This window comes from Carassius auratus, chromosome 38, assembly GCF_003368295.1.
Source record: "Carassius auratus strain Wakin chromosome 38, ASM336829v1, whole genome shotgun sequence".
In the NCBI taxonomy this organism is placed as follows: domain Eukaryota; kingdom Metazoa; phylum Chordata; class Actinopteri; order Cypriniformes; family Cyprinidae; genus Carassius; species Carassius auratus.
The window spans coordinates 20,388,645-20,460,733 of record NC_039280.1 but is presented as its reverse complement, the minus strand read 5'-3'; the positions used below and the strand labels follow the sequence as shown (position 1 = coordinate 20,460,733).

At 40.1% G+C, this 72,089-nt stretch overlaps 1 protein-coding gene across 2 annotated transcripts; it reads left to right on the top strand.

The window, feature by feature from the left end:
- Nucleotides 1-28,402: 28,402 nt before the first annotated feature.
- gtf2a1l (general transcription factor IIA, 1-like) lies at nucleotides 28,403-64,921 on the top strand. Of its 2 annotated transcripts, XM_026224697.1 has the most exons (9): nucleotides 28,403-28,617; nucleotides 28,701-28,802; nucleotides 29,406-29,526; nucleotides 29,828-29,874; nucleotides 34,747-34,840; nucleotides 38,168-38,517; nucleotides 40,797-40,979; nucleotides 61,402-61,491; nucleotides 64,545-64,921. In XM_026224697.1, exons 1-9 carry the CDS (start codon nucleotides 28,591-28,593, stop codon nucleotides 64,650-64,652), a joined length of 1,122 nt encoding a protein of 373 aa, XP_026080482.1. In that variant the 5' UTR covers nucleotides 28,403-28,590; the 3' UTR covers nucleotides 64,653-64,921. The 2 variants fall into 2 exon arrangements, with proteins under 2 accessions (XP_026080482.1, XP_026080483.1); XM_026224698.1 differs by lacking the exon at nucleotides 61,402-61,491.
- Nucleotides 64,922-72,089: the final 7,168 nt, after the last annotated feature.

Here is a 72,089-nt window from a genome sequence, read left to right as displayed (position 1 = left end):
GAATCGCTCCGTCTTTTTATTCTTTCAGTCAGAATAAGAGTCAGTGCGAGTAAAGCACTGTAATGCCAGAAAGCACCGCTCACTGTTAATTAGAATAATGTTTGAATCAGATGTAGCTGGGCACATAATTCGTGCTGTTGAGCCCTGCAAATTATTTCTAGGTTGTAGTATTGTATGAATATTGTCCCACTGATAAATACAGTGCAAATAGTTCTATCTCTTTGGATAAAAGTGAAGTGGAAATAAAAACCAATATTAGACTGAACAGTTCCATGTCTGTAAAATTTACCACTCTCATATTTTAAGTCATAACGCACTATGTATGTGTGTGTGTGTCATTAATAAATAATTGTAAAAATTAATATAGTTAAATTTCTAAATAAAAATAGTAAAATTAGCTCTATGCTGCTCAGTGCTCCTGTAGCCTACCCCAGAGCGCCCTCTCGCGGCTGTAGATGGTAATGTTTTCTCTTGGTCCTGAATAAATGCGATTTATAGTCCAGTGCGACTTTTTTTATTTATTATGAGAGTAATTGACACAGACTAGAACTTTATTGTTTCAGCCAATTCAGCAGATCTTCAGACTCGTCCGACTTGTGTTGCTTGTATAACTGGCCAGACTTACCTTCCCAAAAAATCCTATTTATTTTTATTTCATAAATGTAACTATATTTATTTTCACTTCACTGTTATCCAAAAAGACAGAACTATTTGCACTGTATTTATCAGTGGGACAATATTCATACAATACTACACGTCTCAGCAGCACGAATTATGTGCCCAGCTACATCTGATTCAAATATTATTCTAATTAACAGTGAGTGGTGCTTTCAGACATTACAGTGCTTTACTCGCACTGACTCTTATTCTGACTGAAAGAATAAAAAGACCGAGCTGAAGCCGGAGCGATTCGACCAATCAGATGAAAGCAGCGTTTCAGCTCCGCCCACAAGTGTGAATGAAATATTGAAGCCATAAACCGAAATGATCAAAACCTACACGGGGCAAAACTGTCTTGTCCATGTTCTCTCACTTGAATCCTCTTCTTGAGTCTTGAGTCTCTGACCTACTGCAAGCCCCGTCTTGTTCACGCAGTGATTGACAGGGCGGGAGGGGGCGTAGACGTCATCGGCTCAGAATGCATTTTCAATGTGCACATTGAATTTTGCTACATTCATTGCGGGTCATTGAATGAAAATGCAATCGTAAGTGTCTTGACTGTGAGTGTTAATGCATTTAAGAAAAATAGCATTTAAATGATCATTTTGCCACAGTTTTTGCTTGAACGTGTTAGACATATCTAATCATTTCTGTAATACATTTTCATTTGAATTTTGCAACTTATAAAGCGTTAAAATTAATATTCATTTTACATATTAAAACTGGTGTATGAAATGGCAAATGAAACTTTCATTTTCCTTTCGCACCAAACGTTGCACAAATGTATTGGAAAATGTAAATGTAAATACAGAAATGCCTTGCCATTTTACATATTGCATTGTCATTTAGCATATTACATCCCAAATTGAATAATGCTACCCATATGCTTCCATATACCTGTGATGCAAAGCTGAATTTTCAGCATCATTATTCCAGCCTTCAGTGTCACATGTAACATCCAGTCTATCACATGATCATTTAGAAATCATTCTAATATTCTGATTTATTATGAGTGTTGGAAACAGTTCTGCTGTCTAATATATTTGATCAATAAAAGGTTAAAAAGAACTGCATTTATTCAAAATAAAAATAACATTTCTAATAATATATATTCTAATAATACATTTCTTTACTATAACTTTTTATCAATATAACTCATCCTTGCTGAATAAAAGTATTGATTTTATAAAAAAATAAAGAAAAAAAATTACTGACCACAAATTACTGACCAGTAGTGTATATTGTTATTACTAAATATTTATATTTTAAAAACATAGTTTTTTTTTTTTTTACTTTTTATTCATCAACGTATCCTAAAAAAGTATCACATGTTCTGAAAAAATATTAAGTAGCAGAACTTTTTCCAACTTTGATAATTAATCATCATATTAGAATAATTTCTAAAGGCTCATGTGATGATGATCCTAAAAATTAAGATTTGCATCACAGAAATAAATGATCATTTAAAGTATTATAAATTTAAAAACAAATATTTTAAATTGTAATAATATATCACAATATTACTTTTTTTCTGTATTTTTGATAAAATAAATGCAGGCTTGATGAGCAGAAGAAACTTTCAAAAACATTAAAAATAGTAATGTTTCCAAACTTTTGGTCTGTACTGTATATAAATGGCTTTTCTTTATTTTTTTCAGAAATTATGGCAGGTCTCCTCAAGTTGAGGCTTCTCTCTATGGAGCGTCCTGGAAGAGAGAGAAACCTACCAAGAAATGAGAATGGTCCAGATGTGGTTTCAAGAACAAGTAAAGCTGCTGCTGGAATGCGGTGGTACTGGGATAAGTTAAAACAGAACCCTGAATTGTATGCACTACATAGATTGGCAGAGCAACAGAGATTGAGGGAGTATGAGAAGGTATAGAGAACGCCAGAAAGAGAATCTTCAAAGGGGTGAGGAAACACAAGGTGTCATGTCAAGAAAGCCTCAAACTAGGAGTGAACTGGAAAAAATAGCCGCAAGAAGGGAATACTTTAAGAACAAGAAGCGTGAACAGAGAGCTAGGATGTCTGCACAAAAGAAAAGACGAGAGAGAAAAGGATCGCAACAGGAAAAGGGTGTTAGCAGAAATGAAGAAAGCCTCAAGCATCAATAACAATCCACCTAATCACACGGGGGCTGCAACACCTGCTAATCAGGAATCTAATCCGGTTACAATACAGTGTCAGCTAAATGCAACACCTGTTTTGTCTACCAGTTCTGGGTACAAAACTGATTTTTCTAGAAGGAAGGCAACCTGGAGGATAAAAGGCTTATGCCAAAAAGTCCACAGAAGTATGGCACAATAGTAGCTGGCTTAGTTGCCTCTGCAAGCCGCAAAAAAAAACTGCTCTCCATGACATGATGCTTGGTGGTAAGGACAAGGATGTGGATTCTGTTTTGGGATATGTGAAGATAACTTGCAAACAGATGTCCACAGCCAATAGAAGAATGTTTAATGCCAATCTTGCAGCCATCCTTGGATCTGCCAGTAAGCAAGTCAGGGATGCCTCTAGCAGAAAGTTAGGAATATCACAGAAGATCATTAGGAAATATGATCGTCTGAGAAAAGCAGGGCATGATCCAGAACAACGTAAAAAACGTTGTGATGCAGTAAGTGATGCAATTTGGCTTTCTGTGCAAGAATCAACCACACTGCCTCACAAGAAAACAGTCAGCAAACGAACTGGCTTACAGAAGCAAATCCTGCAGAAAAGCATGAAGTCCACATACTCTGCCTGGCAAAATGAGAATCCCAACATGTAGTTGTGTTTCAGCAAGTTTTGCACACTCCGACCAAGCCACATTTTGCCCTATGTAAAAGCCCATTTGAACCAATACCTTTGTGAATATTGTGAGAACATGGACTTGAAGTTAAAAGGTGATAAACCAGGTTTTCCAAGCAAAAAATCTGGACTGCAAAATCAGAGATCGATACCATGCAAGTGACATCACCATCTGTCCACCTTCAGATGATGCCAGAAAGCTTCACAAGTTACAGTGTATTGACCGAAAATGTCAAGAATGCGGTGTTGATGCTGTAGGAGCATATCTGCAACCACTAGATGTAGCAGCAGAAAATGAAGTCTCCTGGCAGGTCTGGGGAAATACTACAGTGCGTGGAAATCTTAGGAAGGCCCTACTACCCAGGTCTGGCCAGCTTAAAGAATTGATCCAGGAGATGAAAAGTGAGCTCAAGATCTTACCCAATCATCTTTTTCAAGCTAAATGGCAGCAGCAGAAGTTCTGGGAAATAGTGAAAAATCCCCCCAAAGATTCAGTTGTCTGTATTATGGACTTCGCTGAAAATTATACTTGCCTTTTACAGAACGAGGTACAGAGTGCCCACTGGCCTAAAGTCCAGGTTACAAATCACATGGTAGTGTGTTTCTACTCTTGTTCTTGTGGTGATCCAGAGCTAGTACTAGATTCAGTGATAATGGTGTCAAATGATGCCAAGCATGATTCCCATGCTGTCGCAGTATTTGATAACACTGTCACTGATCATCTAAAAAATGTTCGCCAACTCGCATTGTCCAGGATGATTCAGTTCACAGATGGATGTAGTGGACAATACAAGTCTAAAACTCCTTTTGTTGACATTTCCTTTGGTCAGCAGGATCTAGATTTGGATGTAGAAAGACACTTTTTTGGGTCTCTTCATGGTAAGTCTCCATGTGATGGGGAAGGGGGCGTGGTGAAATCTGCAGCAGCTCGTACCGTCAAGGCTAGTGATGAAATCATCAACTCTCCAGAATCTTTCTTTAGATTTTGTGAGAAAGAACTGTCAAAGCCTGCTCTTCTAGATTCTGGTACCTGCAATCATTCCAGGCGATGTTTCTACTTTGTACCTCTTGAGCAAGTTGTTCGTGAACGCCAAGACCGGGTTGATGTTGGGACTGTTCCAGGGACAAGACAAATTCATGTTGTTCGAGGTCGTGAGCCGTATAGTGTCCAGACTCGCAGGTTATCCTGCTTCTGCAAAGCATGTGAAGAGGACAGAGGAGAGTGTTCTGATAGGTCATACACAGGTCCCTGGGTTGATAGGGTAATCAAGCTGAAGAAACAGCCACATGCAGATCCATCCCTGGACATCTCTGGTATATCAGGTGAGGTAAAAGCCCTCTCAGCTTCTCTTCAAAAAGTGTCCTACACATCAAAACTAAAAGATCATACTTTGTCATAGGGGTTACAACTGGAAATTTTTGAAACGATTATAATGTAATTTAAGCTTTGATATTAACACTCATTTATTTCAATTTCAGCACTGTTTCCAAGCCCAGACACCAATGTAGGTGATCTTGCAGAAATGGGTGATCTAGTAGATGATCTCATAGAAGACTTAGAAAGTGGTCATTTCCAGCTTGAGGTGAGTACAGATACTAAGTGTTAAAAAAATATATATTTTTACATGATTGTTCAATTGCTAAAAATGTATTAAATTGTATACCTGTATTCAATCACCACGATACCTACACATCATTGATATCGTACAGATTTTTTAACAAAACAAATCTTTCACATCACTTTCAGGATCGAAGTGCTGCAACAAATGTACATGAGACTGACCCTGTTGTTGTAGCTGGCTGCTCCCAAACACAGCTGAAACACAGTATTTGTCCGGCAGAACGCCTACCCATCTGTCTCCGGTGAGTTTCTAGTCTGTCTCTATCCCCTTGATAATACATATCACATAGATCACATCATTATAGATAATAGGCATATTGTCTCAGCGTTTTTTTTTCTTTTTCTATGCATAGGCCAGTATTTTGTAGCCTACAGAGACCAACTGCTTTTTTTTTTTTTTTGCCCAACTTAACCAATTAAAACCACACAGAACTGATTACATGATGGAATTGTATAAATGGGAAAATAATTGAGAAGGGTCTGGCTGCAGACATGATGCACTCTCAGACACACGCATGCGCACTGTTTTAAGTGCACGAACAGGCCACTCAACGTCATACATAGGATTTACCGGTCGTACAGAAATTATTGTAAGTATATTTATTTTATTCTTTCAAGATTAAGTTGAAGTAAAAGTGTTGTTTTAGGTAAATGTTTTGAAAACTACACTAATATGTATCTCATATATCCTGCACGCACAGGTCTTTCGACGTAAACAACGTACGTTAGAGGATTCAACGACAGCAAATAAATTATTGTAAGTATATTCACTGTATCCAGAGACAAAGGACTTTGCTGTATCTCATTCATACAAGATTAAATAGATGTAAAAGTAGTGTTTTAATCTATAAGATAATCTTATCGAAAACTATTCTGATTTCTGTCTGATCTATCATGTTTGTGTTAATTGGATACCTATTCTTCATACAGTAAATTAGTGAGGAACTATCTAATTTGTTTAATTTGTTGGAAAAAAAATAGTGTTTTACTGGCTTTGGGGGAGGTGTTCCGTAATATTATTTAATATGAAGATGGAATCTTTAAAATAACAAGTAATTTTAATGTTGTTAACAATGGTTCTTTAAAATGAGTGATATATAGAATACGACTCTTTGACGAATTGACAAAATGAAAATTATACACATCAGAATTATTTTAACTTCTGTCTCCTAAATGTATGCTTACAGATGCATCAATCCGTAATCTTGGCAGGTGTAAAGCACCTGATACCAAAGTGCACATCTTGTTGCACATTGTATCATTGCCCCTTGTGCCCTACACTGAATCCAATGATTAAAAAGAGTTCAGGCTCACTGGGAAGTCCATTTAAAAAATGAGATCATATTCCAAGGTAAGATTAGTGTATTAAATTATTACAATTTGTCTTTTTGAAGCACTTCAAAATGGTTCTTTATGTATGAGAAGACCATTCAAGACACATTTCAAACTTACTCTTGTACACACTATTGTCACATACACAGACACACAACTGTATGGCTCTTATCGGTTACGGTTTATTATGAGCAACAGTTAACACATCCGACACATGTGGAAGTCAGTAAACATCTGCGACACACTCTCTAGTGCCGTCGCCTCTTGCATTACGTCATACACCCAAATGCCTTATGGGTAATGTAGTACATCCCAACACATCTCCCCTCCAACAGAGATACATTTTAAAGTGCAGAATGCAATCTTCATTTTAACAGAACTATCCCCACATAACTCATTAGTCAATATCAGTTAACTTATGAACCATAGCCAAAGGGAAAGTGCATTCAATAAACAAATTACTGTGGCTTGTATACTGTTGAACTTCAAACATTTTGCACCACATTAAGAAATCTGAAATGCAGAAACATTAACAGGAATGCTGTTTCATAAACATCTAATTATGCATTGAATACCCTTTTGCCATTATCAGTACTTTCTGACTTTTTGTCTCCCTCCACTTCTAGTCTCTGTAACGAACTGGCAGTTTTATTAACCTGCCACTAGAGGTCATTTTAGAACCAGGAACAGAGTCAGGTGGAATTTGCTCTGCATTCATGACAGGAACAGAATGCTCCTGTGTGTTTTGCGCAGGTGGTATGGGTGTAGAACTGTCCACATTATTCTTTCCAAAATCAGTTTCTGTGGGCTCTACCAATTGGAGGTGACGCCTGTTACGTCTTAACACAGCTCCACTTTGTGTCTGAACAAGATAGGATCGTGGCTCCTTTGTTTTCCTCACCACTGTTCCTGATGTGCACCATGCTTTCTCCCCATCCAACTTTAAGAGAACTTGATCTCCTGGGTTTAAGCAGGGAAGCGTACGAACAGAATGTCTTTTGTCAAAGAAGTGTTTGTAAGCTGCTTTAGCTTTTTTGTCCTTTTCCAATACCCGCTCAAAGCTGATATGGCGTGGACGCAAAGTCTTCTCAAGGACAGGCAGTGTAGTGCGAATTTGTCGTCCCAACATCAGCTGAGCAGGGCTTGCACCAGTGGCAGTAACTGGAGTGGCTCTGTAACTCAAAAGTGCCAATTGAGGGTCAGGTTGACGTAAGATATGTTTCGCTGTCTGGACAGCCCGCTCAACAGTCCCATTTGACTGTGGGAAGTGTGGGCTGCTAGTAACATGATGGATGCCCCAGCTCTTACAAAAGTCTGCAAAGTCCATGCTGCTGAACTGGGTACCATTATCTGAGTGTAACTCATGCGGAATCCCCCACCTAATGAACATCCCTTTTAGCGTAGTGATCACACTGCGGCTGCTAGTGCGGCTTAAATGTGCAAGTTCAATGTCTCTAGAATAGTAATCCACGACCACTAAATAGTTCTTACCTCCATATTCACACAGATCCGCTCCTATGGTGTGCCAAGGACTGGGAGGAAGTGGAGTGGTAATGAGGGGCTCTTTCCTCTGAGTAGGTCTGTGCTCGTGACAGAAGGCACATTGAGAAACTGTCGTCTGAAGATCTTTTCCGATGCCAGGCCACCAGACTGACATTTTGGCCCGTTCTCTGCATTTATTTAGTCCCAGGTGACCCTCGTGCAAGCGAACAAGAATCTCACGCCGTTGTGCAGTAGGAACCACAATCCTGTCACCATGTAAAAGCAGACCCTCGGCCCTGCACAATGATGCCCGTTCTGCATGGTAAGCCTTAAGCTCCGACGGGACATGGTGTGGCCAGCCTTCATTAATGAAACGCATTACTTCCCTCATAGTAGGGTCTGTGGATGTGGCCTCACGAATGGCGTCCAGCTTTGCCTCTGATATTGGCTTAGTTTGAATCACAGCCTCCACATAAGCGCGCACATCACCTTCAGTATCAGGAACTCCTGTTCCAGTTAAGGGGTTGCGCGAGAGCGCATCGGCCACGACAAGTGATTTTCCTGGGACATGCACTGCTTTGACATTGAAACGCATCAGGCGCATCAGCAGACGTTGACAGCGCAGAGGTGTTTTGTCCAGATCATAAGTGTTAATCAGGGGGACCAATGGCTTATGGTCCGTTTGCAGTGTAAACTCAGCAAGACCCAGCAAATAACACGCAAGCCGCTCACATGCCCAGACAGCAGCGAGGCATTCCTTTTCGATTTGAGAGTATTTTAACTCAGCACTTGACAGGGTTCTGGAGCAGAAAGCCACCGGAAGTAGTTTATCATCATGGATTTGCAGAAGAGTGGCGCCCAATCTGAAACTGCTGGCATCTGCAGACACAATGGTAGGTTTTGTGATGTCATAAAAAGCTAAAACCGGAGCTGAAGACAGCATTGTCTTTATGTTGTTAAAGGCCTGCTGTTGTTGTGTGTCCCACAGCCATGCAGAATCTTTCTTTAACAGTTCATTGAGTGGGTGCAGCACCGTCGACAAGTCTGGAAGAAACTTTCCAAGGTAATTGACCATACCTAATACCTGTCTGAGTTGGGTGAGGTCTTTGGGGCATGGCAGGTCTGTAATTGCTTTCACCTTGTCTGGATCAGGTTTTACTCCATCGCCACTAATTATGTGTCCAAAGAAAATGATTTCTTCCTTACTAAAATGACATTTGTCCTTGTTGAGCTTTAATCCAGACTCCTGGATTGTCTGTAAAACTGCCTCCAGATTCTTATCATGTGTCTCTTGGTCTCTGCCATACACCAGAACATCGTCCATGACTACTACACAGCCTTCATGTCCCTCCAGTAGCTTGGTCATTTCCCTCTGGAAGATTTCTGGAGCAGATGTGATTCCAAAGGGAAGTCTCTGGAAACAAAATCTGCCTCTTGGAGTGATAAATGTTGTGAGTATTGAACTACTGTAATCCAACGGGATTTGCCAAAATCCTGAGGAAGCGTCCAACGTTGAGAAAACTTTAGCTCCTGTCAGTTTTACGGCAACATCCTCCAAAGTGGGCAGTATGAATTTTTCCCTCTTCACAGCTTTGTTGAGGCGCTTCAAGTCTACACATATCCTGACTTTCCCATTTTTCTTAACTACTGGGACCATTGGGGCACACCAATCAGTAGGCTGAGTGACTTCTCGTATTATCTGCATAGACTGCATCCTCTGTAGCTCTTCATCTACTTTTTGCATTAAGGGAAAGGGCACCCTCCTTGGTGTAGCCAAGCTATAGGGTTGTACATCTGGCTTAAGTTCAATTTTTATTGGTTTACAGTTCAGACAGCCAATTTCTCCAAAAAGTTCGGCATGAATGTGATCTGCTCTGGCTACTAATCTCATAGCACAGGCTGCACTTCTGCTGAGAAGGTTGTGTGTATAACGTCCATCCACTACATAAATCCAAAACTGATGACGACTTGTGTTTCTTTTAATCTCAGCTAAGAATTTTCCTATTGTTTCCACATTGCCACCAGGACTGTTAAGCTGTATTTCCGTTTTGGTCAACGGGGGGCGCTGTGGGAGCCCTTGGTACGTCTCCTTGGACATAATTGTGATGTCAGCCCCAGTGTCTATTTTGAAAGATACCGTTTTACCGCACACTGGAAGACTTACCAGCCAATCAGACTCTGAATCACTTTTCTCAATGCTGCCAAGAAAATAAGCCTCACTGTCATCCTCTTCTTTATATTGCAAATGTACAGCTCTCACAGCCTTACTTTGACAGGCAGCAGCAAAATGTCCCAGTCTCCTGCATTTGCGGCATTGTTTATTATATGCGGGGCACTCGCGTGGCCTATGACATCTATTGCAGCGTGAACACATTTTCTCTCCTGTCTGCTTATCACTTTGCTGTCCTGTATTGTTTGTTCTCTTACCAGCATTATAGTGTTTAACTCCTCTGGACCGCTGCTGTAACGCAGCCACCTCCGCAGACATCACTACAGCCGAGTTTTGTGTTTTTATAAGCTCTGCCTGGCGGGCCATCTGCACTGCTCTCTCCAGTGTCAATTCGCTTTCCATCTGAAGCCTTTGTGACACTCCCCGGTCTGCTATCCCTATAACCAGTCTGTCTCGAATGTGTTCGTCTTTCTGTGCTCCAAACTCGCAATGTTCCGCCAGCTCATATAATCCCCTCACAAAAGCTTCCACTGATTCACCCGTCTTTTGCATACGTTGATGAAAGCATGCGCGTTCATGTATAACATTCCTGCGAGGTATGAAATGGTCGTTAAACTTTTCCACTACGTTCTTATAGTCGCTGGAATGGGAAGCCTCTGTGAACCGAAACGAGGTGAATATTGTCTCCGCCTCCGTCCCCATGGCGTAAAGCAGTGAGTTAACTTGCACATCACCTTCCTCTTTGTCCAACTTAGTAGCGATCCGAAATCGTGCGAAGCGTTGGATCCACAGAGGCCATGCGGAGGGCTGGCTGAAGTCAAACGATTCCGGAGCTTGAAACATTGACATCGTCGTTTATTTAGTGAAGCGGGTACGACGCACTTCTGACACCATGTCACATACACAGACACACAAGTGTATGGCTCTTATCGGTTACGGTTTATTATGAGCAACAGTTAACACATCCGACACATGTGGAAGTCAGTAAACATCTGCGACACACTCTCTAGTGCCGTCGCCTCTTGCATTACGTCATACACCCAAATGCCTTATGGGTAATGTAGTACATCCCAACACAACTATCAAACACTGTTTCATGCACCACTATTCACCTTATTTTCCATGGCAACAACGGTGCCGCCATTGCGCTCGTTTTGTCATCTTACTTCCGGCTGAGGGACCGGATGTAACGTACCTAAGCTAGTGGCTGGCTAGATAACAGAACGCAGAACGAACAGAAGTATGATATATGCTCAGTTAGGGGCTGCATAACAATTGTATTAAAAAATAATTGCACCAACGATTTAGCGAACACATTGTGACGCGGTCGGAGTGCTGTGGTGCACTTTACAATTTACACCCACCACCTAAAGAAGAGAAGCACCTGAGGAAATGGATGAAGGCGCTAAATTTGAAGCGCCAACCCAAGCGCTCTTATGTGTGTTCGTACCATTTCATGGACGGGAAGGCGACTGACGAACACCCTTACCCCGAGAAATGGCTCGACTACGATGTCCCGTTAAAGAGGTCACGCCGGGGATGAAAAGGTTGTCAGATTCGGGTAAGCTAACCTTAACTAGCTATGTGTTTGCTCGCCTAACGTTAGATTTATGAAGTCCGTTCTATGAATACATTTATGATCAGTAACAGGCAGTTAACAAAGTACAACGAATGTTCCATGATGACCATTGTCCACCCATTTATTTAATATTTAGGGTAGTACAAGATATTATAGTACATTACAATAGCTCACATTATTCCTGCTACAGAGATTGCAGGTGATAGCAGGCCAGCTAGCTACATTTCTCATTCAGATACTGACCTACGTTTGAACACTACAGTTAACAGTGTGTATACTGTTTTGTGTCTAATGCATCTCTCTCTCTCACACACACACACACACAGTTCTAAGTTCGGGTCACATAATATATTAATTTTCATGATATATTGTAAGTACTAATGTAAAAATGTTTAATTATTCACACAGATGTATCGATGACCGCCAGTGATGCAGTGGACAGCTGTGAGGGTGATCAGATCCACATGCCCCTGATCTCGCTGAAAGTCACCAGAAGTTACCTGCTGTGATAGTTATTTTTTATGAACCTTTACAAAGTCACCAAAAGTTACCTGCTGTAATAGTTATTATGAACCTTTACAGTGTCACCTGACATTACCTGCTGTAAATAGTTTTTATTTATTTATCTTAATTTGATCTTTTTTTCATCTTTAATCTCTGATTTGAAGGAATAACTCATGTCAAGTTTGCAAGTTAATTCCATCTTGGTTTATTACATATGGAAATTAAATGTTGAAATTTTACAGGATGGTCAGTAGAAGGTGTCTCTTGCTTCCTGAAAACAACAAACACTGATCAGCAAATCACAAATGATTTTATACAACTTATATTAAATTATCCATGTTCTAAAAAACAAATCACAGTCTGTCTCTTGTTTAACACAACTGATTTAAAACAACTTATTTGATATAGTTCTTCACCCACACCCTCTACACCCCACCCCAATTACCTAATATCCTATCCTTAACCTAATTATTCTCATTCCTGCTTAATTACAAAGCTGCAACTATCTTGTTGAAAGCAGCAGGTAGCCTGTCTGAAACTCATCTGACACGAGGAAGCATACACTTAAAATAAAAGGTTTGTAGTCTAGCTACAGTCTTGGCACAGAATTGCTGATTGTGTGGCACATGTAACTTGCTGTGAATGATCCCAGATGAGCAGCTTACAGGCCCTCAGCCCTGTACAGAACATGGCAAACCTAAAATACATTTCAAAGATTTCACAGTTGTCTTATTTCAGAATCATTCATTATTATTACACTTGACGTTTACCTTATTGATTAGACTTGACGTACACCTACCAAATCTTACCTTTACCTTACCTTTTGCATATACACTGCAGAATTAAGAGGCAAGCTGATTTTCTGATCATATTTTTTGGTAAAATTTACCAATTCCAAACCAATCTTAACTATTAATTTTGCATTTAATCTTTTATAAGTGATATATAATCTTTTGTTGGCTTGTTTTATCTGTAAAATAAAATCTGCCTAATAATTATGCATACCTGGATATAAGGCGTTTTTCACTTCCAAGTTCCAGCCTCCTCCTTTTCTAATGTGTAATTGATAAACGTTCACTTACCTTACTCCACTGTGCAATTAAGTTATTAGACAAAATACTTAGTCTGATGATGGTCATCAAACACGTTATTATACTTTTAAACATTTATAACTTCGTGTATATTAACATCACACACACACACACACACAAAACTATCCAGCACCATGCTGAGAGGTTTAGACTGCTCGACTGGCTGGTTGCACGTTCAATTTTAAAAAGACGAAAAAACCCTCGCTGTGTAACAGTACACGACCCACTGTCTCATTATGTAAATACTGGTAAGCCTCGGTACATTTTTTTTAAAATCATTTTTCCTTTCTGCTCCATCAACTCCTCCTGACAGGGCAGTTAAATATATAGGTTAACTCTGGCCACTTCTTCATATCGTCTAACATTACCCACGTTAACAGCGACGATGGATGGGACAATTTGAGACCATTTGATCGTCGTAAGACGTTTTCATCGTGCTCCCAATTTATAAAATAACGTTCTTTGTCATTTCTCCACAGTTATAGCAAACTATAAACAATCGTACAACTACTAAACTAGTAACCGGACGTGCCGTATCGGTTTAGCGGAAGTCGGATGACAAAATGCGGAAATGCGAAGTATTAAAAGTGGGCGGGGCGGAATAAGGTGAATAATAAATGTCTCTCAAACAGAATCAAAGCTTCCACATGCACACTACCAAACTAATTCAGTCCGTGTATCATCTGATCATTGTGATCTATTCATTTTTCTACTCCTACACTGAATTTTTTTTTTTTTTGGTAGTGTGTGCAAGAGTTTGATAGAGCATGTGTGAAATTAGCTTTGATAATGTGTGATCTAGTATATTTGAGAATGACTGAAAGATTGATAGCATGTGTTAGAATAAAGTATGAAATATGTCTCGTATACTAACAGTACTGTATGAAGTTGGATGTTTGGGGTATTTAATCTTTTTCAAATATAACTGTTGTGTTTACATTTATTTTTTTTCCTAATTTTCATACTGTTTATTGTCATGATTCTGCCCTCGTGTCCTTGATTTTTCCTAGTCTTGAGGCAGGATCATGACAGACCCGTGTTTTGTGTACAAGCACATGGCCTTGCCTTTGGGCCATGTGCTTGTGTTGTCTCGTTCCCTTGCCCCGCCCCCCTTGTTAACCTAGTCGTGTCTTGATTGTCCCATCTGTGCCACCTGTCGTGTCTTGATTGTTCCCCCTATTTAGCTTTCCTAGTGTGCTCTGTCTTGCGTCGGTTCATTGAGATTTGTTCATCACTTGTGATTGTACCTGTTCCTGAAGAAGTGTTTTGTATTTCTGTGAGTGTTTGTTTATAGTTAGTGTTCCCGTGCTTTGAGTCTTTGTTTATCCCGTTAACTCAGTCCTGTTCAGTTATTTTGTATTTCCCTAGTCAGTGTTTTCCCCCTCGTGGGTTTTTTGTTTTCCCTTTTTGTTAAATAAATCCTGTGTTTAGTCACTTCCTGTCTGCACCTGAGTTCCTCCTCTACCAAAATCTTGACAGAATGAACCGACCTGAATGGAACTCAGCGGACAGGAGGCAATGCTGGATGCCCGTGCCAGCAGCGTCGAGAGCTGGCGTGCCCGTGCCAGCAGCGTCGAGAGCTGGCGTGCCCGTGCCAGCAGCGTCGAGAGCTGGCGTGCCCGTGCCAGCAGCGTCGAGAGCTGGCGTGCCCGTGCCAGCAGCGTCGAGAGCTGGCGTGCCCGTGCCAGCAGCGTCGAGAGCTGGCGTGCCCGAGCCAGCAGCGTCGAGAGCTGGCGTGCCCGAGCCAGCAGCGGTGGGCGTGCCCGAGCCAGCAGCGGTGGGCGTGCCCGAGCCAGCAGCGGTGGGCGTGCCCGAGCCAGCAGCGGTGAGCGTGCCCGAGCCAGCAGCGGTGAGCGTGCCCGAGCCAGCAGCGGTGAGCGCTGGCGTGCCCGAGCCGGCAAAACAGAAAGCCGTATTCAAGTCTGCAGTCGTGAGAGCGGAGGAGAGAGCCGCGGCCGACTCTGCAGCAAAGACTCTTGTACAGTCTGTCTCATCTCGTAAGGAGATGCCAATTGTCCTGGCTGCTAAAGCCTTTTCTGATTATTTGTCCTGTCTTGTCCAAATTTTAGAAGTCCCCGTCAGTCCTGTTTTATCCCCTGACCCTGTCCCCAGAAGTCCTAAGTGTCCAGCCGTTGTCTCCCCGTGTCCTGTTGATGTGTCCCCGTGTCCTGTTGATGTGTCCCCGTGTCCTGTTGATGTGTCCCCATGTCCAGTAGATGTTGTCCCCCCGTGTCCAGCTGTCGTCTCCCCGCGTCCCGTAAGTCTTGCCCCGCGTCCCGTAAGTGTTGCCCCGCGTCCCTTGTCTGCTCCTATCATGTCCCCTGTCAGTTGTCCCGAGACCCCTCCCCGCCCCTCACCACCCAGACCTGCCCGTACCCCCCGTCGTCAGCCTTCGTCCTGTCCTCCTAAGATTCCTGCACCACCCACCCACCCTGGTCTGTCCCCCATGAACTTTGTGGTCCCGCCTCCTCCCCTTCCCTGTTTGTTTTTTTTGATTTGTCACCCTAACCCTGCCGTTGTGTACTCATGTTTGCCTTTGTTGTTATTTGTCATGTCCTGTTGGTTTGTGTCTGTGTCCCAGTCTGTCATGTCAGTCGTGTCCCGTGTTTGATGTTCCCTTGAGGAGCGTCTGGAAGCCGCTCCTTAAGGGAGGGGTTCTGTCATGATTCTGCCCTCGTGTCCTTGATTTTTCCTAGTCTTGAGGCAGGATCATGACAGACCCGTGTTTTGTGTACAAGCACATGGCCTTGCCTTTGGGCCATGTGCTTGTGTTGTCTCGTTCCCTTGCCCCGCCCCCCTTGTTAACCTAGTCGTGTCTTGATTGTCCCATCTGTGCCACCTGTCGTGTCTTGATTGTTCCCCCTATTTAGCTTTCCTAGTGTGCTCTGTCTTGCGTCGGTTCATTGAGATTTGTTCATCACTTGTGATTGTACCTGTTCCTGAAGAAGTGTTTTGTATTTCTGTGAGTGTTTGTTTATAGTTAGTGTTCCCGTGCTTTGAGTCTTTGTTTATCCCGTTAACTCAGTCCTGTTCAGTTATTTTGTATTTCCCTAGTCAGTGTTTTCCCCCTCGTGGGTTTTTTGTTTTCCCTTTTTGTTAAATAAATCCTGTGTTTAGTCACTTCCTGTCTGCACCTGAGTTCCTCCCTTACCAAGATCCTGACATTTATACATTCTAGATAAAAGATTATGCAGATGCCATTTGGTCTGCAGAACAGAGGCCCATTTCCATAGCCCTGCTTGCAGTAAAACTGTTCTTAGGAGAAATGCAATGGAGACTCACCTGCAGAAGTGCTTGCCATCATATGTACAACCTCAACCTCCTTCATGCCCAGTGGTTCCAAAGTCTTCAGTTAATATACTTGCTCCACAATCCTACCTAACTGCACCTGCACCGACTCCGTGCACGTCCTCACCTGTTCCAGGATCTCTATCGGCTCTGTGTAAATCTACACCTGCACCGACTCTGCAAATACTCACCTTCTCAGTCTTCATTTACTGCCTCTAATAATCAAAAAAGGAGTAAATGCCAATACTGTTCAGTGGTTATGCTGAAGAAGAACTTGAACATGAACATTCAAAGGAAACACACTGACCACTCAAAAGATATAACAATGCAATCACATCTGTCTAGTGTATGTGTTGACTGATCAAATGGAGTGTCAGCTGTTCAGAGGAGTGGCCATGGTTTTTCTGTACCAGTGCATGTTCAAATGAGACTTTGGGCAAACATCAACAGGTTAGGTGTGTGTTACAAGAGTGCTGGCAATACCAGCAGCTTGCTTACAGGAGTGGACACACTTTTAGTCTATGTGAACACCTCCGTTCACTGGACTATTGTTGTGATGCAGTGTTTGAGGAGCTTTTGGATTCTAGTGTTCTTGTTGAGATGATTAACTCAAATTCTTCGGAGAAGCCAAGAAGGCAGTCTGTCTGAAGAGACAGAAAGTAGCACAGACAGCACATGTTCCATTTTCAGTGTTAGTTGCATTGGGTAACTCTCAAAAGCAGATTACTCTGTCTGTATATGAGCCCATGATCCATCGTCGTCTTGGGAGAGTTATGGTTACTTATAATTCAACTGCCAGAACTTGGCACTGCCCGTGTGCAAAGCCCCGGATGTCCTGCCCTCACAAAAACATTGCCAAATGGCACTTGTTTCAAAATCATCACCTGTGTTTCCATCAAGTCTGTTTCCTGTGGAGAGCAGCTGTATGGTGTGTGATGGCAATAAAGCACTTGAAGCACCAGTATTAACGACAAGAAATTCAAAAATTTTCACTATGACTGGTGTCATTAATGGTAATTTCATAAATTAGAATATAATTATTTGAGAATTACAGACATGTGCTTGCCTTCTTACTTGAATACAGCTGTTCTTTAATATTTGCCCATTTGTAGCGGTTTCAATTTACACTCGAAGATGCCGAGGATGCCATATGATCTAGATACCAAGAATGGTGTGATGGACTGCACAATTTGAATGACTACGTTCTTCTGAGTCTTGAACTCTGTCTATATCTTAGACATAGTTTACAGGTTTGTTTGTATTATGTGCAAAATGACACATTCAAAAATGAAAATGTTTCTGTAAGCCAAAAAAACTAAGAGCCCTCCATTCCACTTTATCTGTTCCAGAGTCACATTACCATCTCCAGAGCCACTGATACTTTGGAGAGCCTTCGGGAAGTGAAATACCTGAATCGAGACACTGTACTCCATGCTTACTGTCATTTTGAGGCCTTGACAGACATAGATTACACTTATTCTTGTGTAAACTGTGGTTACCACCCCCCTGTGGTAATCATGGATTTGCATGAGAAAGGTGTTTTCAGCATGTCAGGTAAGAGTGAATGTTTATTTGGCATGGTTTCAGTGCCGACGGCGGACACACCCCCAGCATTTAAAAGCAGAATACTGCTAATTTTTTAGAATTTTGGAATTTAGAATTTTTTTTTACATACCTGTTTTTTATTTATTTATTTTTTTCTTTTTATCATTTACATTTGGCTGGGTGGTTAACATTTCTGTGGTCTGACAAACTAAAAACATAATTAATATTGCTTTACACAAACTTTATTACTTTATTTATTTATTTTAAGTTTTTAATAAAGTTTTTCATTACAGTGATTGACCTCAAAGAGCCACCATCAGAGTTCAAAGGGGAAGTGAACATTGAGGAGTTTTGGCAATCAGTGGATCTGGAGATGATTGCACGTGGCAGAGAGAACTGAAGATGAACACAGAGCTGAGCCAGATAACGAACAAACGAGTGACTCAGAATCATTCACCAAAAGAATCAGTTCAGTTCAGATGCTCTGTGTGTCGGTTTGCTTCACGCTGAATCACACATGCGCAGTATCATCAGCTCCTCGGTTCACGAATCGGACGCGTCTGACAGAAACGGTTCTTGACTCGTGAACGAGTCAGTCTATTGTTTGTTATCTGGCTCGGCTCGGTGTTCATCTTCAGTTCTCTCTTCACAGCAGTTCAGTCAGTGTACTGTTTGAGTCAATGAATTACTCCGGGATATTGGTTTGTTTTAACTCAGAGGGAGTGTCAGACACATTAAACAAGTTAACAGCTTAAGTCATTTGTGGATTAATGCGTATTGGAGACACGAACCGTTTAAAATGATTCGGTTCGATTTGGTGAACTGGTTCAAGAAGATCCGGTTACATCGAATGATTCGTTCATGAACCGGATATCACAAACTGCTTTGTTTTGATCTCTCTCTCACAACAGACACGGAAAGAAGACAATGCTGAATAAAGTCGTAGTTTTTGTTATTTTTGGACCAAAATGTATTTTCGATGCTTCAGAATATTCTATCTGACCCTCTGATGTCACATGGACTACTTTGATGATGTTTTTCTTACCTTTCTGGACATGGACAGTAGACCGTACACACAGCTTCAATGGAGGGACTGAGAGCTCTCGGACTAAATCTAAAATATCTTAAACTGTGTTCAGAAGATAAACGGAGGTCTCACGGGTTTGGAACAACATGAGGGAGTTATTAATGACATAATCTTAATACTTAGGTTAACTAAGCCTTTAAGGCAAGTGATTGCACTCTGCAACCATCTTTGAAACACCTCTCGGCATGCGACTGCAACTCCTGTCTCTTTGAATAAGGAAACTTTATTGAATAAGGAAATTGTTCATAATTGTTCACCAAGCTTACAATTAAATGTTATATTTGAAATCAATGAAATCGGAAAACAACTGTGTTCCTTTTGACAATGTTGTTTCTTTTGTTCATAGCATTAAAAAAGCCTAATTATTTCCCCTCAGGCCGATCAAAAAATCCATTTGTTGTGGAGCCAAGTTATGAAAACAGGAGGAAAACAGTTTTGTTGGCTCCATGGATTGTAAAAAATACAAGGATTGGTAACACAGTATTCAACACATAGTATGAGAAAGTTACGTCACCTGAAGCGCAGGTTCTCAGTGTGTCCGAGGATCGTCTTGTGGAAGAGTTGATGAAACCAAAGGTTAAAATATTGAAGAACTTTTTAATTCATTTCCATTTAAGCCAATATAATTTGTTCGATCATGAACCATTTACATAATATGTTGGTGTTGTCAGAAAGCTGTGTAAGGCCTGTAATGTGGACTCCAAGGGATCTTGCATGGATCTGATATTGAGATTAAGACCAGAGATGCAAAACAGGCAGTCGTACAACAAAATCTTTCAGAAAATCTGGGGGGCATCAGGTGAGAGAGACTGGTTTAGTATGTTAAAAACTTTCACTTGTTCTCTTAAATTTTTTGTGTGTTTTTCAGGTGGGCGGTCCATTGTCCTTTGCCCACATGGTATGGTCTACAGTTTAAAATTTAATTTGAGGGCAGAAAGGGATTTTGTGGACCTACTTTTGTCATGGCAACACATGCCTAATGTGACTATACATGACTTTGCTCGAGGCTTGGCCACACATGCCAATTTACGTGTACCTTCGTCTCTTCCATTTCAACCGTATGAAGGAAGGCTGGCAGTCTCAACACCTGAGAATATCAACAAAGCGAAGCAGGGAAAACTCAATGTATCTCTTCCTTGGTTGATTGAGAAGACTAATCTAAACTCGGAAGGACATCCAATCACTTGATCATCGGAACACTGTTTTATATGACAAATTGCATGAATCCAACACAAAAGACCCACAGGATGTTCTCAGAAAAATCAGCCTGGTGCCAGAACTACAGGGTTGGCTGAACAGCCAAATTGCTGAGCAATTTTTTGCAGACTTGAGAAAAAAAAAAATTCTCAATAATATGGCTCCCTCGACACACATTTTCATTATGCAAAACATTATCCATCACAAAAATGCATCAGCAAACCAGAAGCTGTTGGAGGGACAGCTACAGCGTGGTCACATACCTCACAGCATTGGAAATGTTGTCCTGTCTGACTTTGGACAAGCAATTTTGAGTCAGTATCCATTTTGTATATCTGTTAGTACTAATCACTGCTATTATTAAAAAATTTGCAGATCTAAATTTATTTATCTTTCTCAGCTCCACATTCCACAGACCACAGCCACAGCAAATTTCTTCTGGCTTGGGCTTAGGACCTGAGCCTGTGTCAACATTGAAACAACATGCAGTTGAGAACATTGGTAGGATTTATTTATTTATTTTTTCCCCCTTCTAATTCTTGCTAAATGAATTTGTCTTAAAATATGCAGAAGTGTGTGGACCTCAATGCGAAGAAGTCACAAATTGCAAAAACATTGCTGCCTGCAGAACTTCATGGTCTTTAAGATACCATTCAGCTCAGAAAGAACTGGTCAGTTTCATAAGATCAACAATACAACAGTTCTGCATAAATGTATGGTTAACCTTGGGTTTTCAAATATTGCAATTTTAATAGCTCAACTATGTACTGGACATAGAGAGGCCTGGGAATAAGCTGATTGTTCGGACAGCAAAGGCATGCCTGACCCGTGCTGATTTGTGGACCTTGGGCTTAAACAGAGACATGGAGTCTACAAGGACAAGCTCATGTCAAAGTTTAATGTCGAGCCCTGTATTAGCATTGTAATTGTTGTGAGCTTCATTATCTTTAATATTCATTTTTGTAATGTTGTTATTGTTTGTCTTTTCCTCAAATAAGGGTTAGCACAAATGTAATCTAAATGTAATCCCAAATTAATCAGATTACGTTACCAAAAATGTGTAATCTAAGAGATTTTATTACTGACTACTAATTTTTTCATGTAATCTGTAATCAGTAATTGATTACAAATCATAAGCACTTTATTCAGAAGCTGAAGCACTTTTATTCAGCAGAGATCATAAACATGAGTAAGGCTCTTTTTATTTATCTATACACTTGTACTAGTAATCACATAACATCTAAACATTTAACTAGTTAAACTTTTTCCAAACTATAATTCCTGACTAAATGTATAATCAAGTTAAACATTATGTAGTTTCAATAACAATATACAATAATATACCATTCAAACACTTGATGTAAATAAAATAAATGTAATGTATTCTCAGCTCTTTTCAACATTAATAATAATAATACTTTTTTTTGAAAATCAGATTGTTAAAAGGATTTCTGAAGGATTGTGTGACTGGAGTAATGATGCAAAAAAAATTCAGTTTGAAAATCAGCTTTGATTGTTTCCAATAAACGGTTTAACTGCACTCTCAGGTGGATATTAAATTTTGTTGTTGGATAATTAGATATATTCTAAATAAAGTACAAACATAAAATTATAAACATTTATTTTGTCCTCACAAAGTCCCGGGAACTAATGTTCTGACAAAAAGTACGGTTATTATTCTATTTCGGAATGAAAGATGAAATTTAAAACAGGGTGCAGCTTGGTTTTTTGTTTAAAAGTAAAAAAAACAGAAATGGCTGTATTTTGTTTTCCAAATGTATTGTTGTCATCAAATAATAGTATTAGAAAATTGGACGGTCAGTGTGAATTTTGGTCATTTTATTTTCTATTTAAAAAAAAAAAAAAAAAAAAAGAGAAACGGTTTGATTTTCGTTTTTCCGTTTTTTTTTTTAAAGAAATTGAATGTGTGGGCGGCACTGAAACGGTTGCAAGCTAACTGTGCTTACATTGCTAATACTCTATTCACACACATTACCACTGCTGTACTCACTGTTACTTGCTTTAATGGCGGATGAATGTCTACCTTTGATTGCAGGTGGGGACATGCTCGAGCTGCATTCTGTGCCATGGGGAAGCAGATTCGTGACCTGGAGGTGAGGCAGGCCCAGCTGAGAGAGCGGAGAGCCGCGCTGGAATCATCCCGGGCTGACGCTCACAAGTCCGGGGTAAGTATACAGCATGCTGTTAACAGTCCCACCATGTCTACTCTGTGTGTTTCTCTGCACAGGCCCGGTGCACCCAGGACGCGATCTTCCCAGATGTTTTTCACTCCGGCACCGGGGCACCACGGACCCTGGGTGCATCCACAGCGGAGGACGCGAGCCGGGCCCCGGGCGACGACTTCTCCCCCTCCTGCCTTCGAGATCTCCATTCAGAACCACTTCGCTCCCCTCCGTGAGACAGGACGCGACGCTGTGATCATCGGAGATTCCATTGTCCGACACGTCCGTGCTACGTTAGCCTAAGGAAAAGTGCACACTCATTGTTTCCCTGTTGCTCGTGTTCTCAATGTTTCTGTGCAGATACCCGCGATCCTGAAGGCTGAGCTGCGAACACATCCAGGGACACCACACAGCGAAGCACATTTATGAAAATACGAGGAGGTCCTGAGACACTGGAATTTCCAGTTTGGTGTGATGAGAGTAGTTACTGATAGTGCCAGCAATATGGTGAAAGGGTTCAATCTGCCTGGCTTCAATGAATTTTGGGACATGCAGGACCGAGATGTCAAGGTTGAGGAGACGGATGTTGAGATTGATGCTCCAGATGATGCACTCCTGCAGCTTCATGCAGACCAGTACTACATCACAGAAACAAATCTTCACCTGAGATGTCCGATTCACTCATCCAGCTGGCTATAAAAGATGCAATCAGGAATCTTAGCGTATTTGCGCATGTGCGAGCGTGGAAAAGTTGAGCAGAGTCAAGCAGCGCGTAAGGAAAAGGCAAGGAAATACAAACCGTATCTCCCATCTCTTATTATGGGTAACATGAGGTCGCTGGACAATAAGATGGAGTTCTGATTAGTGTGCAATTTATATGCAATTATTGTACTTAATAATTTTATTATTATTACATTGGACATATTATACACAACATTTATGTTATTACATCTAATCAATTTTATATTTGATCTAAACTACTATTTTTATTGGAATAGTTTTATATTATTATTTGTATGTCTTATTCATTTTTAATTAATCGATGGGTATATATTTATCTATTTTTACTTCTTTTTTCTTCTTTCTTTCTATTTGATAGCAATTGTAACATGGAAAGCAATTTCCCCCTGAGATTAATAAAGTTCTTTGAATTGAATTGAATTGAATAGTGCAGTCAATTCAGTAATCAACAAGATTGGAAAAGTAGTCAAAACAGTCAAGAAAAGCACACTGAACACAGAGGAAATCGACTCTAAACTGGCTGTTCATCACACAACTGCATGTGCAGCCAGATAGAACAGTCAGCTGCAGATGATTTGATTCGGTGCAGGAAATGTTTGAGAAGGATGCGCTGTGGCAAAACAGGCTGACATCGAACACAGATGATGCAAAATCACATGCAATGATGTTCTCATGCTTAAGGACTTAGTGAGAGTACTCACACCATTTGCAGTCACCATCAAGAGTCACCACACTCAGACATCTTTAGGAAAAGGGATACAGCGGTCACATTCCTAGAACCAAACCACTCCTGAACCAAAAAAAACCATCAGATGTATTTCACCCTGGGAAAGGAGAACAAGAACTGGACTGTTGCTCAGTGGTCCACAGTCCTCTTTTCAGATGAAAGTAAATTTAGCATTTCATTTGGAAGTCAAGGTCTGGAGTCTGAAGGAAGGGGAGCCGTGATGTCTGCTGGTGTTGCTCCATTGTGTTTTATCAAGTTCAAAGTCAATGCAGCCATCTACCAGGAGATTTTTGGGAGCACTTTCATCTTCCATCTGCTGACAATCTTTATGGAGATGCTGAATTCCTCTTCCAGCAGGACGTTAGCACTTGCCCACAGTGCCAAAACCACTTCCAAGTGTTGTGAAGAGGAAGAGAAGTAACATCTGACAAACAATAGAGAGGAGCTGAAGGCTGCTATCAAAGAAACCTGAGCTTCAGTAATGCCTCAGCAGTGCCACTGACTGATTGCCTTCATGCCACGCCACACTGAAGCCCCAACCAAGTATTGACTGCATAATTAAACCTACTTTGGATTTAAATTTTTCTTTAAAAGTTTCCTACTTTTAATTTTTCTAAGTTGTAAGTCACCATCAGAATTAAACCAAAAAACTTGAAATATTTCAGGCTGTGTGCAATGAATCTAGAATATAAGAAAGTCTGCTTTTTTGAATTAAATTACAAAAAATAAAGAATTTTTCCATGACATTACATTTTTTAGATGCACCTGTATATGATCACTATGGTTAGCGCTACAGGCACAAAAGAGGCAGCTACCAGCTCCTCGTAGGACCCCGGGTCAGGAGTCATAGCACACACACACACAGAGAGAGAGAACATAAACGTCAGTGGCAGCACCATCGTCGTGTGTTTGACAACAGAACAGTATCGTGAGAAGATGGGCACAAAGTAATGGTTATATTATTATTGTGCTTCAGCCTGCATCTGCCCTGACCTGATTCTTTAGCACCAAAACAAACACACCCATACCCCAACAGGACCTGCTATGGTGGCCGAGAGGGATAAACCTGCTGCAAATGACAAAAATACCTGCAAATAATGAAAACAGCATCAGTTTGACAACACATGCTGCAAATACTCACAATACAAACAGATAAAGAAATGTGCTGCAAAAAAAAAAAAAAAACACAATTACTGTAACGATGAACGGTTATGTAAGCTGGCTAACTTTTATAACTTACCTGACAAAACAAACCATAGCCTGTAGTTTTATTATTGAAATTAAATAATTAATAAAAAAAAAAATATTATATTAAAAAAGGAAACAAAAATGGTTACTGTAATCATTAACATTTTAACCATGGATTTGTTACTCTAACCATAGTTTAACCATGGTATTTGTACAACTGTGGTTATACAAATGGTAATAATTACTCAAATTTTTTTTTAGCATTTGCAGCTTGTTTTTGTATTTCGTTGTCTTGCGAGTATTTGCAGCAAGTGTGCTGTCAAATTTGCTGGTGCTTTATCTATTTGAATGTGTTTTGCAGTGTTGCCAGACGTACGATAATTATCGTATTTGTAGGATAATTTTTACTTTTGTATGATGTACGATCAATAATGAAAAAAATCCCGTAATGTACGATAATTTCAGAATTTTATGAAAATTTAAATGATGGCAGTTGCAGTCATAAGGAAATACACGAAATCTACTCATTACGGACAGTCTAAATGCGTTCGTGTGCACCTGAGGGTGTGTTAAGAATGCAGGAGTGTGCCCTGCTTTAAAGCCAACGAGCACTGTTGCGGTCCATGATAGCAAGAACTCCTTCAACATCTGGCAACACGCAGGATTCTGATGACAGCGGCTCAAATGTGGAGCAACAGCTAAATTCTTTCTTCACTGGACACGACAAAGCAAGTGTTAAAAATCATTTTAATATGTTTTAATATGCGCAGCGACGCAGACAGTCACTGAAAATAAAGGGATAGTATTTGGTCTCACTCAGTGGCAGCTCTAGACAAATTTTACTAGGGGGGCCAAGGGGGGGGAGGGCAGTGTTTAACCAGAGGGGCACATTAAAAATGGCAAATGTAATGCAAATAAATACAAAAAGTAATTCTTGAAAAAATCTACACAGTAATTTTACACAATCTAAACATTTTAATAAAAACAAACTACTATTAGTACTCTTATAAAATTCAATAAGGCAATCATACATTTCACAATTTAATATTTATATAGGAATGTCAAGGATTCAGAAGTGTATATATTTATAATGCTTACACTACACTACAAAGAAATAATATACAATTAAATTATGCTTATTTTAAATGTATTGTGCAGGCTAAAAAATATAATAAGCTTTTAATAATCTTTCAGTGGGCAAAACCAAGATAATATGAAAAGCTTCAAAACTGAGCTCACAAACTGATTTTAAAAGTTTACTGCTTTTAAAACATGTGTGTGATCTAACAGTCTTTTAAAAACAGCAACAAACATAAAATACAAATACACAAAATACAGTCGTTTTATGCTAATCCACAGCCTTTTTATCTACAGATCAAGCATTATAATATGAGTATATAATATTGGAGAGAGTTTCACCATGCATCCTGCTGTAAATGGACGAGGTGCGCGCTATTTGAATACTGAATGGAGAATGACTGACAGCCGCTGAGGAGGGAAACGAGGTTTCCTTAAACTTTAATTTAAGTATGTAAATAGTCTTCTGTCCATAACATTAAGCTATGGAATTGCTTCAGATGACTTTGAGAAATTATAATCAGACCCAAGTCACCCAAACTGATGTGAAAAAAACGGGAGGCGCCGAAAAGCGCGATGTTTGCATCCCTGACTATAATTAAGTTCCTAAGTGTTTAGGTGCGCTGCACTAATTTACCCTTCTAGAACATTGCGTCACATTAGTTCCGCTTTTGGCGCTCGCGTGTAAAATCATATTACTTTTTTTTTCAGGGGGTTGTGGTGGCCACAGGGGTGGCCAGGGACACGTCTACAGAGGCACGGGCCTCCCCAGGCCTCCATGTAGAACCACCACTGGTCTCACTGCTTCCTTCCAACAATACACCTTGTTATCTATTATGTTAATTTGCAGTTCTTGTCAAAATGTTGTTGGTTTAGAATAGATAAATAACTCTTTTGACTCATGTTACGATAATTTTCTTCCAAATACGATAATTTTGAACTTCTGGACATTTCCAATCTGGCAATACTGGTGTTTTGTGAAGTTGAGCTCTCTCGGCCACCGTGCCTCGCACCTATTTTTAAATCTTCACCCCACTTGTACATACGCAACCATGGCAACGACGATCGCGGAAACAAGCGAAGATGACACACAAGCATATTCACACAAAAGCCAACATGGATAGATTGTGTGAAACAACGCAAACTCAACGTTACTCACCTATCAAAAAGAAACAAAGAAACCTCAGCATCCGATTCCAGCCCTTCCCACTCCCTGAGTTTCTCTCCACCACTGGAAAGCTACTCCGATATTTACGCGGGTCATACCTCTTGCCTGATTGTAAACCCTCTTTTTTATCTTCCATCTCTCTCAATCTGTAGTCCATCTGCTAATAGGCTAATTTTGAATAAAAGCGTCTGATAAATGACTAAATGTAAATGCAATGTGCGTCCTGTGCACTCTATTTGAGCGCTCTCTTCTCGCTATCAGGACAAGACACGCCCCCTTATCGCTGATTGGCTACAAGTGTGTCTTGGGACTCGGTCAGACACAGCGGTCAAAAGCGTGTTTCAAAAACGTTTAGTACACGTTTGAGTTTGAGGAGCAGCGGGCCTGATTGCTTCTACTTAGAATAATGTACATAGCGGAAACTCAGATTAATCCCCTGTTTTACCAATAGAGCCTTTCATTGAGACAGTGAGGGGGACAAATCGGGTCACTATGAATCTGGGGGGGATCATGCCCCCCCACCCCCCGTCCCTACCATCTGTGCGCCTGTGTGTTTATACAATGGTCTTATGTCTGAGAAAGTTTCTCATGCACATGTGGAAGTCTATTTTAATTTTTGAAAAGGTTCCTTTAAGGCCTCCGTATTATTATTATTAATTGTATTATTGTTTATGAACTATTTATTTTAAATATGACAAATAATTGGGGAAGGAAGAGGAAGTATACAATTTTTAATGGAAAATGTATAGGAACTCAGCTTTACCGTTACGTCAGACTAAACAGCTTGTGTTCAGAAACACATGGATCACCTTTGTAGTCTTTTGAAAGGGTAAAATACAGAAATTACTTTCATTTCCAAATAATGCTAACCAGTTGGAAGTGGAACGAAGCACAAAGCATAAAAAAGTATTTATTATTTGGTATTTATATATTTATTTATTGTGTGGAGGTTGTGACGTCATTTAAGGCTCGCGTCCGGTGTTCCCCTATTTTATTTTATGTTTTGCATCATATTTTCTTCATCTCGTTGAGTGATAATTTGTGATTTATGCTTCGATCTTCGCAGTGTAACATCAATGTCTTGTTAACTGTGGGTTGTAATCAATTTAAAGAAGACGAGGGCTTCACAAACTCTTAATTGACGGCCAGCTGTGTCCGCTGAAGGCATGATGCTGTCTAACGCCAACACTCTGGTGAGTCTCGAGCGCTTATCAAACGCGTTGAGTTCGTGTGAAAGAGGTGAGAGATTTGAGATACAGTGTGATTGATCGTTCAGCCGAAGCTGTATCTGTCCGTCATCGAGGATGTGATCGAGAGCATCAGAGAGCTGTTTATTGATGAAGGAGTGGAGGAACGAGTGCTGGACAACCTCCGACAGGTACCGACCCAAACAAGACTCGTTTCGACATGAATATAATATCCATCGTGTCAGCGGCGCTCATTTCTGATGGAGATAATGATCACGAGTGAAACAAACAATAGAAACCATCAGAGAGTTTGTAATGGGGTCACTGGCTATAATGGGAATTGTTCTGGTTTTAGTGGAAACTGTATTGGTCACAGTGGGTCTCTACTGGTAATGTCACATTATAATGGTGGCTTAAAACCACTAAAGCCTAATGAGATGTTCCAAAACACACTATAGAAAAACCATTCATTTTTATTTGTTAAAAGATGATGGTTTGTAATAGTGAAAACCATTAGAATTTCTGTGATGGATTCTATGTTTATATTCTTCAGTTGGGTAGTAAAAGTATAGTAACTGTTTTGTTTTTGCTGTATTTGATTACATTTTATATAACCAAAGTTTTAGTAGAAATACCATCTGTAAACAATGCTGGTGTAGCAACACCACAATTCATTTGTGGCTACCATTGTTTAACTATAGAACCATGTTTCTTTGGATTCACTTGAAGAAAATCCATGGTTAATTTTCACAAGGGTAGTTGCCCTGATGCGTGTGTGTGTGTGTGTGTTTCAGCTCTGGGAGTCAAAGGTCATTCAGTCCAAGGCTGTGGAGGGTTTCATGAAAGACAGCAATCCATCTAATTTTGTTCTCCAGCTTCCAGCGAACTACTCCCAGAGTCTCCATAAACCCACCGGTCTGTTCTGCGTTTTCAGTCCACGGCCAATGCCATCATAATAAATACACGCCGTTACAGCTGCTAACATCAAGTGCAATGGTCTAAACTGCAGTGTTTAACATGTTTGTGACAGCAGCAGTTTCATCTGTGAGATCAATTTGTTTAATCTGATAGCATTAGCTCTAGTAGACTGAACTTCTGCAGGGTTTCACTTACTGTGATCTCAATCTCTGATCATTACCCGTGTGTGCAGTTTGCTTTCACTCTTTTGTCTGTTATGTTTGTTCATTTATATTTAAGTTTTCCTGTCTGTTCTCAGTTGTCATTCCAGCAGCTCCGAATGTGCCGAGTTTCTCCTCCAAAGCAGTAAGTCCACAAACACAGAGCTGTGAAGGATATAGTTCACATCCTCTTTCACAGCTGTTTACTGGGTTTCCAGATGATCATGTTCAGTAATCAGCATTAAAACCTCTTGAACTGTCTGTCCAGTGATTCATACTTGATCCTGTGAAGCTCTGGATCATATCTGATCTTGATCTAAGGCTCTAAATGATCAAACTCTGCTGTTAAACCTGTCTCAGTCTCAATCTCTTCCATGTCTTCTGTCTCTGATTATTAGCGTTTCATCCAGTCAGAGCTCTTTTAGTGTAATTGTAGAAAGGTCCAGCATCAGCTGCTGCTCCTCGTGTCATATCTTTCCTGATTGTGATCAAGGCAAGTTTATTTATATAGCACATTTCGTACACAATGGTAATTCAAAGTGCTTTACATAAAAGAAAGTAAAATAATCATGAAGAAAAATAATAACAAAAAAATAAAACAAGCAATTTTAAAACTTTTAAAATGATTAAAACATTTAAAAACAGTTAGAAAATGATTTTACATTAAAAAAAATAATAATAATAAGACCGTGAAAATATAGTGCAATCAGTTCGGACATTGCACAGTGCTCATTCAATAAATGCACAGCTAAAAAGATGCGTTTTGAGTCTAGATTTAAATGTGACTAGTGTTTTAGCACATCAGATCTCTTCTGGAAGCTGATTCCAACTGCGGGCGGCATTGTAACTAAAGGAGGACTCCCCTTGTTTTGTGTGAACCCTTGGTATTTCTAACTGACTCGATCCTAGTGATCTGAGTGCTCTGTTAGGTTTATATTCAGTGAACATATCTGCAATATATTTCAGTCCTAGGTCATTTAGTGACTTATATACGAGTAAAAGTACTTTAAAATCAATCCTAAATGTAACTGGAAGCCAGTGTAAGGACCTGAGGACTGGTGTGATATGCTCAGATCTTCTGGTTCTGGATGAGCTGCAGCTGTCTAATGGTCTTTTTGGGAAGGCCAGTGAGGAGCCCATTACAATAGTCCACCCTGCTGGTGATAAAGGCATGAACTAGTTTCTCCAAGTCTTGGCTGGAAACAAAACATCTAATTCTTGCAATGTTTTTTAAATGATAGTATGCTGATTTAGTTACTGCTTTGACATGACTACTGAAACTAAGGTCTGTCTCCAGAATCACACCAAGATTCCTGACTTGATTTTTAGTTGTTTGACCCCCAGAGTCAAGGTATGCATTCACCTTGAACACTTCATCTTTGTTTCCAAATGCAATGACTTCAGTTTTTTCCTTGTTTAACTGAAGAAAATTCTGGCACATCCAACTATTAATTTCATCAATGCATTGGCAGAGGGATTCAATGGGGCTGTGGTCATTTGGAAATAAGGCTAGGTAAATCTGGGTAGCATCAGCATAGCTGTGATAGGCAATTTGGTTCTTTCTCATTATTTGATTTAGTGGAAGCATATACAGGCTAAACAAGAGCGGTGCTAGAATCGAGCCTTGAGGGACTCCGCATGTCATGGACGTCCACTTAGACTTATGCTCTCCTAGACTCACATAATAGCCTCTCCCTTCTAAGTATGATCTGAACCATTTGAGTACCATCCCAGAAAGCCCGACACAGTTTTCCAGTCTCTGTAGAAGTATGTTATGATCGACAGTGTCAAACGCAGCACTGAGATCTAGCAATACCAGCACTCATATTTTGGCAGAGTCACAATTAAGATAATATCATTTATTATATTAATGAGTGCTGTCTCTGTGCTGTGATGCGGTCGGAAACCAGATTGAAAATTGTCCAGGTATCCATTTGAGTTTAAGCATTTGTTCAGCTGATTTAAAAACTACCCTTTCTATAATTTTGCCTATAAAAGGAAGATTAGATATTGGTCTAAAATTGCTCAAAGTTGTGTTATCAAGATTGCTCTTTTTCAGGAGGGGCTTAACAACTGCAGTTTTTAGGGAGTTTGGAAATGTCCCAGAAAGAAGTGAGGCATTCACCACTTCTAAGAGATCTGCTTTTAAGGAGTCAAGCACACTTTTGAAAAAAGATGTGGGAAGTGTGTCAAGACAACAGGTTGATGATTTTAGTTGCTGCACTATGTCTTCCAGAATTTTGCTATCAATTGTTTCAAAAATAGACATAGTATCTTTTTGATATTTTGGGCCGAATATGTCTGACCTCTGCATTACTTGAGGATGTGCTAATTGCCTTCCTGATATTTATGATCTTCTCAAAAGAATTAAGCAAATTAATAAGGGGGGGGGGGGGGGGGGCGTTTGTCAGTCTCTCAACAGTGGCGAAAAGAGTACGAGTGTTATTTAAGTTACTGTTTATAAGGTTTGAGAAGAAGTTCTGTCTAGCTGTGGCTAGTTTCACATTAAAAGCATGAAGGATGTCTTTATAGATGCTATAGTGAATTTCAAGTTTCCTCTTCCTCCACATCCGCTCGGCTTTTCTGTATTGTCTTTTCATAGTCTGAACTGCTGTTGATCTTCTCCAAACTGATTTCTGTCTGTTTGTTTTCTTACTGACTATTATTGGTGCAATATCATCAATAACATTCTTAACTTTTGAGTTGAAGGAACCAAGGAGAATATCAACAGAGTCTGCAGAAATGCTTGGTGTTAAAGATATCGCCTCCATAAATAGTACACTTGTGTTCTCGTTAATGCATCTCCTTCTGACAGAGACCGATCTAGATTCAGTGTTAGCAGAGATCAATATATCAAAGAAAATACAGAAGTGATCAGATAGTGCTATGTCCTTAGTAACAATGGATGAAATGTTTAGACCCCTACTGATGATTAGATCCAGAGTGTGTCCACCTTTGTGTGTGGGTCCATCACATGCTGAATCAGGTCAAAGGTGTTTAGAACCGTTATCATTTCTTTTGTAGTTTTGTTTTCTGCATTATCTGTGTGAATATTAAAATCCCCTGCAATTGCAAAACAGTCAAACTCTGAGGAAATTATTGATAACATTTCTGTGACCTCTTCAACAAAGGCTGGAGAGTATTTTGGAGGCCTGTAAATAATAATAAACAGAATGCGTGGAACGCCTTTCAGCACAATCCCTAGATATTCGAAAGACAAGTACTGACCAAATGACACTTGCTTGCAATGATAGACATCTTTAAACAGAGCAGCTACACCCCCACCTCTCCTAACAGTCCTGCAGACACTCAGGTAAGTGAAGTTAGGAGGCGCTGCTTCATTTAGGATTGTTGCACTGCAGCTGTCTTCTAACCATGTTTCATTTAGAAACATAAAATCCAGATTGTTTGTGGTTATAAAGTCATTGATTAGAAATTATTTATTTTTTAGTGAGCGAATGTTTAAAAGTGCTAACTTGATGGCAGTGCTTTGTGTCTTTACATTAATCTTAGTTTGATGCATAATAGGCCGCAGATTAGATGAGTTTGCCCTTCGGCTTGAGAAGGCCTTAGACTTTCTATCACGTGATAAAACTGAAATAGAGAAAGCTACAGGCACACTGGGTTCCCGCTTGTTCAGTAGGCATTTGTCAATGTTGCTGTTATTATAGCAGGGACCCGACACATATCACTGAGAGCTGCTATCAGTTGTTTTTGGTTGACCTTCAGCAGATAGAGGGTTTGGGCCCTGGCGTTGTGGCAGCGGTCGGAGAGGTCTCATAGGAACAGGGTCCACAGGCTTTGATGGTTGGGGGGTCCGCCGTTTTTTAGTTGATATCTGCGGGCTAGCAGCGAATGAGTGGGAGAGTTTAGTCCCAACATACACCAATTCCTCCATTTTCTGTGAGAAGCACAGAAGTGGAGATGCTGGAGAGAGGGATAATGTGTCTGGTGAGATGGGCTGTGTCTCTGGTGTTTCCGGTGGCTGTGATGTGTTGTCCTGGCTTCCCTGGCTGTTTTCCAGAAAGTCGTACTTGGGTGGTGAATCTTGTAGCTGTTTTGATACATTACAGTCAAAGTAAAGGTCAGAATAATGTCAGTAATATCTCCAGATGAACTCTTACTGGACTGAAGCAGCTCAGCTTTACTTGATTCTCCATCAATCATGTTTTAGAGTCTCACATCTGATCCTCAGGATCTTTTGAGGAGCTTTACTTTCACTGTTTCTCAGCGGAGGAATGATCTTCACAAGCCTCCAGAACATCTCACATCTTCTGAGGAGCCTTGATTTCTTCAGCTCTCAATCACTGTGTTATATGTGCGGATCATTCACATCTCATCTCATTACTGCAGATATAGAGTGATATTTACATCAGTTTATATCAGTATCTGCTCTACTGTTAGAAACATCTCACTGATTTACAGCACAAGCAGAAGAATTACATCATAGAAATATCAGCATCTGCAGCTAATATATTCTTCAGCATATTTTTGCTCCGTTTGAGTCTCTGAATAAAATTGAGCCTTTTCTTCCCATCACATTCTTGTTATATCAGACTATGTGAGCCATAAATGCCTGATGAATCAAATATTATATACGAAGTATTACATTAACACTTAGACTTATTTAGCAGATGACTTCCAAATGTCCAAATCTAATATATATATATATATATATATGAAAAATAGAGAATGAAAATGTTAGATGGTCAAGTTTTTTTTTTTTTTTTTAAACCTGTCTCACAAACCACAATAATCAAAGATAAAATAGAATAGTGGGTGCTAGATATAGAGAGTCAAATGAAGATAAAAATATACGTTTAAGCTTAATATTTTTGTTTAAAGGTTTAGTAAACTGTTCAGTTTTTCTGACTAGTTCTTATGTCAGACTTTACAGGGTTTATATTGATCACACATTAGATACTGCAGGCTCTCCTTGAAGATGTTGATCTGCTCAGGTGAAGTTTTCTGAGTGTTTGAGTGAAATGAAAGTGTTCAGTCTCTGCCTGTGTTTCAGGGCAGCTGTGGCTCTGTGGCGACGTTCTCTCTGCCGGCTGGAATCACGTATCCGGTGCAGATTCCTGCAGGAGTCACGCTGCAGACGGCCTCCGGTCAGACTCACACACACACACACACACACACACACACGGACAGAAATAATGCAGAGAAGTCAAACCACACGAGCACTAGTGATGATTCCACATTGAGCTAACAGTGATGGAAACATCAGATCATTTCACCCATAAGTGAAGTACACTGACTCTTCACACACTTTATTTCACTACATTATAAAACATAATGTCATTCTTTTTACTGCACTACATTTCATAAAAGTTATTGTTTGTGACCTTTAATACTTAAGAATATAAAAAATTTTATTCTCTTTTGTACTCCAGTAAATCTTTGAATTTTCTACTTGAGTAAAAGAAAGTACTAGATTTCTAATGTAATTAAGCATTAAATTATATTTAATATGAAACCTATTGCAGTATACAAGGTACAATATAATACTTTCGAATGATGTGAAGTATAGACACTTGAAAAGTACTTATAAAGCAGAGTAAAAATAATTAATAACATCTATACAGCACTTTTCTAGGCACTCAAAGCGCTTCACTTAGTCAGGGGGTATCTCCTCATCCACCTGATGATGCTCCAGAACACACACACACACACACACACACACACACACACACACCAGCTCACGGAGTAAAAACACTTCTCCACTGTCTGCCTCTGGCTGTAAACCAGCAATTTTCAAAGAGTAAACCATGGAGAATTATGATAAACAACATAAAGTGATTTGCTTTATTTTATTACACCTAGCAAATAAAGTAGTGCTGTCAACTGACTAAAAAAATAACTTTTTTTCTGAAATTAATCACAGTTAATTCCACCTAACATTAAAGTTTTTAATAATACTTTTAATTTCACATTCAATCTTCAATTGAATGTAAAAACAAGATAGAGTATATTTTTAATAATTGTATAATGGCATCTGGAAATAACTTCAAATTTAAGTGTACTTATAACAAAAACCCATTATATTAAATGTCATATTTACCTTTGCCCTTCAGCAAGTAGAAACTGAATAAATTGATCAAACAGTAAACCCTAAATGAAATCTAGATGAATTGTTAAAGCTAGAGTAGTAGTTTTTTGTCTTGATGTTTGACTAGCAGACATCACAGCAGCTGGTTATCAGTTCTGCTGTCAGCTGCTGAATGATATGGATCCGACACACATCTCTGAGATGAATTGGTTGTGTTGGACGAGGGATGCTCCAAGACGGTCTGAAAAACCTCTGCGTTTCAGAGACCTGTTCTTAAAGTCTGTGACTCCTATAATAAGCAATAGGCTACATACTTACAGTTTTAAGGCCGCTTTAATTGGTAACTTCATGACTTAACTGACGACATTGCATGCTCGTAGTGTATTTTGCACTTTGATATGAAATGATACAGGCTTCAGCGTGTGCCAGCAAGAACCTGACGATTTCTCTTTGTAATACAATTGTTAAAAAGTTCCATTATTAATGCAGAAGATTCAGAGTCCACGGACCGCTCTGTGCTAATCTAAATGATAATGATCGGTTTATTTATTTATGCAGTAGTTCCAGGTTTAACCCTCTGGAGTCTAAGGGTATTTTTGGGGCCTTGAGAAGTTTTGTCATGCCCTGACATTTGTGCTTTTTTCAGTTTATTATAAATATCTAAATGGGTAAAGTCTAATATCACTGTAATCAGCACAAACTGGGCTATAATAATATGTGAAATGCATGCATGTACATGATTGTATTTTTGAGAAAAAAAATGTTATGCATGGTTAGTGAAAAACTAAAAATGTTAAATCACTTGAATAAGGCAATAAAACACATACATAAAATTGGTTGCCGGAAAAGTTGAGAACTGGAGCTTGTAGCCTAGAATTTTTCTTTCTGAATGATGTGAAAATCATCTTGTTTACTCACTCACAGAAAACAATATATTGATTTACATTTTCTAAAACACTTTTTGTTGGTAAAAGTCATATGCGAGTAGGCGTCAACTATCATGAATATCATTGTGATTTACACCTGAGAAGACAAAGGCCTGCATAATGAGCTGCATAATGAGCCTCTCATTCAACTGTGCCACTGTGAGGGAGGACTTACAAGAAAGAGAACAAAATAAAAGTATATAATTTTATGTTTGTAGTTTATTAAGAATATATTTAATTATCCCACAACATAATTTGATGTCCACTTGGGGGAGCAGTTAAACAGTTTATTAGGAACAATCAAAGTTGACTTTCAAATTTTTTGGCATCCTTTCTCTAGTCACACAATCCTTCAGAAATCCTTTTAACAATCTTATTTTCTACCAAATAAACCCCATTTATTATCATCATTATTATTATTATTAATGTTGGAAAGAGCTGATAATATTTTTCAGGTTTTTTTAGGGGGAATAAATCGAAAGAACTGCATTGTTTTTACATTTGTTAGAGTTATCTCTATTTGTCACATTTATATTATTTACATCAAGTTTTTGAATGGTATAGTATTGTATATTGTTATTGAAACTTCATAATGTTTCACTTGATTATAAATTTAGTCAGGAATTATAGTTTGGAAAAAGTATTTGGAAAAAGTCTAACTAGTAAAATGTTTACACGTTATGTGAAAACTAGTACAAATAAATAAAAAGAGACTTACTCATGTTTATGATCTCTGCTGAATAAAGTGCTTCATTCTTTTTTTTGAGGAAATCCATTTCTCAAATCCTCAACCACATCACATCTTTTTGGGGTGAATTATGTCTTAGTCCTCTCATCGCGAAGCAAACAGTAAAATAAAATAAAAACTTGAAGAATAGTCTGGCTGCTTTTTCTTCTGTGTGGGCGTATTCAAGCCGCGCGCTTCAGTTTGAATCTGAATAGCGCGTTCAGCGCGGGGGCGTGGTCACATTATATATAATGAGCGGAGATATGAAAAACAGACATTGCGTTGTTTTCATATGGATTACTTTATCTCAGAATATTTGTTTTCGGCAGCACTTGTTTAGTTTAAAAGTAGACATTCCAGGCTTTCTATAGATATCTCTCTCATGTCTCTTCGTTGAGTATTTACGGAGTTACAGTTCATTTTAATGAAATGTTTGTACATGACGATCAGCGGAGACAAAGACTGTAGACAGCGCACCTTGTTTGTTATCTTTATTTTATAAGTGCACAAAGGTTTTTTGTTATTATGTCTGTATCCAACAAAAACTAGACCCTTTACAGATTCGATTGATGTATTGCTCTTATCTGTACGATTAAAACTGAGAGTGTAATTTAAGTTATTTTCGGGGTTATCAGGTGAAAATGACTCAAAACGCATATATGCGTTAATCGACTCGAAAGGGTTAATAACCCCCAGTTCCTTCTGATGTAAATGATCTGAACTCTTTCCTCAGGGCACTTCTATAAGGTGAATGTTCCTGTGATGGTGACGCGAGGAGCTCAGCATGTGCTGAACCCGCTGTCTCACCCGGCGGCTGTGGCCCGCAGCAGCGCTCTGACCCATCTGTCCGAGCCGGCTCCAGCAGCCTCGGTGTGTGAGACACCGCCGAACCGTCAGATCACCGACGCAGCCTCGCTGTCCTCCTCTGACACTCCGGGCGAGTTCACGCTGGACGGCATCGAGTTCAGCCCGCAGCTCGGAGACATGAGCACTCCTCCGGCTCCGGCTCTGGTCTCCGATCACAGCAGTCAGCTGACCGAAACCCCTGCAGACCCACAGACTGAAGCTGCTGCTGACATCAAGGTAAACCCCTGTGAACAGAGAGATAGTCCTCACCACCTCCAGACAGAGACAGCAACACATCTGGAAATAACTCATCAAATCCTTTCAGCTGTAGATATACCACATTTCAGCTTTTATAATTCTGTCTGTGTTGATATATTTGTCTCTATATTTCTAATGCTATATAATATTTTTTTATTTATTCATTGTCTATTCTATTTATTATTAATTATTATGAATCGGCATATTAGAATGATTTCTGAAGGATCATGTGACACTGAAGTAATGATGCTGAAAATAGAGATTAGATAAAGTTAAGTTAAAAGCTGATTTTTTTTTTTTTGCATTACTGACACAGTTTTCCTAATGAATGTTGTTCAGTTGCTTTGTCAAGACACTGATCCCCCAACTACTCCCGGACACCACAGCGTGTGTGTGTGTGTGTGTGTGTGCGTGCCCTCTTTGGATGGGTTAAATGCAGAGCACAAATTCTGAGTATGGGTCACATTATTTGGCTGAATGTCACGTCACTTTTATTTTATTTTTTTTCAAATAGAAACTTATCTTAAATTGTGAAAAGATTTCACAAAATGAAATTCCCTGTCATTTTTATCAAATAAATGGAGACGTTAAAAACGTCTTAAAAAAAAACATTAGAAATATTACTGGTCCCACACTTTTAAACGGTACTGTATGTCTGTACTTTCTTTACTGGATCTCCCGTCACTAAGATGAGTTCCTTGTGTGTATAAACACAGTTGGCACTACAGGGGCCTGTACCATGAAGCTGGATTAGCTTGCTAACCGGGTAAGTTTCAGGTTAGTTTGCACCAATCCTGGGTTTTGGGTACCACGTAAGTGGCTTGGCTTTTAACAGCATTCACTGCCGTAGTCACTTACACCCCGGGGCTGGTTATGTTCTGGTTTAGGGATCTCAAACTGAAGCTGGACCAATCAGATGTGAGAGAAGTGACGCATATCTGACACACAGACACTCCAGTTTATCTTGCTCCAAATTAAAGGTCACTAATGCTGTAAATAAATAAAGTAAAGTCTGGCTTTAATGATAATTACGGAGTCATTTTATGATTTATATAATTATTGTGATTCATATTATTATTATTATTATTATTATTATTATTATTATTATTTATCTTCTACACAAGCAATTTTAGTTTAACAGTTATTATAAATCATTTATTTTAAATGAATATTAATGTATACAGATAATTTAATATAAATAAACTGTAGTATCAATAGATTGCACTATTTAAAAATTAAGAAATCTGAACTTACATGTTCGAGTCATTAGATCATTATATATTTTCAAATGTATAAACTAAGTTAACAAGTTTCACTTGTGGCTACACTGACAGAGCAAAATTTATTTTATTTGTCCTCTTTTAATTTTCATAGGACGTTTCAATGTGTCATTCTTCAATCTCTTAACCCTTACCATAACCTTTAGTTTTGAATCTTGCTGGGTCTCTCGTGAGAAGTAAATCAAACTTGCTTTGTGTTGCAAGGCCTGTGATTGGATGTTTGCCAGTGATGTCACACATTCATGTGCACGCACTCCACAAACTCAGGATCAAAGCCTGAATTGACAAAGAAAGTTGATGAACAGCATCATGGTACCAACAGAGCCAGATTGGAGAGGTTTGGTTTTGTCAACTCAAGACTAATCCTGTAACTCTGAATTTGTTCAGCTATCATTAGTTTTGAGTTGACAAAACCAAACCTCTCCAATCTGGCTCTGTTGGTACCATGATGCTGTTCATCAACTTTCTTTGTCAATTCAGGCTTTGATCCTGAGTTTGTGGAGTGCGTGCACATGAATGTGTGACATCACTGGTGAACAGCCAATCACGAGCCTTGCAACACAAAGCAAGTTTGATTTACTTCTCTATTTTTTTTTTTGAGTGACCTTTAATTTGGAGCAAGATAAACTGGAGTGACTTTGTGTCAGACATGTCACTTCTCTCACATCTGATTGGTTCACCTTCAGTCTGAGATCTCTAACCCAGAACATAATCTGCCCCGGAGCAGGTTAGCTGTGGAGTGTAAGATACCATGGAAACGAACACCGATTAAAGCCGAGCTACTTTCATAGTACCTAAAACCCAGGGTTGGCGGAAACTAAGCTGAAACATAGCCGGCTAGCCACCTAATCCAGCTTCATGGTACAGGCCACTGAACAAAACCTGTCCTCGTGTAGACTTGTAGTTCTGATGAATCAGTAGAAAGACTGCTGCTGAGAGATTGTGGTTCTGAACACTCGTCTGATGATGTTTCCTCAGCTTGAGACTGAACTCCAGTTCAACCATCTGCTGGACATCACACAGCTGGACGGAGTCGCTGACAGCAGCTCAGACACGGAGGAGGAAGATGATGATGATGATGATGACCTGGGGCTCGTGGGAGAGAAGGAGTTTCTGGGAATGATCAATGCCAATGAAGAGGAGGAGCTGGAAGAGGAAGAGGTAATGACAGCACTTGCAGGCTTTCTAGTACTCTTAATCTTCTATTAATAATAATAATAATAATAAGAATAATATATTTTTTGTTAGAAATTTAAGCTGTATGCAGCTCATGTTCTATACGTTATATTTTGCTTAAAATTAGGTTGTTACAATTTGACAATTTTTTATACAATTAAAATTTTTTTTTTTTTCAATCTTGATGTAACGGGAAAAGCTAACACTAGCAGCAAGTGCCTTTTCTTTCTTTTGTTAAGACAGCAGCTTTTAAGACTGATTTATACCGACACACCTCAGGTGTTCCCTTAAGACATTAACTGTATTCAGTGGTGGAAAAGTATTAAGATATTGTGTCAAAGTTAAAGTATCTCTACTTAAAGGGTTAGTTCAGCCAAAAACTAAATGATGTCATTAATAACTCACCCTCATGTCGTTCCAAACCAGTAAAACCTCCGTTTATCTTCTGAACACAGTTTAAGATATTTTAGATTTAGTCCGAGAGCCCTCACTCCCTCCATTGAAGCTGTGTGTACGGTCTACTGTCCATGTCCAGAAAGGTCAGAAAAACACCATCAAAGTAGTCCATGTGACATCAGAGGGTCAGTTAGAATATTCTGAAGCATCGAAAATACATTTTGGTCCAAAAATAGCAAAAACTATGACTTTTATTCAGCATTGTCTTCTCTTCCGTGTCTGTGTGAGAGAGAGTTCAGAACAAAGCAGTCTGGATATCCGGTTCATGAACTAATCACTGGATGTAACCGGATCTTCTTGAAACAGTTCACCAAATCAAACTGAATCGTTTTAAACGGTTCTCGTCTCCAATACGCATTAATCCACAAATGACTTAAGCTGTTAACTTGTTTAATGTGTCTGACACTCCCTCTGAGTTCAAACAAACCAATATCGGGATATTAGATCCCGATATTGAGTATTATATCCCAATATTGAGTAATGCATGTACTCAAACAGTACACTGACTGAACTGCTGTGAAGAGAGAACTGAAGATGAACACCGAGCCGAGCCAGATAATGACTCGTTCACGAGTCAAGAACCGTTTCTGTCAGACGCGTCCGATTCGTGAACCGAGGAGCTGATGATACTGCGCACGTGTGATTCAGCGTGAAGCAAACCGACACACAGAGCGTCTGAACTGAACTGATTCTTTTGGTGAATGATTCTGAGTCACTCGTTTGTTCGTTATCTGGCTCGGCTCGGTGTTCATCTTCAGTTCTCTCTTCACAGCAGTTCAGTCAGTCTACTGTTTGAGTAAATGAATTACTCCGGGATATTGGTTTGTTTTATATCAGAGGAAGTGTTAGCAACATTTAAAAAGTTAACAGACTAAATCTAAAATATCTTAAACTGTGTTCTGAAGATAAACGGAGGTCTCATGGGTTTGGAACGACATAAGGGTGAGTTATTAATTACGTAATTTAGATTTTTGGGTGAACTAACCCTTTAATGAAAAATTTACTTGAGTACAAGTAAACTTACTGAAAAATAATGACTCGAGTAAAAAAGCAGTTTGCTGAAAATCTACTCGAGTTACTGCATTACAAAGTACCTATAGTAGTAGTATTTTTCTATTTTTACCCCAAATAAGACGATGTGAACATTATGGTGCAGGGTTAACCCTAATCCTAACACTCATGTACTGTAATGTCTGTTTTACAAGTGAGACCCAGTAGATCACTTTAATGGACACATGCATTAGATATCTCTACAGCTGAATAACATGAAGATAGAGATGCTTTGACTGATGAAACATGGAAGACCATAAACACAATTTCAATGCAGAGGTCATAGCTTGTATCACTGTAAAGATTTGTATTTTCTGTCTCACTGTGATGAGAAGCAACATGAGAAGCACCGAAGCTAACGGTTTCAAACTCGACTGATGTTATATGGTGATCTTTGGAGTAAAATGGTCATGACTGATGCTATGTGAAGCAAACATACTACCCTATCCCTGTTGACAGGAGCAACTGTTTTATAACTCATTTTGAAAAGCACATTCAGATATAATATTGAGGTTTTTTTAAGAATTGCAAAAGCGAAGAAGGGTTTAGAAGAAAAGAAAGTGTTTAAAACGGTGTTGATTTGAAATGTGAAAGTAAAAAATGATATGGTGTAAGGGTAAGGTTGGACATCTTTTACATTTTAATTATTTCAATTCTTGTCAATTCCTAATTTTCGATTCCAATAAGACCAAAAATAAATAAATAATTAATAATAAAAAAATATTTTTCACATTTATTCTAACTCTCTTTCCCAAATATTTCCTGGTTAGCTGAATACTCTGAGTGAAGTCAACAGGCTAAAGAACACTTACAGCACAGCAGTCATCTTGACTTGAAATGTTTAAAGTCACATTGAACGTGTAGTTTATAATAGCTAACTTCTCAAAACATCTTCAAACAGACACATGTGTGAGTGTGGCGATACAACAGCTGCCCGAACAGATAACTGAGATGAACAAAGGACCCCAGGCTCTCTTGTGACCTGAATCTGCTGCCACCAATCTGGATCATATATCACTCATATATCAGTTTCTGTGAGGATATATAACCACTACCAGGATTCATCTAACATTCAACACTAGCCGGGTTTCCATCCAAAATTGTGAATTTAACGAGCACTGTTTCCATCCAACGAGTCAAAGAGAACAAAATCCTCTTGATAAACTGGCACTATAGATCACTAAGAAAAGTAGGGAAACTACTGAATATAATAGTTTTCCTCTATAATAAATGAATGAATGCGGTTATTGCTTTCAGAGGTGGATGCAGTCCTCATCGCAGACAGGCATGGCACTGAAATCAGCATGTGCTGTCTAAATCACAGCATGTGCCTATATCGCCCGCTATATCCAACATTTGTTATAGCGATATCCAAGAAGGTGTGCGGTTGATAAATATTGATACCGTTTTACCAGCGCATATGCACATTCACAGTTCTGTCTATGGACATTTTTCTTTTTTCTGTCTATTTTTATTACTGTTATTTATAATTTGTCTCTTTTCTCATTGTATGTATGTCTGCACTGTTTGTGTTTTCTGTACAGGAAGATCCTAACACCAAGAAAAATCCATTGACTCACTTTTAAATGCCCCGCAGAATGCTTGTATGGAAGCATCCCCTGTTATGTGTGAAAAGTTTCTTAGCTTTTTTATTGATAAGGTCACTTCTATTAGGTCTCAAATTGTACCTTCAGCTTCAGACCCTTCAATCTCTGTCCCCTGCTCGGCTGTCTTTGATCATTTTGAGCCGGTAACTTTTTCCTCTTTAGAGGAGGTTGTTGGTCATTTGAAGCCCTCGGGTTCTCCAAATGATGCTGTCCCCCCTCGACTATTTAAGGAGGTTTTCCCCACTGTAGGACCATCTGTTTTAGCAGTTATAAATAGTAGTCTGACCTCGGGTGTGGTGCCTGAAATTTTAAAACATGCAGTAGTTCAACCTCTGATTAAAAAACCTGCTCTAGATCCGTCAGTTCTTGCTAATTTCAGGCCTATTTCCAAATTGCCTTTCCTTTCAAAAATCTTGGAGAAGATTGTGTACAGTCAACTATTGGCCTTTTTGGAAGAACATAATATTCTAGAGGTTTTCCAGTCCGGTTTTAAGACCTTGCACAGCACCGAAACTGCTCTTTTAAGAGTTTTTAATGATATCTTTTTAGCTACTGACTCTGGTGACTGTGTTATCCTTGTGCTTTTAGATCTAACTGCTGCATTTGACACAGTGGATCATGAAATATTGATTTCACGTTTAAGGCAGTGGGTGGGCATCAGTGGCATAGCACTGGAGTGGTTTAGGTCATACTTAGCGGATCGGACTTTTTGTGTTAGCTTAGGTGACTCTGTATCCTCCTCTAGTCCTCTCTTGTGTGGGGTCCCACAGGGCTCAGTCCTCGGCCCTCTACTTTTCTCTCTGTATTTGCTTCCACTTGGTTCCATACTTAGAAAGTATGGCATTTCATTCCACTGTTATGCAGATGACAGTCAGATTTATGTACCTCTAAAAAAGAAAAATTATAACTCTGTTGGACAACTACTCAATTGTCTCGACGACATAAAGGCCTGGATGGCTCTGAACTTTTAATGATATTTTAATGATAAAAAAACAGAAGTGATGGTTTTCGGAGGCACCACTGGGACCCCGCCTGTAGATCTGGGCTCCTTAGCACCCTATATTAAACCTATTATCACAAACCTAGGAGTTAAAGTGGACCCTGAGCTTAAATTTGACAGTCAGATCAAAGCTGTTGTCAAATCAAGCTTCTTTCATTTAAGGCAGCTGGCCAAAATAAAACCAATGCTGTCAAGACAACATTTCGAAACCGTTATCCACGCCTTTGTAACTACACGGCTGGACTACTGTAACTCACTATATGTGGGGGTTAGTGGGTCCTCCATCAACCGTCTCCAGTTGATACAAAATGCAGCAGCACGTCTTTTAACTGGCACACGTAAACATGAGCACATTTCCCCTATTTTAGCTTCATTACACTGGCTGCCTATTCAATTTTGGATCCATTTTAAAATTCTGTTATTTGCTTTTAAATCACTAAATGGTCTTGCTCCGCCATACCTCTCTGAGCTTCTACACTCTTATAAACCCGTCCGCTCTCTCAGATCAGATGATCAGCTGCTCCTGACTGTGCCTAAAACTAAGCGTAAGCTCAGAGGGGACCGTGCCTTTGCTGTGTCTGCCCCTAAACTGTGGAATGATCTGCCTTTGCATGTTAAGCAGGCCTCTTCTTTATCTGTTTTTAAAACCCTTCTTAAAACCCATCTTTTCTCTTTGGCTTTTGACACCTAGTAAGAGGTCGACTTTATTTACTTGTTTCAATTTGTTACTTTGAATGCTTTTATTCTGTGGTTATAAATGGTACATATGTTTATTTTATCTATTTTATTTTTATTTAGTTTTCTGTACAGCACTTTGGTCTACTGTGGTTGTTGTAAAGTGCTTAACAAATAAAGTTGGTATGGTATGGTATTGTGTGTGTGTGAACACACTTGGCAATAAAGCTCTTTCTGATTCTAGCAAAGGTGGACTTGGACAAAAAAAAGAGCATTTTATTTAACATTTTAACCCATACCTAGGCTTGGGAATCCAAATTCTGTTCCAATTCTTGAATAATAAGCTTAATGTCAGGAATCATCATCTACTTTTTAGTGAATTAAAATGTAGATTCTTCTTATCAATTCCTTTTCTGTACTGCACACATTAGGGCTGTAAAGAAAAAAAATCGAACTTCAAATAATTGTCGATTTTAAAATTAAAATCCACATTCTAATGTAAAAACGTAGAAAAACACATTTACATTATTTATATGTTTATTTGTCAGGGACATTGTATAAAATACATTCATTTTATGAAGAGATGTTTTGTACCAGAGTTAGCAAATGCTAATTTCCATCTGCAGTCTCGGGCAGGTGCACACTATATTAAAACATTACATTACAAATAACTGTCAGTAGAACAGATACATGCAATATTAGTTAAACAATGGCCATTTAATCAGATAGTCAAATGAAAATCTAATAAAAAAAAAAATCAAAACCTAAAATATATACAACATCGTCAATACATATTACAATACCTTTATCCTAGGGATGTTCATTTTGGTTATTCTTCCTAGCCGTCGACCTCGCTTGTTAACCAAATACTAACCCTTAACTGACAAGATTATATTAAATTGGAATTTAATTAAATTAGAAAGGATAAGTGTCTGTGACCAATTAAAAATACTAACATTTGTTTCCCGGGGATTCATATTACATGTGCAAAGAGTAATGTCTCCATATTTATTTACATTTATTATGCAATTGTATATGTTAGTGTGTGTGTGTGTGTGTGTGTGTGTGTGTGTGTGTGTAAGTAAAGACCTCTAACTAGCTTGCTCTATTCTTTTATTTTTTTTATTCTATCGGTTTTCTTTTTATTTATTATATTATTTAAAATCCCATGCTACGTGTACTGTGTTAACCTAACTGAGACTTGTTATAGCACTTATATATCATTGCTCTTTTTGTTGTTTTTGATTGCTTCCACTGTCTTCATCTGTAAGTCGCTTTGGATAAAAGCGTCTGCTAAATGAATAAATGTAAATGTAAATATCACATCACCCTCCTGCAGCGCTTCTGCAAGCGGAGAAAAACATCATAAACACGGGCTATATGTAGTGTAGAACTATACTTTCACTTGAACAAGAAGTCTCTTCCGGTGTAGTTAAGGATGGTGTCAATATTGCACCTTATCAGTGTGAGCCGGATGCAGACCCTGAGAATATTGAACAACATGATCACACAGAACTTCTGCATGCACTGATATCACAAGACATATTAAAGTGGTAAGGTTTTGTTTGTTTGTTTTTTGGCAAAATTTTAGATATGTTGTCAACAACCACTTAAAAATTAATGCATTAACTATGTTCAAATAAGTGCATATGTATTAGTTTTTTCTTTAATTCTAACATTTATATATGAATTGCAGTGAAACTGTTATACAGTTAATTTTATTTATACCATAATCCTCTGAAGGTAATTTAATGCCTAAAAGATTTGCATATGCAGGGTAAGAGTTGTGGAAGTGTTCATAAGACTTTTACACGTGCAAAAGAAGCATTGTAAAGGTATAAATTGCTTTTTAAGCATAAGAAAAAAATAATTTGCAGGATTTTACTGTTACTCATAAGTGTAATTCAAGTTTATGAAACTGCAGCTTCACGCTAAAGCAAAATAAATATGATCTGCAATCTTCTGACTTTGTTTGTCCTTACACTTTTGGCAGTTTTTTTTTCTTCACTAAAATACGGTCAAACTGCAAAAAATATTTTTTTCTGCGCCCATAGTTTTGGAACTAAATATTACTAAAATATTTATTATCTCTAACTTATTGGGAATTTATTCACCATTTATCATCTGTACTACCATTGTGTAACCACTAGATGGCTGTTTAGCTCTATAAATAAAAATATAAACGTGGCTGTTTGTATTGCCTAGTGACTGGGAATTCCCACATAGTTAGCTCATTTTTAATTTGGTTGTATATTTAGATATTATTAATGACATTTTTTTTTCTTAGTTGTATTTTATTTTGATTTGACGATTCAAGCTTCAGATTAGTCAAATCTGGACACAAAGAAAGTATGTTGTTGCTTATGCTTGCTTCCTATAATAGCTTGATCAGTCACATGAAGATAATTAGATTCAATACTGAAATTTCAAAATATACCGTAAACGGAGACATGGTCTGAAGAATGAACAAATTCAGATTTATGTACCTTTATTAAGTAAAAAGGTTTTCAAATTATAGCGCTTCGATACTTTAGTGTTGAGCATTTGTCACATAACATCATTTTGACTAATGTTTAACATCAGCTCAATAGTCTATGCAGATTGTATGAAATTTCAATGTAAAGCCAAACTAATTCAATTGTTAACACCAACTCACAATTCAATATCAACACATGGGAGTCTAGCCTAATGGTACAGCACTTATAAAGTATCCTGTTTTAATTACCGTATTCTTCGGGCTATAAGTCGCACCTGAGTATAAGTTGCATCAGTCCAAAAATACATCATGACAAGGAAAAAAATAACATAAGTCGCACTGGACTATAAGTCACTTAAGTCATTTAGAACCAAGAACCAAGTGAAAACATTACAGTCTCCAGCCACGAGAGGGCGCTCTCTGTCTTCAGTGTAGACTACAGGAGAATTGAGCAGCATAGAGCGCCCTCTCACGGCTGGAGAAGGTAATGTTTTCTCTTGGTTCATTTCTCTCGGTTCATGTCAAATTAATTTTGATAAATAAGTCACACTTGAATATAAGTCGCAGGACCAGCCAAACTATGAAAAAAGTGAGACTTAGTCGGAAAAGTCGGTAAGTTGTTATACATTATAGCCAATGTGTACAGTAAAACTACCATTCTGGCAGCGAGAATGATCCAAAATTAAATGAATATAAATGTTTTGGCAGATGACGTGTTTATTGAATCAATCAGATAAGAGTAAATTGAGTCTTTGAGAGCCTAATTTGATTAACTACAAGAAGGGGGTGCCCCCCCCCACACACACACACTTGCAAAACTCAGTTAGTGAGAGAATCGTGCCAAAAATTTAAGCTCAGAGAAGAGAAACATGGAGCTGTACATATCGCTTTATTTCGGGAACTTTTTAGACTACATATAAACAGTTAGTTTTTTCACACTCACAGACCAGTTCTATGAAGTCAATCTATTTTGCAATTCTTTAAACTGTTGTGTTCACTTGGAAATCACTGTTCACAGGCTTGCAATGCTTTTGACCATATTTTAGCGAAAAGAAAAAGCAAAAACCTGCCAAGTGTAAGCATGGAAAAATGGAAGTCAGAAGAATGCAGATGATATTTAATTTGCTTTAGCATGAAGCTGCAGTTTCACAAAACTTGAATTACACTTGAATAACAGTAAAATGCTGCAAATACTTTTTTTCTTGTGCTTAATGTGATTTATATCTTTACAAAGTTTCTTGTGCGCATGCAAATTTTATTTTATGCTTAGTCTTATGTAAAATTCCACAATTCTCACCCCCGCGTATGCAAATCTTTTAGGCATTAAATTACCTTCATATAGTCCAGTGTTTCCCGCAGACTTACATTATATTTGTGGCAGCATATATATATATGCAAATGAATTCTCTGACTGCAGGAGGTGCATTTATTGTGGGAGAAATGGAGGTTTCCCAGTAACGCTGTACAAAAAGCAGCACTCCAATCAGGCATAAAATGCTAAATTAAATGAAAATTACATCCAGATTTCTGAAGACAGTCCATTTCCTTCAGAAATACAGTGGTTTTGATGTTGAAATGTGCAGTGCTCATGTTAATTCAACAAAATCAAAGCCTTTTGGAAAATCTATTTGTGGCAGTCCGTTTAGATATTGTGGTGGGCAGCCACAAATAAATCAACGAATGGGAAACACTGTAATCTCATAATTGAAGTGTACATTCTGCAGATTACATCGTTGTCCAGTCTCACACTGTCAGCAATTTATTATAAAAAAAGTTTTTCACAATTGTAACATATTTACTAGGGCTGTCATCGTTAATGCATTTGATTAATTTGCATTAACTTATTTGCATTAATTTATTTAGTTAATGCAAAATTACTGAAGCACAATTTCTATTCTAATCCTTTAACCCAATGTTGCTTCTCTACTTGTCATCAGATTATTTTAAGCCACTAAGCACTAAAAGTTTTCAGTCCAATAATCCAGAAAGCTAATGCGTTCAAACAGTCTGTCCAAAACAGCACTAACATAAAGGAAACCAGGGTAATTACATCAGAGATTGCAGAGCTCTGTTAGAGTGATTTGTCTCTGAAGAGCGCAAGCCCTCACAGTCACACTGAGTGAAGTACAGACTGAAAGGATTGTCAACATCCATTATATGGCCAGATGAAACTCAAATACACAAAAATCTGGTGACACCTCTGTCCACGCCAATATTCAAAACAAGCAACAGAAAAAGTTCAACCAATCAAAACATTTTTATTTGATGTGTTTGAGATGTGCTGTTTTCCTTAATGCATAACGTACTCTGTTACGAACGTAACCTCGGTTCCCTTTCGATACTTCACTCATACTGCGTATGGGGAAAAGCTCCTTTTTTCCTCGATACTGAAGCCTTTTTTCAATAAAGCAGTGCAACTGCACTGCCATTGGTTTAATCTGTAAACATTTTTAAACCAATGACAGCGCTGCATAGCTGCGCGAGCCTGTGGCGATGCAGTGCGCCAAAGCCCGCAAGAATGGGCGGGGCGAATGGCTATATAAGCAGGCAATCGCCAGAGGAAATCAGGTCATACGACTGAAGCGACGACACTGAACCCGCAGCCTCGTGGCACGGCATATAACGCAGTACTCGTTCCGTATCTCAGGGAACCGAGGTTACGTTCGTAACGGAGTACGTTCCCTTTCGATACTTCACTCATACTGCGTATGGGGAACGAATTCAACCGCGCCGTGCCACGGTAGGGAACGACAAGACTTAACTTGAACACCCTGGGGTCCAGAGGATAAGTGAGAGGGCCGGAGCCATCGAACCCTTGACGCTACACTGCTGAGAGGGAGCTAGCTCCCTGGAGGTGGTATGATGACAGAGTCTGCTAGAGGCCGTCGTATCAAACCGAAAGAACCCGAGCATGCAAGGTCGGGATATCCAAGTTATAGAACCTGACAAAAGTGGACTGCGAGGACCAGCCGGCCACCTCACAGATGTCCTTGATAGAGACACCACTAGACCAGGCCCATGAAGAGGCCATCCCTCTAGTAGAGTGGGCTCTAACTCCTATGGGGCACTCAAGGCCCATAGAGGAGTAACATAGAGCGATAGCTTCAACTATCCAACGCGAGAGGCGTTGCTTTGAGACCGAAGACCCTTTGGTGCGGTCACCAAAGCAGACAAAAAGCTGGTCAGATTGCCTGAACGGCTGTGACCGCTCAATGTAAATTCTCAAAGCCCTCACTGGGCAGAGTAAATCCAGCTCTCGCTCACCTGACAACGGAGGCAGAGCTGAGAGGGAAATTACCTGTGCTCTGAATGGCGTCAAGAGCACTTTAGGTACGTAGCCATGCCTGGGTTTTAAAATGACCTTAGAGTCATTGGGCCCAAACTCAAGGCATGCAGGGCTCACCGAGAGGGCCTGCAAATCGCCAACACCATTGACCGATGCTAGAGCAAGTAGCAGAGCGGTTTTGAGCGTTAGGGGCCGAAGGTCAGCTGACCGCAGCGGTTCAAAGGGAGGTCCTTTGAGTGCTCCAAGGACCGTGTGAAGGTCCCAAGTGGGAACGGTAAGAGGATGTGGGGGCTTCAACCGCCTAGCGCCTCTCAGGAAACGCACAATGAGGCGGTTTCGACCCACTGATTGGCCAGCAATAGGAGCATGAAATGCTGCAATGGCTGCTACGTACACTTTGAGTGTGGAAGGGGTGAGACCCCTTTCTAGACGCTCCTGGAGAAATGACAGTATCGGAGATACATCACACTCAACAGGGTCTTTGTTTTGTGCTAAGCACCAGTCAACAAAGACTGACCATTTTTGGGCATAGAGGCATCTTGTAGACGGGGCTCTTGCCTGAGCAATGGTGTGTAGTACGTCCCCGGGGAGGCTCAGAGGCTCCCATCGAGGGACCATACATGCAGAGCCCAGAGTTCTGGCTGTGGATGCCAGATTGTCCTGTTCGCCTGAGAGAGGAGGTCCCGCCTCAGGGGGATCGGCCATGGGACTTTCATGGAAAGCCTGAAAAGCTCCGAGGACCAAACTTGGGTCCTCCAGAGTGGGGCCACTAGGAGGACTCTGTGTCTGTCTTCCCTGACTCGTCTGATGACCTGAGGGATCAGAGCGATCGGGGGAAAATTATAAAGAAGGAGGCTGGGCCAGTTGTGGGCCAGCGCATCGGTTTCCTTTGAAAAATAAGTTGGGCAATGAGAGTTGCTTTCTGAGGCGAAGAGGTCGACCTCTGCCTTCCCGAAAATCTCCCAGATTTTGAGAACCGTCTGGGGATGGAGCATCCACTCGTCCGAGGGGACATTGCTCCGTGAAAGCATGTCTGCTCCCAGATTCATCTTGCCAGGTATGTGTGTCGCCTTGAGCGATCGCAACCTGGGTAATGCCCATTCCAAGAGGCGCTTTCCCAGGGCGCAGAGGCGGCTGGATGAAAGGCCGCCTTGGTGATTTATGTAGGACACCACTGTCATGCTGTCCGACTGGACTAGGATGTGGCGCCCTTCCAAGATTGCCTGAAAGGATTGAAGGGCTCGTTCTACTGCCAGCATCTCGAGGCAGTTGATATGAAGATGGCTTTCTTCGTGTGACCACGAGCCGAAGGCTGGTCTGCCCTCGCACCGAGCACCCCAACCCAGGTTGGACGCATCCGTTGAGAGCACCGTCCTTCTGGAAACCGCCTGTAGGGGTACTCCACGACTGAACCAAACAGGGTTCATCCAAGGCTCCAGGGCTGCTAGACAGGCCTGGTTGACCCTGATGCGAAAGCGGCCGTGCCGCCAAGCATGAGGTGGGACCCGGAGTTTCAGCCAGTACTGCAAGGGCCGCATTCGTAGGAGGCCGAGCTGTAAAACTGGGGAGGCGGAAGCCATCAGCCCTAGCATCCTCTGAAAGAACTTCAGAGGGAAACAGGCTTTGTTCTTGACAGAGGCCGCGAGCTGCTGAAGTACCAGAGCGCGCTCTGGTGATATGACCGCCCTCATATTGACGGAGTCGAAAACTGCTCCCAGGAACGTAATACGTTGGCTGGGGAGCAGTGAGCTCTTGGCGAAATTGACCCTGAGTCCTAGGCACTGTAAGTGGCTCAGGAGCACGGATCTGTTGTGGTCTAGCTCGGTTCGTGACTGGGCTAGAATGAGCCAGTCGTCGAGATAGTTCAGAATGCGAATTCCCATCTGTCTCAGAGGGGAGAGCGCCTCGTTCATGCACTTGGTGAAAGTGCGGGGAGCTAGAGACAGCCCAAAGGGAAGGACTGTATATTAGTAAGCCACACCCTCGAACGCGAATCTCAAGAATCATCTGTGATGGGGGGGCTATCTGGATGTGAAAGTAAGCATCTTTCAGGTCCAGCGAAAAGAACCAGTCCTCGGGGCAAATCTGCGTGAGGATCTGCTTCAGTGTCAACATCTTGAACTTCCGTTTCATGAGGGAAAGGTTCAGGTGTCTGAGGTCTAAGATGGGTCTGAGACCGCCATCTTTCTTGGGGACAAGGAAATAACGGCTGTAGAACCCCGACCCGCTGTCTGAGGGAGGAACTATCTCTATGGCTCCCTTCCTTAACAGCGTCATCACTTCGGTGCGGAGGACCTGAGCGTCGTCCGGCTCTACCGAGGTGGGAATCACTCCGCGAAAACGCGGGGGTCTTCGGGCGAACTGCAGTGAGTATCCGTGTTTTATTATCCCCAACACCCACTTGGACACTCCGGGGATGGCCTGCCAGGCCTCGGCCCGCGTGACAAGGGGCTGGATAGTGTCGGATGGCAGACCACTGATTAGGGGCCTGAACACTGACGAGTGTGGAAGAGGAAAACTGCTCTCTTTTTGAAAATGTGAAATATTTATTGTGTTCGCCATAACAATGGCGCTTTGCGTGGACGCAACAACAGTGGGCCCAGGTCGCACAGCAGACAGGCGAGAGAGCTTCTGGGGTGGTCCGGCCGCGGCGGGACTTTGCCCCTTCCTCTTTCTTCCCCAACGATCAGGAGGATTTAGAGGGCGTCGGGTCCAGCACAATCCTTTGCCGGGGGCCCTGACGTCTAGGTGGTTTAGCACGCCTAGTGGGGCGAGCTGGGTGCTGCTCCTTAGGGGGTGCCGCCTGGGGGGTAGAAGGGGCAGGTTTGCTCTGGTGCTGAGTCGGCGCAGTCCTGGGGCGACTCGGGGCAGAGGTGGAGCGCTTGGGCAGGAAGTGTCGCATGGCTTGGGACGACTTCTGTGCTGCAGTGAAGCGTTCTGTAAACCCTTCTACCGCTGGTCCGAAGAGGCCGCATGGAGAGACTGGGGCATCGAGAAAGGCCACTTTGTCGCTCTCCTTAATCTCTGTTAGGTTGAGCCAGAGGTGGCGCTCCAGCACAACCAGGTTGGCCATGGATCGTCCGATGGCCTGGGCCGTGGCTTTCGTGGCGCGCAGAGCCAAATCAGTGGCGCTGCGGAGGTCACGGAAAGCAGGTTCACTAGAGCTAGACTCATCCAGGGAACGGGGAGCTTTGCCTGGAACACCTGCAATATGGCCATGGTGTGCAGAGATGAAGCGGCTTGGCCCGCAGAAGTGTAGGCCCTGCCAGCCATGGCAGAGGTCGTCCTGCAGGGCTTGGAAGGAAGGGCTCTCTTATTTTTCCACCCCACAGCCGCGGGGGGACAGAGGTGAGCAGCCACAGCCTCATCCAGGGGCGGCAATTGCTCATAGCCCTTCTCCTGAGAGCCATCTACTGAGCTGAGAGCTGCAGAGGAAGTGTGTAGGCGGGCCAAGTAGGGGGCGCGCCACGACTTTGTCAGCTCATCATGAACCTCAGGGAAGAATGGGGCAGGTCGCTGGCGGGGGGCCTGGCGGCGTCCTGGCAGGTACCACTCGTCCAGCCTGCTGCGTGTCGGCTCTTCAGGGGGGGCCCACTCCAAATGGAGTTCCTCAATGGCCTTGGAGAGGATGCGGAGAAGCTCGGCATCCATCCCAGCTCTGGCGTCGATGGGCTCCAGTGACGGCAGGTGGGCGGGGTCAGAATCGCCGGCCCAGTCCTCAGTTTCAGAAGCCGCGAGTGACATGGAGTCGTCAAGCGGCTCGTCCTCCGATCCGCCAAAAGAGACGAGGTTGCTCGCTTCAGCCGAGGGACGCTGCTCTGGGCGTGAGAAGAGGACAGGGGACGGCTCTCTCATTGGAGAGGGTGAGGCACGCGGGTGCTCTGCATGTGCCACAGCTGTGGCGCGGCATGGCCGTCGCCGTTAAAACGGCGTTAGAAACGCTCTTTTAGAGCGGTGAAAACCGCAGGAAAAAGCTCTTTTAGGATCGTCGGATGGCGGCAGGAGATCGCTGAGAAGCGGCCGGAAGCGGGAAGTGGGTGGCCCGAGATCGGCGCTGAGAGCGGCTGTCTGCGAGTACGCCGGCGCTGCAGGCGGTCGGCGGTCTCAGCTGGTCCGCTGCGGTGTCTCTTCGACGGCGAGAGCTCGTTCCAGGCGAAGGCGTTCAGCAGAGATCCAGCGAAGTGAAGTCGTCGCTGAAGGAGTAAGATCTGATTTCCTCTGGCGATTGCCTGCTTATATAGCCATTCGCCCCGCCCATTCTGGCGGGCTTTGGCGCGCTGCATCGCCACAGGCTCGCGCAGCTACGCAGCGCTGTCATTGGTTTAAAAAAGTTTACAGATTAAACCAATGGCAGTGCAGTTGCACTGCGTTATTGAAAAAAGGCTTCAATATCGAGGAAAAAAGGAGCTTTTCCCCATACGCAGTATGAGTGAAGTATCGAAAGGGAACTTACATTTTACAGGTATGTTTTCCATCTGTAAATGGGAATATTTCCATTTTGCAATTAATCACAGAAAAAAGGTGTGATTTTAATCAGATTAAAAAATTTAATCAATTGACAGCCCATATATTTACCAAGCGGCTTAGGGATGGGTGATACCACACATTTTGTTTCGATACAATGCCGATACTTTATACGATTCCTCTAAACTGGACTTTTAGATTATGAAATTTAATCATTATGAGTACAATGGGAAATAATACCTACTTTATATTTGAAATGCATTTTAATATTCAATATGCCTTAATTGCAACTTAAGTTATATTTTTGTTTTGTTTACACATGGTTAAAATAAGTTTACTGTAGCGGAAACTCAGGAAATCTACAAACGCTATAGTTAAACTATGTTCACTTTACCATGGTTCATTATCATAAGGGACTGCCAGTAAAAGGGTGTTGCATGCATAAAATGCAACCTTTTCATTCAGAGAGTGTATGATCTATATTAACAATACAGAAGAGAACATGAGCAATATGAACTTTTAACAAATGTAAATAAATGTACTGCACAAACTAGGGTACAATTTCAATAGGTTTATTGTGAAATAAATAAAAAATATAGCTTGTTTTTTTTTCTGCATTGTTCTGGACTGCCTTTTCCAGAAACATAAATGCTTTCTTATTATAGGCTACTCTTGTTAAACGCAGCTCTATTTAAATGCACTGTCAGAAGTGAGCGAATGCTCTCTGTAATTGATTGATTTCTGCCTTGCAACATTTGTGTGTGTTCAGATGAGCTGGAAAATCCCTTCCACACAATTATTTGCTAACATAGGTTATTCATCCAATTTGAGCAGGTGTCTCTGGCATAAGTTATGGACATCATTGTGCGTTTGAAGCCTTCATCTGGTGGTTGTGATGTGGTTCCGTTACGTCTTCTTAAGGAGATGGTTGATGTTGTTGGGCCGAGTATTACTTCTATTGTTAACAACAGTCTTCATAACAGAGTTTTTCCAACAACCTTTAAGCAGGCGGTTATATCAGTCCCTCTCTATTTGGGTACCGAGACGAACCAGCTCATCAATGGTTTTCACCGTTCCTCTCAACAGTGACGCCAACCGTGGATTGCAGCTTCTTAATGTTGCCTGCACTAATTCGGCTTCAAGCAACAAAGGGTTAATTTTTAGTGCCATCGCTCTATAGTTGAAAGCAAAGTCTCTCACCGATTCGTTGACCCTCTGTCGGTAATTTGCCAATTTCTGTGCAGCAACTTCCTTGTGGTCTTCATTCAAAAATGAGAACAGGAATTTTTCTTTGAATGGATTCCAATCTCGAATATACTGTTTCTCCGCTCTCCACCAGCTCTTAGCGGTTCCCTTAAGACTCACGGATAATGCCGCCAACACCTCTTCGTGGGACATGGGTCTCAATTCATTATATTCTTCAAAGCGATCTGTAAATTCAATGGGGTCTTCTGAAATCAAATTACTAAAGGTAGGTAAATCCATTTTAACAGAAGGCGGATGAGATGCTGAAGAATGATGCGTAACTTGCCTCGTCGCGTCTTGTGTTATTGAGGTAATCTTAGAAGGTGCGTGGAATTTTCTGTGAGATGCATCTGTGCTGAAATAAACAGGAGTTGATGTGACCGGTTGGATATCCTTGAACTGCTTCTCCAGCTGTTTATCACGTCGTTTCAAACAATCCACCATGCTCTTTGCTAGATCATCAATTTTGGCATAGCACTGTTGGTGAACTCGATCTATCTCTCTTTGAAGATGATAATTCATTCTATCTTCATAAGCTTTTAGTTTCATACTCAAAGCCTCTGAGGTAACAAAGTCACTGATTCTGTGTTCCAGATCCACAAGGTGCTCTTCAATACAACTCATTCGTTGCACTTTTTCATCACTGCCGAATTTTAACTCCTCTTCTTGAAAATCATGAGGCGGAGGAGGTAAGGGTAAGGGTAAATCATCTTGTTTCACTCTATAGTCTGATGGCTCAACTCTACCTTCCTAAGTACAATTTGCTAAAAGTATCTATAAAATTTGCCACCGGATCCCTTCGATGTATATAAGCTTCATCAGAAAAATCTGAGATATGTTCCCTTTCTTCCATAGCAGATGATTGTTAGGAATATTTGTTGGTGAAGGGTTTTCAGTACCGTCGAAATTTATTTTTAATTACAAGGAATCCCACAAATGCTTAAGCGGGTCCCTGTTCGGGCGCCATTCTGTAACACCTCCCTTAATGTAAGATGATACAATCTGAGGGGTCTAACAGAATTCGACTGGTACTAATAATAAAACCACTTCACCAAACAAATACGTTTCTCTTTTTGGTTTTATTCCCAAGTAAACGATAGATAATCAACATGAATAACTGAGCATTTTTATGAGCATTTAAGGAAAGTCAATAATAAATGAAACTTATCATGTTAGTTCAATGTTAGATGAATCAGATGATGATGCTGATGAGATGATTAAGATCCAAACTGTTATTTGAGGACGATGCAATGTTATAATCCAGTGAGACCAGTGGGAATGGAATGGAGATAAGCAGCACTGTAGATCTGTAGTAACAAACCAAGGTTGCTTATAGAAGAACGTGTGGTAAATAGGGCTCAAATGAGGAGAACACGTGCAGCATGGAACAATAAAGGTATCAAATGTCCAAAGAGTCCACTAAGGTCCAAAAAAAAAGTCCTTCTATAAAAGAAAACAAATAGTGCACATCAGCCTTTGGAATTTCAAATAAACCATATATCACATTTGGAAGTCAGCAATCACACATTTGAAAGTCAGCATATACTCACGTTTGAGCGTAAACTTAAACAGTTCTCAAACAGGACTTGTGAGAAAGAAGGTAGCCAGCCATGAGCTCAACCATGAGGTTTCCGTCTACCAAAGAATCTGACTTGCTCGTCTATGATCGGGGCTTATATCCGGTAATCAATTACCTCTAGCGCCCTCAAGCGGCTGCTAGTGGTAACATGTTGTCCCAGATGCATCATTTACAACAAAAAAAAACAATATACAAAACCAAGTAACGTTCTACACCGTTACAATATATTTTATATACTCTCACCATACTAATACTGTGTTTGACCCCCTTTCGCCTTAATTTTACGTGGCATTGATTCAACAAGGTGCTGAAAGCATTCTTTAGAGATGTTGGCCCATATTGATAGTATAGCATCTTGCAGTTGATGGAGATTTGTGGGATGCACATCCAGGACACGAAGCTCCTGTTCCACCACATCCCAAAGATGCTCTATTGGGTTGAGACTGTGGGGGCCATTTCAGTACAGTGAACTCATTGTCATGTTCAAGAAACCAATTTGAAATGATTTGAGCTTCATGACATGGTGCATTATCCTGCTGGAAGTAGCCATCAGAGGATGGGAACATGGTGGTCATAAAGGGATGGACATGGTCAGAAACAATGCTCAGGTAGGCCGTGGGATTTAAACGATGCCCAATTGGCACTAAGGGGCCTAAAGTGTGCAAAGAAAACATCCTCCACACCATTACACCATCACCAGCAGCCTGCACAGTGGTAACAAGGCATGATGGGTCCATGTTCTCATTCAGTTTTGAATTGAGACTCATCAGACCAGGCATAATTTTTCCAGTCTTCAACTGTCCAATTTTGGTGAGCTTGTGCAAACTGTAGCCTCTTTTTGCTATTTGTAGTGGAGATGAGTGGTACCCGGTGGGATCTTCTGCTGTTGTAGCCCATCCGTCTCAAGGTTGTGCGTGTTGTGGCTTCACAAATGTTTTGCTGCATACCTCGGTTGTAACGAGTGGTTATTTCAGTCAAAGTTGCTCTTCAATCAGATTGAATCAGTCGGTCCATTCTCCTCTGACCTCTAGCATCAACAAGGCATTTTCTCCCACAGGACTGCGGTGGTTGTGTGTGAAAATCCCAGTAACTGAGCAGATTGTGAAATGCTCAGACCGGCCCGTCTGGCACCAACAATCATGCCACGCTCAAAATTGCTTAAATCACCTTTCTTTCCCATTCTGACATTCAGTTTGGAGTTCAGGAGATTGTCTTGACCAGGACCACACCCCTAAATGCATTGAAGCAACTGCCATGTGATTGGTTGATCAGATAATTGCATTAATGAGAAATTGAACAGGTGGTCCTAATAATCCTTTAGGTGAGTGTAGTTCAGTAATATGAACATGTCTGCATTCTTGCATCAGTGTTTCTTTATGTACTGTATTATGATGGAGACAAATATACATTGAAACTTAATGAAGATGTGGACTGGTCAGTCACTGTTCAACATGGAGGATCACAGATCAACAAACAGCTTTAACTTGAGCGAATCAAAAGTCATGATCACATACAGACTTTATTTGACATTGTGAAGACTTTGAGTGAGCATAAAAAAAATACATACTAGTTAAATATTTTAATGACTTACACAAAAACGACTATTCTATTGTTATTTTTTAATTGTATTTTTTATTTTAACTAGTTTATTGAAACTGTCAGAAAGAACCACTTTATAAGATCCCAGCCTCAGTTGTTATTACAGAAATGGGGCTGGATCTTGATCATCCCATTGTCAGTGAGTCTTGCACTGATTTATTTAAGCCGGGCATACACTGTGCCGTTTTCATCTGATTTTGAGCCAAATTCTGACTCGTGTGACTGTTTTTCAGGTCGGTCCGATTTTCAACATTGTTCTGCGTCGTTTGTCGTGCAGTGTTCATGCAGTGTACAAAGAGAAACGAGAGGCGATAAATCTCTCCCGACCGGCAATCAGTAGTTCGGATGGATTTCTGAAATGTCGCCTCTCGTGAGGTATCGCACTATTGAAGCAGGGCTACGAACCTATTTTCTGCGTTTCCCTCACTGCGCATGCGCGAAACCATAAACTAAACCATGGCGACACGGCGTGTAGTGTGGACTGAAGTGATGGAGGAAAACTTGTGGAGTTATGGCAGCAACATGTCAGCCTTGTCAACGTGTCATCATCAATTTACCACAACAGGTATGCCAGAGAGAAAAGTTGGGAGGATATAGCTGCTGAGCTGCAGTTGCCTGTCTGCCTTTTTATTTTTATTTTTTATTTTTTGCACGTTTCAGCACACAGAATTGCGCATATCACCAAAGCAGTGCGTTTATCCCGGGAAAGCATGCTTATTCTAAAACAACCACAAACATCCGGTTTCTGAGGAATCATACTTGTTGATTTTCCCTCGTACAGTGTGAGCAGTCAAATCGCAACTCAACAATCGGACTGTACAGTGAGCACATAAAAATGAGCTTTGGCTTTACATCGCATGCGATCTACTCGTACGATGTGAGTTGGTACCTTAGTGAAATCGCATGGCTTTACTTGGTAGTCCAGTGCTCTTGAAAATCTGATGCGGTTTAATGAATGTGTCTGTTTCAGGATCCACTGAACTCTGGAGATGACGTGAGCGAACAGGACATCCCAGAGATCTTTGACACAGAGAACATCATTGTGTGCCAGTATGACAAGGTAAAGGAATGAGAAGAGTTTTCTAAATGAGGTTAAGAGATCAGCCTGTAGAATCAGCCTGGATAAAGATGGACACTGTTAGATTAAACCGCCCTGTTAATACAAGTAAATTTAATCAAAGCAAGCTGGTGTCTTGAGAGCAGTTCTTTAAGGTCATTGCACGCTGAGTCTGAAATTTTTGCACAACAAATTATGACCTTTCATTGTGTCAATCAGGTTTACACACTGCCTCTGAAACATTCGTCCATCAAAACAAATTTGGGTTTGATTTTCTGCGTTTTTCACATCCGTAGACAGCATTTTGAGAGATGCGAAGAACTAAAAGAACATAAACAAAGGAATTATGATCCATATTACAACGTTATTGCTTCGTTGGACTAAACGTGTTTCATGAGATATCGGTCAGTGGACCCTTACCTTTCTAACTAAACCGGGATTTACAGCTGTGGGTGTGTTTGACTCGTTATTACGACGGATCTGGTGTGTACTGCATTTTCATTCTTCCTGCTTTGTGTACTGTTTACACAAATCTAGCAAATACAGTCTTTATAAGCTTTCCATTGGAAGAACAGTGATCTGTCGTCGATGCTTGAGGCTTAGATCTTTAGTTTGTCAAGATCAATTTTTTCCCATTTCATTTAATCTGTTCATAAACAATGACACGTGCGAGTTGAGGGGTGTTGAGGATGCAGGCGTCGGGGTGCAGGTTAACAGGTAGAGAAAATGAATAATTTTAAGGGAAAATAAGTTGATTTTAAATTTCATGGCATCAACACCTCTCAAAAAGTTGTGACAAGGCCATGTTTACCCCTGTGTGGCATCCCCTCTTCAGTCTGCAAACGTCTGGGGACTGAGGAGACAAGCTGCTCAAGTTTAGGAATAGGAATGATATCCCATTCTTGTCTAATACAGGCTTCTAGTTGCTCGACTGTCTTAGGTCTTCTTTGTCACATCTACCTCTTTATGATGCACCAAATGTTTTCTATGGGTGAAAGATCTGGACTGCAGGCTGGTCATTTCAGTACCCGGATCCTTCTTCTACACAGCCATGATGCTGTAATTGATGCAGTATGTGCTCTGGCATTGTCATGTTGGAAAATGCAAGGTCTTCCCTGAAAGAGACGATGTCTGGATGGGAGCATATGTTGTTCTAGAACTTGGATATATCTTTCAGCATTGATGGAGCTCATCTTTCCAGATGTGTAAGCTGCCCACACACACACTCATGCAACACCATCCCATCAGAGATACAGGCTTCTGAACTGAGCGCTGATAACAACTTCGGTTGTTCTTGTCCTCTTTAGTCCAGATGACACGGCGTCCCAGTTTTACAAAAAGAACTTCAAATTTTGCTTTGCCACAGTCCATTTTAAATTATCCTTTGCCCAGATAAAACGCCTGCGCTTCTGGATCATGTTTAGATATGGCTTCTTCTTTGACCTGTAGAGTTTAAGCTGGTAACGGTGAATGACCCGGTGAATTGTATTCACCAACAATGCTTTCTGGAAGTATTCCTGAGCCCATGTTGTTATTTCCATTACCGTATCATTCCTGTATGTGATGCAGTGCTGTCCAAGGGCCTGACCCTTACGCACAGAGATTGATTCTCTGTCTCTGAATCTTTGGATGATATTATGCACTCTAGATGATGATGATGATAACTTCAAACTCTTTGCCGTTTTTCTCTGAGAAACTCCTCCTTTCTGATATTGATTCACTATTTTCCCAAATGTTTTACCTTTCAAAATGTCTCACTTTCAACATTTTATATGTTATGTATATTCTATTGTGAATAAAATCAGGTTAGGTCAGGAGCTTTATAAATTATTCCATTCCTTTTTTACTCAGAATTTATACAGTTTCCCAACTTTTTTGTAGTATAAATAGCATAAAATCCTGTAATTTTAACAGGACGATGTGTCAATAGATGGAATCTATAACTATTTGCGCGGATTAAATTGCATATCATAAAAAAAACTGCTATTTTCACTGCTATTTTCACATAAACAGAATCCACTGTTATTTTCACTTAGCTGCCTTTACTGTTAATTCAAGTGTGCAAACAAATTAAAAATTGTAAAATGTGTGATGACAGAATAAACATGCAACACAAAAACAATACATTCATGCCCAAAATATCTTAACATTTTAACACCATGCAGACATTCTAATTGTATCATTTGAAACTATCATGTGAATAAGATGCATGGCCATTAATTAGTGTTATTAAACACTATGTGGACTATCAGCCCTCCAGTAATAGCAAAGAGCTTTTTCCTTTTGTTATGCAAGTCAATAACAATAAATACTGTTTTGTTGCTTTTAAATGTGGCATGACAGATCGCTATATTCACCTGAGTACAAGCGGCATCGCGAGTCTCTTCCACTTTCATACAAGATACAGTGTGAAATAAATCTGAATGAACATCAGAACGTGTGATGTCTAATGTAATCATTTCAAAGGTTTAATTCATTCTTGCTGTCTGTTGACATTGAATGATTGATGATGATGATAAAATAAAAGGTACTATGAGTGAAAGTCTTTGCATTGCTGATCATTCATTATAATAGCTTATTCTTAGGTATGCAAATAATATTAGTAAAATGACCGTGGCTAAGTGTAGCATATAAGAAACAGAAGATTGTGTTCTGATATGGATTGAATAATCAGTCCGTGGTTTTCAGTATGAACTCCTTATCATCACAGACATAAATCTATACGATTCTGACCATGAGTAGAGACTGCTACACTTTATCTGAACCCACATGACTGAGAAATGCTAATGGCAGTGCATCATTTTCATTATCTGTCAGTGTTGACACCGGCAGTAACCAAAGCAAATGAAGACAAGATTGACTACACAAACACCTGCAGTAGAATAACTGCATGTGTAAATTTTCTACATCTCTCTTTGTATTTTAGTCATATATCTTTAGCACAAATCTCTCTGACAAAACACTTTTAAGAGTTAAAGTTCATTATAACGTCACTAGTTTCGATAATTAAAAAAAAAAAAGTTATTGATTTTTGTTTTTGTTTGTTTGTTTTACAGATTCACCGTAGCAAAAACCGCTGGAAGTTCTACTTGAAAGATGGAGTCATGTGTTACGGAGGGAAAGACTATGTTTTCTCAAAGGCTGTGGGGGAGGCAGAGTGGTGACACAATTACTGCTTTACCAGTATTTATCTAATCTAGCATGCCAATTATAATTTACATCATCTTATGATTGCATTTGTTTTTCTTCATATGAGTTTGTGATTGTATTCTGATACAGAAAATACTGTTGGTGCTTACTGAGTTAAAAATATATATTGATAGAATAAAGGTAAAAGAGATTAGTTTTTCATCATATAAGATTCCTTGTGTTTTTTAGTTAATCTTGAAACTTGACATTTTTGTTTATGCTAAAACAAACATTAAAATGCTGATTTCAGACCAGTCTGTCATTTTGTTGCTTTTCTTAAAAAAATAAAAAATAAATAAATGGTCAAGAAACATGAGCTTCTAAAACGAGGTCTCAGAGAAATGCTGATAAGATTTTTTTTCCTTTCAGCTCTATATCAGTGCTCCTGACGGACTCCTTGAGGACGGTTAGGGTTATGTGTGTTTAGTAGAAGTTCATGCCTGATGCTGAAGGAGCCCCATGAAACTTTTCTCTGCCAAAATATCCTCTTGTATAAGTACACCGTAAATAAATGTGCAATAGTGAAGTTTAACTGCCTGCATACCTGTAGGCAGCTTCCTTGATGATTAGCTATAGCTTATTTTAGGTTAGGTTATTTATTTATTAAGCCAATGTAAAAACAACCAAAAGGTTAAACAAATTGCTGTACATTAGAAACCATATATAAAAAATTTATTTCAAACAGCAAAGTAAAATACACAGTAAAATACATTAGTTGTTAAATGCTATATATATATATATATATATAAAACAAATATGATTTAAGCTTTGATTTAAACATAGAAAGAGATGATAACGTTCAAATTCACACTAGTAAGCTGTTCCATCATTTGGTGCCAACCCTTGGAAAGGCTCTGTCCCCACTGTGTTTTAACCCTGTGGGGGGGCATAAGGACTCTTCTTTGTTGGAGATTTAACCGGCCGCTGCTACCCTCCATCATCATCAGCACTTTGCGTTCTTTGAACTTCAAAGTGGACACCTTAAAATCGTACAGAAGGTACTGTAATGAATACCATGAGGCTTATCTATTATGTTTCACTTAAAGTTGGTTACATAGGGAGGTCGTGTCCTAGTGGTTAGAGAGTTTTGACTCCTAACCCTAGGGTTGTGGGTTCGAGACTCTGTCCAGCAATACCACAAATAAGGTGCCCTTGAGCAAGGCACCAAAACCACCTACTGCTCCCGGGGTGCTGCAGCATAAATAATGCCCACTGGTCTGAATGTGTGTGTGTGTGTATGTGTGTGTGCACTTTGTATGGGTTAAATGCAGAACACGCATTCTGAGTATGGGTCACCATACTTGGCTGAATGTCACGTCACTTCACTTTATCCTACAATACCTGATGATCTTTTTGAACTTTCCGGGTTTACCTTAGTTTGGGCAGACAGGGACAAAGACTCAGGAAACAGTAGATGTGGGGGGACATATGTGTCTATATAAATTATATGTGGATGTAATTACAATTTCAATTTGTTGTACAATATATGTCCCGCCCAGTGGCAAACCATCACAAGCGGCCAGTCTTATAGCAGACAAGATACATGAACTGCAACTCTTCTACCCTGAAGCCCCCCTTATACTGCTTGGAGACCTTTTCGGTGCTGCCAAGATTTGAATAATATGTTAAGCTAGGAACAAGAAAAGATAACATTTTGGACAAGTGCTTTGTGAATGTGAAGAATGCCTAGGTATCTAAATGTAGACCACCAGTACTGAATTAGGGAAAGAAATCGGAGTATGGACAGATGAAAGTACAAACTGGGAATTTTTTCTTTATGGAACATAAGATGAAAGAAATTGAGCGCAGCGTTAGTTCAGTCAGGCCACGGAGGCAAGGCTGTGAACAGCTGATGCGGTCAGCTGTCAAATCGCTCCAATCACTACCACTCCTGTTTTACACAGGACATATATATATATATATATACACGTGACACTACTGCTCGTTAAGTATGCTAAATGGCTTGCAAGGCTCAAACTGCTCAGAAGAGCCATTGCTCGCTCAGGAACTATCAGACGGTGAATCTATCTCCATAGGAAGGATTAAATCAGGTTTGGCAGGATCCCCACAGAGTATCTCAAACATATTTCAGTCGTGAACTTAAGCTAATTTGCCATGTTGTTTGTCAAGCAACAGACTGAATTGATATGAATGAGCTGCTGATATAGATACTTCGCATTTGATTCATCGTCAGAGTGTGCATACGACCGACTCACAACTTTACACAAGATCTGCATCCTGTAGGAAGAAGCATATATTCAACAAAATCAAAGCATCCACGAACAACTGCCATTTAAACTTTAATTCATCTCTGGATGTCTTCATAAAGCTAACCAAAGTTCTTTCATTTTATTGCCTAGTGCTATTTTGTTGAACATGCTCCAGACATTGCTTATTGAAAAAGCTATTGTTCCGTTACGTTGCGAGGCATACTATCATATTGCCAAACCGGTAACTCGGTTAAATATACCCACAAGCCTCATTAATCTGTGGTCAAAGCTGTCGATATTAATGGCTGCTGCTTCAGGCTCATCTATTGGGGATGCTTTCATCAAACTTATCCAACTACTCCAACACACTGGGTTTTAATCAGTGATGTGCTGTTGCTCAAACTAATGTATCGATTAAGTGCTTAATAGCCTACTAAATGTACAGATCGTAATTTTGCTTATGCTGTTACCTAAATTAGAGTCTGAACATATGGCATTAAAAAAATTATAATAATAATTCCCTGCTCAGTTAAACTACATCCTAAGACCGCAATGCATATAATCTTATGCAGGGTTCCCCAGCATCAGGGTAGGTATTATTGGCATTATAATTAATCACACACGGTGTTGAATGCTACAGTCATGTCAGATCATGCGTCATTGGACTGGACTCTCTTGAACATCGTCATCACAACAGCGGAACGATGTAAAAAAGAATGAACTTGTGGCATAGTCTGCGAAATGCAGTGGAATCGTCAGTTATCAATCAGGGATATGTTGCACATTCTGTAAATTAAAACCCGAATGGATTAACCATCTGTTATGCTATAAAAATCACATATCGAAGGATATATGAACATGATGTGTCATTCTCCCACAAACATTAATCGTTTTTGCGACAAAATCTACGGACATCATTATTGTAAGTACATTCATACAAACTGTTGTACCGGTCCAAATGTTGATTTGTCTAGATTCTAGAAAAATGAAATTGCTAATGCGCCTTAAATCCAAACGTTTTACAAGTAAGTGTGTCAATGGGGTATCTGCGCATGTGCTTAACTAAGGTAAGAGTGTTCATGCAAAAATAAATAAATAAAAATAAAAAGGTAATTTACCCAGTCTAAAGTGCTGGAAAATTAAATGTCTTTGGAAGTGCTTGGATTTACTTGAGGGTGTAAGAACCCTGGTGTACCTTTCTCTGAACAACAGAGGGCGACAAGGACTAACAATCCTTTGAAAGTTAATTCTCAGCACATAGAGACTCTTTCACCTAGATATCACACTATAGAGACTGTGTCTGTTCCACGAACTAGAAAATACAAAAAACGTCCAAACCAAGTTAAGGTTAACAATTTAATTGAGGTTCAACAAATAAAAAACAAATGCAATATGGATAAACAAATGATAAAGCTTGGCTTATTGAATATCAGATCCATTTCTACGAAAACACTTTTTGTAAATAATATGATCACTGATCATAATATAGATGTGCTCTGCTTGACAGAAACCTGGCTAAAACCTGATGAATAAATTATTTTAAATGAGTCCACCCCCCAAGATTATTGTTATAAACACGAGCCGCGTCTAAAAGGCAAAGGGGGGAGGAGTTGCTTCAATTTATAATAACGTTTTCAGGATTTCTCAGAGGGCAGGCTTCAAGTATAACTCGTTTGAAGTAATGGTGCTTCATATAACATTATCCAGAGAAACCAATGTTAATGATAAATCCCCTGTTATGTTTGTACTGGCTACTGTATACAGGCCACCAGGGCACCATACAGACTTTATTAAAGAGTTTGGTGATTTTACATCCGAGTTAGTTCTGGCTGCAGATAAAGTCTTAATAGTTGGTGATTTTAATATCCATGTCGATAATGAAAAAGATGCATTGGGATCAGCATTTCTAGACATTCTGAACTCTATTGGTGTTAGACAACACGTTTCAGGACCTACTCATTGTCGAAATCATACTCTAGATTTAATACTGTCACATGGAATTGATGTTGATAGTGTTGAAATTATTCAGCCAAGTGATGATATCTCAGATCATTATTTAGTTCTGTGTAAACTTCATATAGCCAAAATTGTAAATTCTACTTCTTGTTACAAGTATCGAAGAACCATCACTTCTACCACAAAAGACTGCTTTTTAAGTTATCTTCCTGATGTATCCGAATTCCTTAGCATATCCAAAACCTCAGAACAACTTGATGATGTAACAGAAACTATGGACTCTCTCTTTTCTAGCACTTTAAATACAGTTGCTCCTTTACGCTTAAGAAAGGTTAAGGAAAACAGTTTGACACCATGGTATAATGAGCATACTCGCACCCTAAAGAGAGCAGCCCGAAAAATGGAGCGCAGCTGGAGGAAAACAAAACTAGAGGTATTTCGTATTGCTTGGCGGGAAAGTAGCATATCCTACAGAAAAGCATTAAAAACTGCTAGATCTGATTACTTTTCTTCTCTTTTAGAAGAAAACAAACATAACCCCAGGTATTTATTCAATACAGTGGCTAAATTAACGAAAAATAAATGCTCAACAAGTGTTGACATTTCCCAACACCACAGCAGTAATGACTTTATGAACTACTTTACTTCTAAAATCGATACTATTAGAGATAAAATTGCAACCATTCAGCCGTCAGCTACTATAGACCCCCTGAGGAACAGTTCCACTCATTCTCTACTATAGGAGAGGAAGAATTGTATAAACTTGTTAAATCATCTAAACTTACAACATGTACAGTTTTGTTCAAAATAATAGCAGTACAATGTGACTAACCAGAATAATCAAGGTTTTTCGTATATTTTTTTATTGCTACGTGGCAAACAAGTTACCAGTAGGTTCAGTAGATTCTCAGAAAACAAATGAGACCCAGCATTCATGATATGCACGCTCTTAAGGCTGTGCAATTGGGCAATTAGTTGAATTAGTTGAAAGGGGTGTGTTCAAAAAAATAGCAGTGTGGCATTCAATCACTGAGGTCATCAATTTTGTGAAGAAACAGGTGTGAATCAGGTGGCCCCTATTTAAGGATGAAGCCAACACTTGTTGAACATGCATTTGAAAGCTGAGGAAAATGGGTCGTTCAAGACATTGTTCGGAAGAACAGCGTACTTTGATTAAAAAGTTGATTAGAGAGGGGAAAACCTATAAAGAGGTGCAAAAAATGATAGGCTGTTCAGCTAAAATGATCTCCAATGCCTTAAAATGGTGAGCAAAACCAGAGAGACGTGGAAGAAAACGGAAGACAACCATCAAAATGGATAGAAGAATAACTAGAATGGCAAAGGCTCAGCCAATGATCACCTCCAGGATGATCAAAGACAGTCTGGAGTTACCTGTAAGTACTGTGACAGTTAGAAGACGTCTGTGTGAAGCTAATCTATTTTCAAGAATCCCCCGCAAAGTCCCTCTGTTAAAAAAAAGGCATGTGCAGAAGAGGTTACAATTTGCCAAAGAACACATCAACTGGCCTAAAGAGAAATGGAGGAATATTTTGTGGACTGATGAGAGTAAAATTGTTCTTTTTGGGTCCAAGGGCCACAGGCAGTTTGTGAGACGACCCCCAAACTCTGAATTCAAGCCACAGTACACAGTGAAGACAGTGAAGCATGGAGGTGCAAGCATCATGATATGGGCATGTTTCTCCTACTATGGTGTTGGGCCTATTTATCGCATACCAGGGATCATGGATCAGTTTGCATATGTTAAAATACTTGAAGAGGTCATGTTGCCCTATGCTGAAGAGGTCATGCCCTTGAAATGGTTGTTTCAACAAGACAATGACCCAAAACACACTAGTAAACGGGCAAAGTCTTGGTTCCAAACCAACAAAATTAATGTTATGGAGTGGCCAGCCCAATCTCCAGACCTTAATCCAATTGAGAACTTGTGGGGTGATATCAAAAATGCTGTTTCTGAAGCAAAACCAAGAAATGTGAATGAATTGTGGAATGTTGTTAAAGAATCATGGAGTGGAATAACAGCTGAGAGGTGCCACAAGTTGGTTGACTCCATGCCACACAGATGTCAAGCAGTTTAAAAAAAACTGTGGTCATACAACTAAATATTAGTTTAGTGATTCACAGGATTGTACAAAATAGTTTTGAGTTTGTACAGTCAAAGGTAGACACTGCTATTTTTTTGAACACACCCCTTTCAACTAATTGCCCAATTGCACAGCCTTAAGAGCGTGCATATCATGAATGCTGGGTCTTGTTTGTTTTCTGACAATCTACTGAACCTACTGGTAACTTGTTTGCCACGTAGCAATAAAAAATATACTAAAAACCTTGATTATTCTGGTTAGTCACATTGTACTGCTATTATTTTGAACAATACTGTATGTTAGACCCTATACCATCTAAGCTCTTAAAAGAGGTGCTTCCAGAAGTCATAGGTCCTCTTCTGACTATTATTAATTCCTCATTGTCATTAGGATATGTCCCCAAAACCTTCAAACTGGCTGTTATTAAGCCTCTCATAAAAAAGCCACAACTTGACCCCAGAGAACTAGTTAAATATAGACCAATCTCGAATCTCCCTTTTCTGTCCAAGATACTAGAAAAGGTGGTATCCTCACAATTATATTCCTTCTTAGAGAAAAATGGTATATGTGAGGATTTCCAGTCAGGATTTAGACCGTATCATAGTACTGAAACTGCTCTCCTTAGAGTTACAAATGATCTGCTCTTATCATCTGATTGTGGGTGTATCTCTCTATTAGTTTTATTGGATCTTAGTGCTGCGTTTGACACAATTGACCACAACATTCTTTTGCATAGACTTGAACACTTTGTTGGCATCAGTGGAAGTGCATTAGCATGGTTTAAATCGTACTTATATGACCGCCATCAGTTCGTAGCAGTGAATGAAGATGTATCATATCGATCACAAGTGCAGTATGGAGTACCTCAAGGCTCAGTTCTAGGGCCGCTACTCTTCACGCTTTATATGTTACCCTTGGGAGATATCATCAGGAAACATGGTGTTAGCTTTCACTGTTATGCTGATGATACGCAGCTCTATATTTCCTCGCAGCCCAATGAAACACACCAATTTGAAAAACTAATGGAATGCATAGTCGATATAAAAAATTGGATGACGAGTAATTTCTTACTGCTAAATTCAGAAAAAACAGAGGTGTTAATCATAGGGCCTAAAAACTCTACTTGTAATAACCTAGAACACTG

Bases quoted from the DNA above. Each gene is read 5' to 3' on its own strand.
- gtf2a1l (XM_026224697.1), top strand. From the start codon at position 28,591: ATGATGCTGTCTAACGCCAACACTCTG. The intron at 40,980-61,401 runs GTAATGACAGCA...TGTCTGTTTCAG, and splicing joins AGGAGCTGGAAGAGGAAGAG to GATCCACTGAACTCTGGAGA. The intron at 61,492-64,544 runs GTAAAGGAATGA...TTTGTTTTACAG, and splicing joins TTGTGTGCCAGTATGACAAG to ATTCACCGTAGCAAAAACCG.